The following is a 72,089-nucleotide window of genomic DNA, read 5'->3' on the forward strand; positions in this document are numbered from 1 at the left end:
AGTTTTAGAGAATTCCGACTTCAAGGAACAAGTCCCGCTGCCTCAGATATCAGTGCAACACCCGCATAAATGATGGCAGGCACACACTTTAAATTGCTATATGGAGGTGCAGGCCAGGTGGTTTTGCCGATGTGACGCCGTCTTGGCCATGCAATCAATCTGTGGCATAGATCATAATAACAAGACAGGACTCCCAAAACAGACTCATCTCCATTGCCCTGTACAACGGAGCACCTGGAATGGACACCAGACTCATGCCACTTATGTGGGAAATGGAGAGTATTGTAGGGTTATATAGCAAACAAAATATAATTATGGAGGGAAAGTATGCTCTTTTGACCAGCTCTATTGGTGTTTTATCCCTGAATTTGAAAACATAACTGGAAATATTAAAATTATACCTATCCCTAAATTTGTTAACCCTATAGTGGTCAACAGCCAACTAAATTTGGGAATGAGGCTATGAGGTTGCTCCCTAATTTTATCGTACCCATTGCAAAATTAGACCTGCGTCTACAGTGTCTCTTGCAAAGAACCCTAATTCATCTTGTATACATGCATGAGCAATTGCATGAGTTTACTAAGCAAATTAATCAAGTTTTGAAACCAGGTAGTTCCCATCAATTAGTTGGTGGAACAATTAAATACTATTAAAGATCGTCCTATTATTGCGCTTAACTTTAAGGCATTATTAATGGTACAAGTTATACTTATTGTAGTAGAGCTGGTTATATGCTGTTGCATGACATGTATGATGGGGAATTTGCAAAGGAAACAGGAAAGAAAGCATATGCTGAATTTTATAACCCTATCTACGGATCCTGACTGTCAGGCCCTCAATAAATACAGTCTCAAGATTGGGAGAAGTGTTGATTATCAAAATATTGAGTGAGGGTCAAATTAATTACATACATACAAATTAATTACATGTTGAGAAAGAATTAAAGCTAGGCTTAGAACTGTGAACCATTGGGATGAAGGGCCTGTTATTAAGTTAAGGTCTGCCATTCAGTGAACCAAATCTTTGGTAAGCTTTAAGAATGATAAGCTATGGAACCTTTGTTAAGAGTGGAAAATTTAGTTGCTTAAACTAAGGGCTGGGGGAAAGCCAACAGGTGTGGAGGACCATGTGGTTAGGACAAAGACATCTATTACTGGAGGATCTACTAATGGAGATTCTCTATGTCCTGCTAAGGAGGAGAGTGTGGAAGATAATAAAATACAGGTAGGATCTGATAAGAAACAGTCAAATGAACAAAAGTCTCATTCAATTACATCATGTAAAGGTAGGCAGCTAAAAAGTGACAAGTTTTTAAAGTGTTTATATACCAATGCTAGAAATCTAAATAATAAGATGGGTGAACTAGAGTGCCTCATATTAAATGAGGATATTGCTGTAATAGACATCACAGAAACTTGGTTGAATGAGGAGAATGAATGGGACACAGTAATACCAGGGTATAAAATATATTGGAAGGACAGAACAGGTCATGCTGGTGGGGGAGTGGCACTATATGTGAAAGGAAGCATAGAATCAAATGAAGTAAAAATCTTAAATGAACCAAACTGTACCATAGAATTGCTAAGGATAGTAATTCCATGCTCTAATAATAAGAATATAGCAGTAGGGATAAATTGCCAACCACCTGACCAGGATGATGATAGTATTGTGAAATGCTCAGGGAGATTAGAGAGGCTATTAAAATTGAAAACTCAATAATAATGGGGGATTTCAACTGTCCCCATATTGACTGGGTACGTATCACCTCAGGATAGGATGCAGAGATAAAGTTTCTTAACACCTTAAATGACGGCTTCTAGGAGCAGCTAGTCCTGGAACCATCAAGAGAAGAGGCAATTCTTGATTTAGTCCTAAGTGGAGCACAGGATCAGGTCCAAGAGGTAAATATAGCTGTACCGCTTTGTAATAGTGACCATAATATAATTAAATTTAACATCCCTGTGGCAGGGAAAATACCACAGTGGCCCAACACGATAGCATTTAATTTTAGAAAGGGGAGCTACACACAAATGAGGAGCTTAGTGAAACAGAAATTAAAAGGTAGAGCACCAAAAGTAAAATCCCTGCAAGATGCATGAAAACTTTTTAAAGACCATAATAGAGGCTCAACTTAAATGTATACCCAATATTAAAAAACATAATAAGAGCCACCAAAAAAGAGCCACCATAGCTAAACAACAAAGTAAGAGAAGCAGTGACAGATAAAAAGGTATTCTTTAAAAAGTGGAAATTAAATCCTAGTGAGGAAAATAGAAAGGAGCATAAACTCTGGCAAATGAAGTGTAAAAACATAATTAGGAAGGCAAAAAAAAAAAAAAAAAACCTGGAAGAACAGCTAGCCAAAGACTCAAAAAGTAATAGCAACATTTTTTTCAGTACATCAAAAACAGGAAGCCTGCTAAACAACCAGTGGATGATCAAGATGCTAAAGGAGCACTCAAGGACGATAAGGCCATTGCAGAGAAATTAAATGAATTCTTTGCATCAGTTTTCATAACTGAGGATGTGAGGGAGATTCCCAAACCTGAGCCATTCTTTTTAGGTGACAAATCTGAGGAACTGTCCCAGACTGAGTTGTCATTAGAGGAAGTTTTGGAATAATTTGATAAACTGGACAGTAATAAGTCACCAGGAGCAGATGGTATTCACCCAAGAGTTCTGAAGGAACTCAAATGTGAAATTGCAGGACTAGTAACTGAAGTCTGTAACCTATCATTTAAATCAGCTTCTATACCAGTGACTGGAGGATAGCTAACGTGACACCAATTTTTACAAAAGGGGTCCAGAGGTGACCCTGCAATTACAGGTCAGTAAGCCTGACTTCAGTACTGGGCAAACTGGTTAAAACTATAGTAAAGAACAAAATTGTCAGACACATAAATGAATATAATTTATTGGGGAAGAGTCAGCATGGTTTTTGTAAAGGGAAATCATTCCCCACCAATCTACTAGAATTCCTTGAGCGCGTCAACTAGCATGTGAACAAGGGGGATCCAGTATATATAGTGTATTTAGCTTTTCAGAAATCCTTTGACAAGGCTCTTAAGCAAAGAAAGCTGTCATGGGATAAGAGGGAAGGTTCTCTCATGGATCACTAACTGCTTAAAAGATAGGAAACAAAGGAATAAATGGTCAGTTTTCAGAATGGAGAGAGGTAAATAGTGGTGTCCCAAAAGGGTCGGTACTGGGACCAGTCCTATTCAACATATATTCATAAATTATCTGGAAAAGGGGATAAACAGTGAGGTGGTAAAATTTGCAGATGATACAAAACTACAAAAGGTAATTAAGTCACAGGCAGACCGTGAAGAGCTACAAATGGGTCTCTCAAAACTGGGTGACTGGGCAACAAAATGGTACATGAAATTCAATGTTGATGCATGCAAAGTAATGCACATTGGAAAACATAATCCCAATATACATATAAAATGAGGGGGTCTAAATTAGCTGTTACCACTCAAGAAAGATCTTGGAGTTGTTCTGGATAGTTCTCAGAAAACATCCACTCAATGTGTAGTGGCAGTCAAAAAAGGGAACAGATTGTTGGGAATCATTAAGAAAGGGATAGATAATAGGACAGAAAATATCATGTTGTCTTTATATGAATCCATGGTTTGCCCACATTTTGAATACTGTGTGCTGATGTGATTGCCCGATCTCAAAAATGTTATATTGGAATTGGAAAAGATTCAGAAAAGGGCAACAAAATTATAAGGATATGGAACAGCTGCTATATGAGGAGAGATTAATAAAACTGGGACTTTTTAGCTTGGAAAAAAGACAGCTAAGGAGGGGATATGATAGGGGTCTATAAAGTCATGACTGGTGTGGAGAAAGTAAATAAGGAAGTGTTATTTACTCCTTCTCATAACACAAGAACTAGGGGTCACCAAATGAAGTTAATAGGCAGCAGGTTTAAAACAAAAAAAGGAAGTATTTTTTCACACAACGCACAGTCAACCTGGGGAACTCCTTGACCGAGGATGTTGTGAAGGCTAAGACTATAACAGGATTCAAAAAAGAAGTAGATAAATTAATGGACAATAGGTCCATCAGTGGCTATTAGCCAGGATGAGCAGGGATGGTGTCTCTAGCCTCTGTTTGCCAGAAGCTGGGAATGGGTGACAAGGAATGGATCACTTGATGATTACCTATTCTGTTCATTCTCTCTGGAGCACCTGGCATTGGCCACTATCGGAGGATAGGATACTGCTAGGGTGACCAGACGTCCCAGGACAGTCCCAATTTTAAGTGATTTGTCCCGTGTCCTGACCATATATAGGTCGGGACGCCCTTTGTTCCATTATTGGGGACCGCTCACTGCACGCACCTGAGGTAACGGGCTGGCAGCGCTTCATGGGGCAGCTCCCAGAGCCCACCCATGGGCAGGAGCCTGCAGTGCGGTCCCTAGGCACAGAGGCAGAGGGGGGTCTCCACATGCTCCACGTGTCCTGCTCAATCAGAGCTGCAGGGGCGGGGCTTGCAGATGCCAGCAGCGGGCAGAGAGCCCCCCCACCCCCCGACCCGACGCTAGGAGCCAGAGGGACCTCCCGTATGCTTCCTGAGAGCCGCCCCAGGTAAGCACCGCCGGGACTCCCCACCTCACCCCTCAGCAGGTCCCTCTGGCTCTTAGGGGCAGGGCCAGGAGTAGGGAGCCCTCTGCATGCTGCTGGCGCCTACAAGCCCCACTCTGCAGCTCCGGCAGCTCCCATTGGTGCCTTTCCCAGCCAATAGGAGCCACGGAGCTCACACTTGTGGCAGGCGCAGCACGTGGAGAGTCTGGAGACCCTCCTCGCTGCTCTGACCCTAGGAATCAGAGACTACCCAGTAGGGCTGGTGAGTGTGGCCAGGGAAGGGGGCAGCGTGTGATGGAGTGAGTGTCTGGGAAGTGTATGTGGGGTGCTGGGCTGTGAGGGTATGGATGGCGCTGGGCAGTGGGGGAGGTTTGCGTGTTTTGGGGTGCTAGGCAGTGGGAGCCTGTTGGGGGGTGCTGGGCAGTGGGGGAGATCTTTGTGTGTCAGGGCACTGGGCAGTGGGGGCCTGTGTGGAGCATTGTTTAGTTGTGGTGGTGGGGCTGTGGGGAAGGGCACTGGGAGGGAGGAAGGGAGGAGAGACCTGTGCCCCTGGCCCCAGGGCTTCTGCTAGGGGCTGGAGCTGGAGCCATGAGTCCTTGAGTTCTTGCCCCGTGGCTTGTGGTGCAGGCTGCAGCAGGGGCCGTACACCCCTCTTGCAGCTTCCTAGGGCTGTGCGCCCCATCTCATGGCTCCGGTCGGGGCTGTGCACCTGTGGCTCTCTTCTCCTCCCACCCCACCCCAACCCCTGCCCAGCCCGCTCGCCCAATGTGTCCTGATATTCACTCTTGCGATCTGGTCACCCTAGATACTGCACTAGATGGACCTAAGGTCTGGCCCAGCATGGCCGTCCTTATGTTCTTATGTTAGTTCAGCATACCTCCCTGTTTATTAGAACAAATGTTCTAAACTGTCAGAATGTGTCTTAACTAACATTTTTTAAAAATTGAATAACAAGATTCTTGAGAAGAACAAAGTACCCAGACCCAAACTGTCAGGGGCAAGTACCCCAGACCACAAAATACATAAAGCTGAAAAAAAACAGGGAAAATCTGAAGAGCGGGAATGGGGTTTTGCTTAATGATAGCAGACCTGATGCATTTAAGATTCTCTTTCATCAAAGTGAATACATAAATGATGATTTTCGGCTACATCTAGCTTCCCAGTCTTTTTGTGTCACGTGAAAATTGCTAGCTGTAAATGTTCTTTAAAAGACTATTGCAGCGTGTTTTTATCCCTCTGCAACTGCTGCTTCAGCTGCTAGTACTATCAGAGAGGAGTGACCCTTAGCATGATCTGCAGATAGGCTTAATTCTTTAGTATTTTCAAGTTAATTTAATTCAACACGGAATATTTTCTGCACTGCTTCAAAAGAAAAAAGATGCTTCCTGGGGGATTACACTACTGTCAGAGATTTCTTAGTCTATTATGTGCAAGTCAACACAGTGTTCAAAACAGGGACTGTTCACACACCATTTGTGATAATAAACGTAATGAGCTGCACTGAGAAATGTCTAAAAAATCTGAATTATGATAACATAGCATTGGCAAAATAGAGCTTTGTGCTTTTTTGTGAGTAGTTTCATTAAAGAAACACTAGTTCTTTTGGTGGGCAATTAAAAATGAAAATTTTGATATGCATTTTAAACATCTGCCATGCAGGGCAATCGACGAGTAAGAGACAATCTCTGAAGCAGATATAACACGTAAAATTAGAACATATGCTTGTCCTTTATGAAAGGATAATGTTATAGAAATAGAAAGTGTTTTGTCATGTTTTCTGTCACCTGAGCAGTAAACTTTTACAGTTCTAGTGCCTAGAATTAATTAAAAAGACTTAGAAGATTAGGAAATATAATGAGAAGAATAACCGCTGGTATTCAATAAAAGTTGTTTAGTATCTGAGGTAATTCTGGAAAATGGTTGGACAAACCAAACTGTATGATAATTAACTGATTATTATATGTAATCATAAAAAAATAATGGATAAGCCTTAAAAGTTTCATAGCCAATTAGGTGATTTGGCCCACACAGCATTTACACTGCCTGAAGAGGGGGAATTTGTATAGAGAATACTCTAGTGGTTTCCTGTCAAATACAATTTTTCTAAGAGTATACTGGCAATATGTGAATAATCAACCTACAGTATGTCAATTAGACTCTGATAATCATCTAACACTTCTTATTCCTATAGTGTATTTTGCACAGACTTTTGTTCACTGAATGAAAACGACTGGTATCTCACTGTAACTGCTTACTCCTTGAAGAGTCCACATAGATTTGTGACTATAACAATAAATAACACACTTCCGTCTTGAGGTGTGGTTCCCCTTTGATCCACTGAGTTACAGAATCATGCATCTACTCAACAAGTTTCACAGAGCATCATACCGAATTTAAGGGGCACATAACAACTGAAGATATAGAAAAAATGAGGTCTGATGAAATAAGAATAGATTTGAAGCTTAATACAGAACTTGAACTGAACCTTTTTGAGGTTCAAAAACATTCAGCTATTTTTCCCTTCACTATATTTGTGGCAAGTGTTTTTCAATCTCAAATCAGTTCTATTTTAGACAAAAGGTTTGTATGAGCTCCAATATTTTCCAAGCCAGTTTGTGATCCTCTACATAGATATACTCCCTCTGATTCTGATTCTTGTTTGAGCTTTGTCACCATGCACACATAGCCTTCATCCTCATAGTCCCATTCCTGCCTGATCTAGTCTTCCTACCCATAGTCTCATCAAACTTACTAAAGCTTTGACTGCAAGAGATGCCATGTTTGTGACAGAGGACCCGAAGTATGTCAATAATTCATATTTCAAGGCAAAGCAAATTTTATAAATCCATAAAAAGAAAAGGAGTACTTGTGGCACCTTAGAGACTAACAAATTTATTTGAGCATAAGCTTTCGTGAGCTACAGCTCACTTCATCAGATGCATGCAGTGGAAAATACAGTGGGGAGATTTTATACACACAGAGAACATGAAACAATGGGTGTTACCATACACACTGTAACAACAGTGATCAGGTAAGGTGAGCTATTACCAGCAGGAGAGCTGGGGGGGGAGGACCTTTTGTAGTGATCTAGGTTGGCCATTTCCAGCAGTTGACAAGAAAGTGTGAGGAACAGCAGGGCAGGAAATAAACAAGGGGAAATAGCTTTACTTTGTGTAATGACACATCCACTCCCAGTCTTTATTCAAGCCTAAGTTAACTGTATCCAGTTTGCAAATTAATTCCAAATCGGCAGTCTCCCGTTGGAGTCTGTTTTTGAAGTTTTTTTTTGTTGAAGTATTGCCATTTTTAGGTCTGTAATCGAGTGACCAAAGAGATTGAAGTATTCTCTGACTGGTTTTTGAATGTTATAATTCTTGACGTCTGATTTGTGTCCATTTATTCTTTTACATAGAGACTGTCCAGTTTGACCAATGTACATGGAAGAGGGGCACTGCTGGCACATGATGGCATTTATCACATTGGTAAATGTGCAGGTGAATGAGTCTCTGATAGTGTGCCTGATGTGATTAGGCCCTATGATGGTGTCCCCTGAATAGATATGTGGAAACAGTTGGCAACGGACTTTGTTGCAAGGATAGGTTCCTGGGTTAGTGGTTCTGTTGTGTGGTGTGTGGTTGCTGGTGAGTATTTGCTTCAGGTTGGGGGACTGTCTGTAAGCAAGGACTGGCCTGTCTCACAAGATCTGTGAGAGTGATGGGTCGTCCTTCAGGATAGGTTGTAGGTCCTTGATGATGCGATGGAGAGGTTTTAGTTGGGGGCTGAGGGTCATGGCTAGTGGCATTCTGTTATTTTCTTTGTTGGGCTTGTCCTATAGTAGGTAACTTCTGGCTCTGTCAATCTGTTTCTTCACTCATCTTACCTGATCACTCTTGTTACAGTGTGTATGGTAACCCCCATTGTTTCATGTTCTCTGTGTATATAAAATCTCCCCACTGTATTTTCCACAGCATGCATCTGATGAAGTGAGCTGTAGCTCATGAAAGCTTATGCTCAAATAAATTTGTTAGTCTCTAAGGTGCCACAAGTACTCCTTTTCTTTTTGTGGATACAGATTAACATGGCTGCTACTCTGAAACCTGTCTTTATAAGTCCATGTTACCTGTCTGGTCACTAAGGGAGAAACTGGATATTTCCAACACAAGGATGTGAACTAAGTTCTATATCCAAGGGCCATGGACATAAAAATGAAAAGTCAATCACCTTGACTGGTGTAGATCAAAATGATATATATGCTGGGCTTGGGGACAAGAAGATTAGGGGACAACAGTCCTACTACAGGGGATAAAACTGGTATTTATTGCAGATGGTACTCCTGATAAACACTCCTTTTTGGAAGGGTTGATATAATCTCACTCTGATATGATAACAAACTCTATGTACTGGGATTTGAGTAGCATGCCAAGCATGAGGGAGAGAGATTTCTCTGGACACCAAGGAGAGGCTTTCACGCTGACCAAGGGATGGTCACAAAGGGACTTGATTTCTAGAGAGCTAAAATTGTCTTTTCTCTGTTACTACGCCAAAGGGTTACTCCACAGCTTTGCAGAACATTCAGTTGCTATATATTAGGCAAACCATTTATTTTGTTTTACTGTCATTGTCTTTCTATTTTTAATAAATCATGTTTTCAGCAATGTGCTGTTGCATTGGGTAATTTTTTGAAGAGTATTCCAAAGAAACAAGAGAGCTGTTGAAGGGTGAGGAGATCTGGCACCTAATCCCTCACTCATAATCTCATTCAGATGGGACATAGACAAAAGAGTACCGTCCCATTAAAGTGTATCACAGAGGGCTGCAGCAGGCGTTGACCAGGATGGAAACTGAAAAACCACAAGAAGTTGTGAGTTATCAGGGATGTAGGAGTCAGATCTATTAAATACAGAAAATGCCAATGGCTGTTTGGTAGTTTATCTGATCCAGAGTAGTAGTCTCAGTCCAAGTAATAACCTCCCTTCCCTCACAGCCCAATATCTGCACTATAATATCCCTAACAGAATTGGCACTCTTGATGACAATCTTAGCAGAAAGGCCAAGGACTGAATAGACATGGAAATTGAATTATCTTTTGTGACACCCTGGCACCCCAATATTCACCACTGTCATGTAATTAGGATATGTTTTGTACAAAGTATTGATCTGCTAGACTTTACAAATTCATAGATTCATAGATACTAAGGTCAGTAGGGACCATTATGATCATCTAGTCCGACCTCCTGCACAACGCAGGCCACAGAATCTCACCCACCCACTCCTGCGAAAAACCTCTCACCTATGTCTGAGCTATTGAAGTCCTCAAATCGTGGTTTAAAGACTTCAAGGAGCAGAGAATCCTCCAGCAAGTGACCCGTGCCCCATGCTACAGAGGAAGGCAAAAAACCTCCAGGGCCTCTTCCAATCTGCTTTGGAGGAAAATTCCTTCCCGACCCAAAATATGGCCATCCACTAAACCCTGAGCATATGGCCAAGATTCACCAGCAAGATACCCAGGAAAGAATTTTCTGTAGTAACTCAGATCCCACCCCGACTAACATCCCATCACAGGCCACTAGACTTATTTACCATGAATATTTAAAGATCAATTAATTACCAAAATCATGGTATCCCATCACTGGATTGTATGTGCTATCTTTGTATGTATGTATGTAAAGTTATGAAGTTTGGCTATGTATATGTTACTGAAACATATTGTAAGGTTGAAAACACCCACAAGCAGCCTTTCAGGTACAACAGTAAAATGGCCAAGCAATGTTAATGGCTTATTGAGAAAATGCACACAAGAACAAGAATTATCCCAGGAATTGTGTACCATAGAAACCTCTCAGAGATAGCACTACACAATGGGAACTGTTTGACACAGGTCACAGCAAAGAGCTTTCCAGCCAGTGGAAAGAAGATATAAAAGGGGAACAATGACATCATGAGGGGACCTCACTCTCCCTATAACAACGCACGTGGAAACACCTGAGAAAAAAGACTGAACAGGGGGAAGTGATGATCGCAGGCTAAGAGATTGCTAGCCTGCATCTGAAAACCTGAGAAAGCCAAGGCAGCTTGTGCCTTAAGAATCTGCCAGCCTCTTTATAGCTCAGGGTGAGAATTTGCTAATTCATATCTTACCTCTCTAAGTAACTGTGTTAAATTCAGTTTGCCGTTTTGTTTATTTACTAAGGTAAACTGCTTTGATCTGTTTGCTATCACTTATTATCACGTAAAAATCTACCTTTTGTAGTTAATAAACTTGTTTTTGTTAGGTCTAAACAAAATTATGGAAATTATGGTGTGGAAATTATAACTTGGGGCAGAAAGCTGTTGCATATCTCTCTCCACATTGAGGGAGGGGGAGAATTTCATGATCTTATACTGCACAGTTCCCAGTGCAGCACAAGATGGTATAATTTTGGGTTTACCCTCCAGAGGGGGTGAGTGCTTTAGGAACTGGCATGCCTTAGCTAAGCCTTCCCATGCAGAGCTGATCTCAGCATCTGCATGTGTAGCTGCAGCTGGGTGTGTCCCTACCTGTGTGACGGTGAAAGCGTGAGAGTGGGAGCGTGTCTGCAGCTTGTCACAGCATTACAGGCTGAAAAGGGAGCCCAGGCAGGTGGGTCAGGTGGGCTCAGTGGTACCCCAGTTCCACATGGTACCCCGAGAGCTGGGGCGGGAGGAACCCATCGCACCTCTCACCTACAGAATTTGTCTCCTCAAGCCAGGGTTGTGGCAGTTTGGCAAGGTAACAGTGAGGAAGATTACACTGCAAATGCCATTGCTGAACCTTTGAATAGAAGCCTTCCATCTCCAGTGCTCTCATTTCCCAAGCAAACCTTCAATGAGTAACTACAGAAATATCTGAACAATCGCCATCTTTGAAACCCTAGAAGCTTGCAGTTTCTCAGCTTCCTTATCTGGAAAAGTGGCCCTTTGAGTCTTAGTGCAGGATTGAGTGGGAGTCTGAGCTACGGAACTCTTCAAAACACCTGGTTGTAATTAATTCATCCTGAAAATAAAAAATAGAGATAAGGAGACTAATAGCAGAAGATAATCTACACTGTAAAGCAAAGAGCAACTGTAGGCCAGAGAGTCTCTGCTTGATAATAAGGAGAGACTGTTTAAAAAATTTAATGTGGAATTACTGAAGTGTAGGTTTCTTAAAACAAGGCATGTTATCTGGGCAGAAATCTGAAACATCTATATACTGTTTTTCAAATGGTGAACTCTTTCAAGTAGATTTGTGGCATGCATATCATACCCACTGCTGTCATTTTGGAGTTAATTTTGGAGTTAACAAGGTAGTTACCACAAACCTACTTGAAAGAGTTCACCACTTGAAAAACAGCATATAGATGTTTCAGATTTCTGCCCAGATAACATGCCTTGTTTTAAGAAACCTACACTTCAGTAATTTATTGCAGTGTACTTGGTGGAAAGATAATCATGTCCAATTCCAAATGTTTTGACATAGTATAGAAGTCACTGTTTTAAAGCTAACATTTATCAGCTATTACCATACAGCAGCAGAGATACTGCAGTTTTTCTTCTTGTATTTCCTAGCTATTGTGCTTGTTACTGTTCACTTATGTAGTAAGAAAGAAAATACTTCCCTCTTCTGCAGCAATTATTGCGTGAAAATCTAGGGCCCAAAGTCAGACTAGATTGTTTCAGGTTTCCTTCTAACCATAAAATCTATTAATCTCTGCATATAAGAAAGAAAATAACCCTGGGTATCTTAAATAACATTGTATAGTAACTGTTGCTAAATACTCACTTTTCATTGGTAGTCTCTGGTGTATACTGAATCTAGCAGCTGCTAAGGTAGTTTTAGCAGTACATGCTATGCCAAGGGCCTAGTAGTGCAGAGTCTGCCATCCAACCAGCTAAATATCTGAAGTTCTCTATGATGTGCTAAATTCACTGGTCCTTCTTTAGACCTGTCCAGAGAAAAGGTTTATGTTGAAGTGAAGTATTGTCTTGCTCTGTTGCTGTCCACATTTCTGTTTCAGCATTGTTAGGTTCTGCCTGGAAAGATGAGATAGGAAGATGAAAAGCAAGCAAGTACTTATAAATCACTTTTAATTGGGCTTATTCGTTGGAAACCTAGGGAGCAATGTGTGGTAATTAACATGGCTTGTAACTGCCTGATGAAAAATTAATTCTTGTTTTAGAAACAAATATTTGACAAAAAGTTTTAAAATAAGGAAGACAAGTGAGAGACCAGGAAAAAAAAATCTAACATGGATAACTTGATGAGATTAGAGTATGACAAAATCTCTCTGGAAGTGATACAAGACATATTAAAACAGGAATTTATCTTCCAAATATTCAAATATTATGCCGGTCAGAAGGAGGAACAGGCCCACAGAGACCCATTCTCATTTTTCATTATAAATCAACATCTTTCTGGCTGCTGTACAAGACAGTCTCAGGTTTAGCTGTATCATTAACATTGAAATGAGTTTTTCTGCAATCCAGCTATTAGTGAAATGGAAAGGGCGGGGGGAACCTTAATGACCTTTACATAAGTTGTTGCATTCCACCAAACTCTCCCCAACTCACTGGACTATTTAGCCCATGTAAGTATATGAAAGCTGAGCTCCCCTATCTGCAGAATAATGCGATGCTGGGAATGCATCCAAATCTATGAGTACTGTTTTATGATCAGCAAATCAAAACTAGATAAATAACAGGTCTGATGTTCAAGTAACAGAAGCACACAACTGAGGAGTTGCAGCCTGTGGTTTTAGATCTAATAAAAATAATACAAGAGCTCTCCGAACTTGTAGGTAAAAGCACCATAGTTTGTACTCTTTGTAAAAGCTGTGTCTTTTCTGTTTGCAGTTGTTTTAATAACAGACAATACAATTCAAATAGTAAGTCTTTTGTACAGTAGAGATTTCATCTATGCACATAGACAGTTTACAGAAAAATCCACAGTACATACTGGCATTGTCTGCTGTTTAAAAACAAGCATAGTGAAACTGCAATTAAATGATGTCTCATTACTTCCCAAATCTTTACAGTGTGCCAGAGTCTTTTTGCTTCAGTGGTTCAAGGGTTTCCGCACACAGAAGTCTGAAGGTTATTTGAAAAGACACAGACAGACAATTTCTCTTCTCAGGAGGAGTAGATTAGGGAAATAGTTTAGAAGGGACAAACTCTGGAAGCACCTGACTATAAACTGAGTTGGGTAACTGAAATAATATTGGAAAATTGCTTTCTGGTGCTGTTTATGTTCCCTGACTTCAAGAACATATAGTGTGGGATGATCAGTGTCAGCTAATAAACCTGACAACTCCAAGAGGGAGCCATGAAATGACAGCACAAATGTCTGGAAAGTATGTGGACCCAGAAATCCCAGAGCTTCAAACTCACAGATTTATAACCACTGTAATACAACAAGATGTTAAATGTGTAGCCATTCTTTAACAGGTCTCTAGCAGGTTTCTTGCCATGGAAAATATTTCATGAGTCAGATTCTAGGCAGTTTCCCTTTGTGATTTCTACACTTAATTGGAAAGTCCCTCCAAATATTTATAGAAATCAATGCTTGCCTGAATGCAAACACACACTTACAGTTATGTTACAACTTTTGGACCCTTTATTAGTGAACCAACTCAAATAATACCTCCTCTTCTCAGGTAGAGTAAATATTGGCCTGCAACAATAAAGTCTGAAATCTCTGCTCTCTCAAAAGCTTCCATTTAACCTTTCAGTTATTCTTGTGGCAAAAGGGTTCATTTCAAGAGTAGGGCTCAGTATGAATCAGATAGGAGAAAATACTTGTTCTCCTAAGGTGTAATTCCATTAATGTAGATCAGAAAAAAGCCCTGAGTTTCACTGAAAGCCAGAGGTCTGAAATCATCCACATAGTTATTATTACAAGTTATTGAATCTGTGATGTCTGGACTTTATAACACAAAATGAATGCAGAGAATTTCACAGTGTGAAAGGCCCAGGGCTTCCATGATCTGACATTCTGGAATAACAGTTGATTTATGTTACTGGAGAATAAGCAAAAGATGATATAAATAAAATCCTGAAGACCTTCTGTAGAGGAGGCTAATACAATAGGAAAGAAAGTTAGATGAACTAGAGTACCTGTCATTCCTTGGGCTTAAATAAACTCAAATCAATTTCTGATCTCCACCGAATTCAGTTTGGGCATTCAGAACCTGAGACAAAAAGGCACCAGTTGAAGATGATAGGACAAATAATTTGAGAGAGAATTACTCACCTCACTTTTAACATGGCTCATGCACTTAAAAAACGTCACATGAATAAGAATGGGGTTAGCAGTAGGCAGGGGTAAGGTCAGGCAAGATGATGTGCTTTTGGTGCTCCTGATGGAACACTTTTAAATTACATTTTATCTTTCAGACATGTCTTTCAACATCGCTAAATGATGGAAAACTCATGAGAACTCTGTGGAAGTGAAAAGGCAGCTGTGCCTAAAACTAAATATAAAGTGAAAGAACTGTTTTTTCCCCCAGAACTGTAAATGTCTTTTCAAGGCCAGACGATCCACTGCCCTCTAATCCCTCTTCAACTCAATTGGGCACACAGCAAGGCAGGACTAATGAAAAAATTTCATGTAATATTTGAGACTATAGACACACTGACCTCATTAGAGGGAAAATGGATTAATAAGATAAATGCATGGTGAAGAATAAGACTAAGGAAAACTGTGACAGACATAAATACAATAGACAAAATACAGTTCATCAGGCTATTAAAACTGCAGATATTCTAGAGCAGAGATTTCCAAACATGTACCAGTGGTGGTTTATGAACTTGTTGGAAGTGGTATGCCAAAACCTCTAAAAAGCCCCTTCTGTTTCAAACAAACAGTTGTTGAATGTGCTGCTGTGCACCAAAATATACCCAAGGAGCAAAATGCACTCTCCTGGATGCTTTCAGCTAAGTCTTTCCTCTGCACTCCCTGCCATACAGTGCCTACACAGACAGGAGGCAAGAGGAACATGGGGAATTCTCTACTCTCACTGCAGGGGAATTGCAGAGGGTGGTCAGGCAGCAGAGCAGCTGGCTGGCTGCAATTTTAGCCTCCTGCCTGTAAAGTCTGCCCAGCATTGCAGGCATCTGAGGGCCCTGCTTGGGAGAAGATCAGAGCTGCTGATTTGAATGAAGCCTCCTGGAGCTGAAGGTGCCTAAGGTCCCCGCTTCTAGCAAAGACTCTCCCACCTCACCAGCCCTTCCCTCTGAGCTGCCTGCCTTTTTATACACACACACACACATCAGAGATCCCCTTACACTTCAGCCAGAATCCCTGCTCTCCTACTTCACATCCTCTAGGCCTCCCAGCCAAGATCCCTTCTCTTCTAATTCACCTAGGCACCCAGATCTTTAACTGGATCTGCACACATACATTCCATGGATGTGGCCTGCACCTTGATTCAACAAAAAGAGTTTGTATATGTTCAGAAATCCTCATCCACTTTCAACCTTCTCATCTGAGTGCTTTGTCGTTTCAGCTTCTAAGTGGTTGTGTAAGTTGTTTTGTATTTTGTATATAATTATGATCTCTATTATGGATAAGTGACTAATTAATGGTAGCTTCAAAAGAAAACATTCAGAAACACAACAAAGGCCTGTTGATGAAACAAGCAGTAACAGGAATCAAGGCCTGAGTGAAAAAAACAGTTGCAAGTAATAAACAGCACAGAATCATTAGGAGATACAATCCTGTCTACATATCATCTGTATTTAATTAAGTCTGAGTGATGAAGAAAGCGAGCCAATGTCTCAATGTGTCATTGGCTATGAATTGCCATCCCATCATTCAGAGAAACCTTCCCTCTTTCACGGTCACCTCAATACAAAGCACAGCTCTTTAAAAGATAAACCTCCTGATTTTTAAAGAGAAAGCTGAGTTAATTGAAAGACAACCTAAAACAATAACATCTCTCAGTGGCAGTAATGTGAAGGCTATGGAAGCATCACACCATTTAAGCTTAAAGACTGCAGAGAAACTTCATACAACAGGTGAGATGTTCATGTTACTTGTGGCAAAAAACGTTATGTCATCAATCCTTGGACATAAAGATGTAAAACAGCTTGAAGTTGTTTCTCTTTAACAACAGTGTGTTAAGAAGAGTTTGAGACATGGCTTCTCAAGTAAAGGATTGCCATTAAAAACAAATTCAGGACAAACCTGAATTCAGAACTGAACCTTCAGCTGCAGGCTTACCAATATCTCATCTGACATAAAGCAACTATTTTCTGTGAAACAAGCACCTTCTTCTTCTTAACGCCTGGTTCCATTTTCTCTGAGAGCTGCTAAAATATTCTGCATTTTCTTGATTTAAATTTTGTAAAAGGGAAACAAAGTAAACTTTGGTTACAATAATCAGATAAGAATTAGCAGGAATTTTGAACAAAAAATATTTAAGATTAAAAGCAAGGTGGAATATGCTAATGATAGGACCTTGGTCAAGAGTCCCTTCATGTTTCTTGCTAAGTGATGTCGCAGGAAGGCCCAGCTGGCATTTGATTGTCTTGTCCAAATATTACATACAAGTGGGCATGCGCGCACACACACACACAGAGTGATGCACTGCAATTCTACTGTGGCTAATTATATGCTTATATATTTATATATATGCGTGGGTATTATATGAGGTCATAATCAGTGTAGTAAGGTGGCAGTCATGCCTCCCTCCCAGAGTCGTCACCAGGGTCACTGCCTAATATCGGGGAGGAATTAGCAAATCAGGTGCTAGTGGCCTGACATCTTGGCAGGGTGGAGCACCAGTGTATGGGCTCAGGCCCTCAGGCAGGGGCAAGGCAAACAAGCAGCCTGTCGTCTTACCATTGGCAGCTGGCAGACAACGCAGGCCTTTGGGCTTGTGGTGGGGAGGCTGCTACCCCAGGGCAGGCAGGGGGTTGGCAGCAGGGGGTAGGAGGACCCACACCCATCCTACTCCACCAGGTTCCAGCCCAGGGCCCTAACAGTGGTGAAGCGTTCCACCACTGGGTCAGTGGGGATCTGCCCAAAACACGCTGACTTGGTTTCAGGCAACAACACAACCACACTATAGTCTAGGGTCTCTGGGCCACTTCCTACCACCCCATTGTTTGGTGCCTCAGCTCAGTGGGTGTCTTCTGTCTCACTGTGGTAGATTCCCAGCAGCAATCCCAACAGCTCCTCTGTGGACTCAGTCTCCTCTGGGGTCAGGGAACTGCCTGGCTCGGCAGCAGAGTTAGAGTCCTGCAGCAAGCAAGGTACGCCTGCCTCTTTCCCTGGCTAGGCTCCAACTGAGCTGGAGGCTCCGCCTTTTGTACTTACTCTCCCACCTCTCAACTTCCACTGGAAGGGATAAGCCCTGCCTGACACCGCCCACCTGGGTACAGAGCATGGTATCTCCCCTTGGCTTGGAGGAAGGACACATCATTTCACTACATTCAGCAAATGGCATTTAGGATTCTGTGGACCATCACATGGTAAGGAACTTTGAAAAAAAGTAAACATATCCTCACCATTGATACCCCGGTTCATTCAGTGACTTACTGTATATCTTTACATCTTTTCTTTCTTATATATTCTATGCAACCTTAGATACATGTGAAGCATCTTTTAACATTTAACCTCCACCCCTTTCTTTAATTTACATCTTCTTCCAATTTCTATACATATAAGCCAGACAAGTTTAGACTCCCTTAAACTTTGGTAGAGTAGCTGCAAGTAGGTCTAATAGAGTCTGAATTTAAAGGAGTCTGAATTAGTGGAGGGGATCTAACTTAAACAACTTTATGCGTCACTTCCGAATGTTTACTGTGTTTAGTAATGGTTTTAAAAATATCACATCTTAGTTCATCCAGAATGAATGATAATTTGCAAAGGGCTATACCGAGCACAAACAAAGGACATCAAAGAAAGGCTCCTTTTTCATAATTCAGATTTTCTTTTAATGACTGTGCTCTCTAGACCAAGATTCTATCCCCATTTGGTGAGAGCTCTGTTAGTACTTGGTATATTTCATGACTATGTTGCCGGCACCCAGTGCCGAGAGGCTAAACAACAGCTGGAGTTGGTTCGCTACCCGGTGTGCTACACCCAATAATCACAACGGAGTGGAGAAGCAGAAAAGTTTATTTGCAGCTGCAAAAAGGTACAGGGAGAATAAGATCTCAAATCCTGCACACAGAGCAGGAAGTTACACAGGCTTTTATACATCCTTTTCCCCAGCATACTTATCCAATATCAAGCTGCCCTAAGTATCCATATAGCCAGCCAATCCAGTTCCCAGCTAGTGCCCTTGTGCTCTGTATCATTTCTTAAACCATACATAAAGCTGCTTTATTCAGCATTGTTCTTCCATATCTGCCCTGTTTGGCCTTGCTTAGTTTCAGGCAGTCTGACACTGCAACATATTGTTGCAGATCCTCAGCATAACTGCTGTGAGTGCCTCCAGGCAGGGGGCCAAGGACACTTGGGCCTAGTACACAGAGCTGCTGCGAGTGCCTCCAGGCGGGAGGGGTGGCCAAGGACACTTGGGCCTAGTGCGAGGGGGCTTCATCGACACTCATGGTCTTCCATCCCCTCGAGTTACCTAGTGGCCATGCCCCAGTGTCCCCAACAACTATTACGATGCTTTATAACCATGTGTGCCGTTACAGAAGATAATAAATTGCATAATGAAAAATAAGGAAAACAAAGTTAAACAACTGCTAAGAACACAAAAATCAACCAATATGGATGGCACCAAATCACTTGTGGGACTGGGATCAAAAATCAAAATAGAAAGTGCAACTATAATGTTTTTATGCTTTAAATGGTAGATTGCTAATTATAAGGGAAAGAATGTGTAAAGCTCAAGGGAACAGGCATTTCCTAGAATATACTGTATCATGAAATGCTTATCAGGACAATCTACTGGTGTACTAGGAATGTGGAGGTAACAATCTATAACTCATATGAGGCCATAAGCACTGTAAAGGGCTGGAGATTCATGAAAGAGAAGTGAAAAGAAGCATAAGCAAAGCATAAGATCATGATAAAATAGACTGCATATTACTTAAGGGACTTGGGATTTGGCACCAACACAACATGATATTTTTTGTCTCTCCATCTTGCTTTTACTTTGTCTCTCTTTCAGACTGTAGTTACTTCCGCTTTTAATATGTAAAGTTGGAGGATAAATAGAGAAATGCATATTTACCTGGGGGGGTAGAAGAATACTCTGTTCAAAAATACACACGTTTCTTTGTTTAGTGCTGGAGCACACATGAATCAAACTTTTAAATAACTCTAGATGCACATTGCAGGAGAGTGGAGATCTGTTGGAGAAGAAGGCAAGCCCCTGATCCTTAGGGTCAATGAGTGAGTTCTTGAGTGTTTGCTTGTTTGTTTTTACTTGGTGATTTTTTTTCTGGTGGTTCAGTTTGCAGAGGCTGGTAGGAAAGCAGAGCCTTTAATCACAGTAGAGCCCAGATTAGGGGGTGGGGCTTCAGGCAATCTATAAAGGCAGCCAAATGGTCAGCCAGCAACACAGGAGCCAACAAATAGAGCTGAAAACAGGGGAGTTTGAGTGGGATTTTGTAAGGGGAGTTTGGGGAGGGAATGTGTCGTGTTCTGTTTTTGTTTTGTGAGTGCGGGTTGACAGGAGATTAGGTGGGAAGGCTATGACATGCAGGGCTGGATTACCCAATAGGCAGACTAAGCACGTGCTTAGGGCACCAGCAAAGCAGGGGGCACCAAAAAAAAATGAGATTTTTTTTTAAAAAAATGATATTTGATATTTCAAAAAAAGCATCAAAGTAGTCATCATGGGAAAAATCAGAACTTTGTTAGACTTCCTTACACTCCACTACACAGTCTTTCCCTGTTTTTCTGTTCTCTTTTTATTATTTATCCCCACCTAAACTAGGGGAGCGTCCCGCTAACATAGATCAAAATAATGCAAGGAAATCAGATCCTGTCATGTATTGCAATAAATTTATATTTTATTTCTGATATATTCTTCTGAGTTATACGTACTTGATTCATTTTTTTCTTTCTTATATATATATATATATATACATAAAAATTGTGCATATTGTGTAATTTCTTGGGGTTTTTTAGTTCAGATAACTGAGATAGGGGCAGGATGAAATGTAACCAACTGAGTGGAGCACAGACACGTAAACTGGTGGAAGAAAAGAAACAAAAAACTAGTGAAATTTTCCAAAATCTTCCAAAGCTGACATAATTTTTCAAAGCGAATCCATCAGAAGCAACATCATTTCTCAGTAGCACAGACATCGTTCCAAAACCTGTAGGGGTTTCAGAGACTGACCCTTCTTCTATTGGTGAAACAAACACCGTTCCAGAACATGTGGACGTGTAAGAGACTGTAACTGATCATCCTACTCCTGGTGGTAAAACAGACATTATTCTAGAAGGTGTGGATGTGTCAGAGACTGAACCTGCTCCTGCTGTAAATAATAGGAGAAAAGATCCTGGTATGTCGGTTGATTTCAGTACGATGATGTAGCTTACTGGATAGATCGTGGACCAAATTACTATCAACACCTCACTGGCCCACTTGAGAAATCACGTCAGACTTTTACCAATGGCAAACAAACAAGATATTGTCCACAAAAAATATTTTTCGGCATGAAAGCGAATGGTGAGAAATACACTTGAGAATGGCTACTGTATTCACCATCAACAGAGTCTGTGTACTGTTTTGTTTGCAAACTTTTTTGCATGTAAACCTTCAACATCCTGGTTTGACTGCCGGAATATTGTTTTAATTGAACAACATGAAAATAGCACTACTTACAGAGATTCAATGTTGACATATTTAAATCGAAGTCAGGACTTTGGATTGACACCAAAATTGGAAGAACAAATTAAAGGGGAGCGTGAATACTGGCAACATGTCTTGCAGCGTGTTGTAGCTGTTATTCAAACATTAGCTGAACATGGTCTGACACATTTGGATCATTGCAGAATGGAAATTTCTTGGGATTGTTGGAGCTTGTGGCTCAGTTTGACCCATTTCTCAGGCCATATCTCAAAATATGGGAATGCTGGCAAAGGTAACCCATCATACTTATCCAAGAAAATATGTGATGAACTCATTGGTCTAATTCATTCAGCTATTGTGGATGAAATAAGTACTGCTGGGTACTTCAGTTTATCTGTCAACTCTACACCTGATCTTTCACATATTGATCAAATGAGTATTGTACTAAGATATGTGTCTCCCACAGATGGAAAACCAGTTGAATGATTTATAACATTCCTCAATTTGAAAGGCCACACTGGTGAAGAAATGGCAAATCAAGTACTGCATTATCTGTGCCAAGTTTGCAAAATAGATTTCTCAAAGTGCAGAGGTCAATCTTACGACAACGCAGCCAACATGTCAGGGCGTTATCAAGGACCGTGCTGAAGAAGCTTTTAGAACAGAACAAATATGCCATATTCATACCAGCTGCTGCACACTCTCTCAGTCTTGCTGGCCGCGGTGCTGTTGATTGTTGTTCGGTGGCAGTAAGTTTTTTCTCAACAGTCCAGTTACTTTGTACATTTTTCTCTGTCACAACACACCGATGGGCCGTTCTTAAAACATATTTGGGCAATGATCGTGTGTTGAAATCTCTTTCTAATACTCACTGGGAGGCATATGCACTGGCAACAAGTGCAATTCTGGAGTCCTATTCAAAGATTGTGGATGCATTAGAAAGTATAGCTGAAGACCAATCACAAAAGGGAGAAATTATACGAGAGGCAGAAAACATTGCAAACAAGATGCAAGAACTAGAGTTTGTATTCATGTTGACCATGTGGAATGAAATTTTACAACACTTTTACCACACAAGTCAAGCTCTCCAAGAAAAAGAATTGGATTTGAAATCATGTGCAGACCTCTGTCAATCATTAGCAGACCACTTACACACTTTGAGGAATGATTTCGAAAGATTTGAAGGCATATCAAAAGATATGTTGCCTGATACTAACTACAAAGAAGGCCAGTCCCGCAAGTGAATCAGGAAAAAACAAGCAAATGATAGTGCAACAGAAACAGCATTAAATCCTAGAGACAAATTTTGCATATCTACTTACTACTCTAGAATTGATACACTTGAAGCTCATCTGAAGAGGAGAGGTGAAGTGTACAAAGAAGTATCAAGTAGATATTCTTTTCTAAATGATATGGACTTATCTGATTAACAATATTCACAAGGTTCCCAAAAGCTAGTTGACTCATAAACTGTTGACTTGAACATGAATCTCTGTGGAGAAGTACAGCAGTTCCACTGTTATATGCGCGCAAAGTTTAATGAAACAGGAAAAATGAAATTCAGTCACATTGATCTTCATGACACAATATTGAAAGACAGAATACAATGTGTATTTCCAAATGTAGAGATCGCACTATGTATTTTTCTGACATGGATGATTACTAACCACTTCGCAGAATGCTCTTTTTTTCAGCTGAAAAGAATAAAAAACCCTCAGAGAACAACAATGTGTCAGGACAGACTTGATTCACTTTCCCTATTGTGTATGGAAGCGGATATGCTTCGTCGAGTCAGCTTCGATGAACTTATCCAGAATTTTGCAATCAGAAAATCTAGAAAGAAGCTATTTTAATTTCAGCATACATGTAAGTTTTCTGTCATTTCGAAAAATAAAATTTTATTTTATGGTATTGTATTGTTTTTATTTTTAATTACATATGCGGGTGTGTCAGGGTTCCTTCCCCATTCTGAACTCTAGGGTACAGATGTGGGGATCTGCATGAAAGACCCCCTAAGCTTATTTTTACCAGTTTATGTTAAAACTTCCCCAAGGCACAAAGCTTTTGCCCTTGGATTAGGTACACTGCCACCACCAAGTGATTTAACGAACAATCAGGGAAAGGACCACTTGGAGTTCCTATTTCCCCCAAATATCCCCCCAAGCCCTTACACCCCCTTTCCTGGGGAGGCTTGACGATAAACAAGATGAGCACAGACCAGCCTTGGATTTTTAAGACCCAAAAAAACCAATCAGATTCTTAAAATCAGAACTTTATTAGGAGAACAAAAAAAGATAAGAGAACAACTCTGTAAGATCAGAATGGAAGATAATCTTACAGGCAGTCAGATTCAAAACATAGAGAATCCCTCTAGGCAAAACCTTAAGTTAAAAAATACACAAAAACAGGAATACACGTTTCCTCCAGCACAGCGAATTTCACAAGCCAAAACAAAGAAAACCTAGCACATTTTCTAGCTAGAATACATACTAACTTTACAGGAGTTGGAGGGCTTGTATCCTTGATCTGTTCGTGGCAAAGGTATCACACAGACAGAAAAAAGCCTCCCCCCACTCCATATTTGCAAGAAAGTATCTTGTCCCCTCATTGGTCATTTTGGGTCGGGGCCAGCCATGTTACCTGAACTTCTTAACCTTTTATAGGTAAAAAGACCTTGTTTCTGGCCAGGAGGGATTTTATAGCACTGTATACAGAAAGGTGGTTACCCTTCCCTTTATATTTATGACAGGGGGCACCATAATCCTTTCAGTGCTTAGGGCCTCTAAAGGTCTTAATCTGGCCCTGATGACACTTACAGAGGCAGCAGTGGTAGTGACCCAAAGAATGGAAGGGAAAATGAAGATGACTGGATATGGAAGTTGCAGGATGTGCATTATTACCTGAAAGGTGCTTCATTTGTATGAAGGGCCATCTGATAAATGTGTTGGAAAAGAAGATTCCAGGTTTGGAGATGGAGGGAGAAAAACACCTAAATGAAAACATTGCCTCCATTTTTAAAAAGGGTAATGGAGAACTTGGTGTAGTTGCAGGGTGACTAATAGGAACAAGGATATGGAAGTAGGAATTTCCACATCTGAGGTGAGATGTCAAATTGAAACAGGTTAATGGGACCAAATCGGGGACCTGGATAATTTCTATCCAAGAATATTAAAGGAATTGGCACATGAAATTGCAAGCTCAATAGAAAGGATTTTTAATGAATCCATAAACTTGGGAATGATACCCTATGACTGGAGAATTGCTGATACAGTATCTATTTTTAAGAGAAAGTAGATAAGGACATAAAGGTAAATGGTAATTGGAATAAAATACAACATGGTTTTGCAAAAGGTAAATCATGCCAGAGCAACCTGGTCTCTTTCTTTAAGAAGTTAACTGAATTTCTAGACAAAGGAAATACAGTAGATCTAATCAACTTGGATTTCAGTAAGGCGTTTGATAATGGGAAATTATTAGTTAAATTGGAGAAGATAGGCAGTCATATGAGAATTGAAAGGTGGGTAAGGAACTGGGTGAGTAAAGAGGAGACTATAGCTGGTCATACTGAAAAGTGATCTGTCAGGCTGGAGGGAGGTCACTAGTGGAGTTCCTCAGGGATTAGTCTTGAGACCAGTCTTATTTAAATTTGCATTAATGACTTTGGCTCAAAAAGTGGAAGTGTACTAATAAAATTTGTGGATGACACAAAGTTGGAAGCTATTACTAATAAGGAGGAGGACCGAAATATCTTAAAAGAAGATTTGAATGACCTTGAAAACTGGAGTAATAGAAATGGAATTAAATTTAATAGTGCAAAATACAAGATCATGCACTTTGGAACTAAGAAGAATTTTTGCTATAAATTGGGGACATATCAGTTGGAAGTGACAGAGAAGGAGAAAAACCTGAGTGTATTGACCAATTCTAGGATGACTATGTGATACTGCTGTGAAAAGGTTAATTAAATCCTAGGATGCATCAGGCAAGGTATTTGCAGTAGAGATATAGAAGTGTTATTACTGTGATACAAGACACTGGTGAGGCCTCACCTGGAATACTGTGAACAGTTCTGCGTTCCCATGTTAAAGAAAGATTAATTCAAACTGGAACAGATGCATGAATTCACACTGGAACAGATGCAGAGAAGGGCCTCAAGGATGGCCAAATGAATGGAGAACCTACCTTACAAGAGACTAAAGGAGCTTGGTTTGGTTAGCCTACCCAAATGAAGGCTGAGGGGAGATATGATTGCTCTCTGTAAATATATCAGAGGGATGAACACCAGAGAGGGAGAGGATTTATTTAAAATAAGAGCCAATGTTGGCACAAGAACAAATGGGTATAAACTGGCCATCAACAAGTTTAGGCTTGAAATTAGATGAAGGTTTCTAATAATCAGAGGAGTGAAGTTCTGGAAGTCTCCCAAGAAGAGCAGTGGGGGCAAAAAAAACCATAACTGGTTTCAAGGCTGAGCTTGATAAGTTTGTGGAAAGGATGGCATAACGAGATTGCCTGCAACTGCTAATAGCAAATACCTCCCACAGCTAAAGATGGGACACTAGATGGGGAGGGCTCTGAGGCCATGTCTACACTATGAAAGTACTCCAATTTTACAGAAGTTGATTTTTGGGAACAGATTGTATAAAGTCAAGTGCATGCATCCACACTAAGCACATTAATTCGACTGTGTGCGTCCACAGTACCGTGGCAAGCATCGACATTCTGAGCGGTGCACTGTGGGTAGCTATCCCACAGTTCCCACAGTCCCTGCTGCCCACTGGAATTCAGGGCTGAGCTCCCAATGCCTGATGGGACCAAAAATTTGTTGTGGGTGGCTATGGGTAAATGTCATCAGTCAACCCTCGCTCCCTCCGTGAAAGCAACAGCAGACAATCATTTTGCGCCCTTTTCCCTGGATTGCCCGAGCAGATGCCATAGCACAGCAAGCATGGAGCCCATTCAGCTCACCGCAGCAGTTATGACCATTGTAAACACCTCGCGCATTATCGTGCAGTTTATGCAGAACCAGCACCTGAAAAACCAGGAAAGGAGGCGATGGAAGTGCGGTGATAGGGACATGAACACAGATTTCTCTAAAACCGCGGTCCCCAGCAATTTAGAGATCATGGTGTTACTGGGGCAGGCTCATGCTGTGGAACATCAATTCTGGGCACAGGAAACAAGCACAGAGTGGTGGGACCGCATAGTTTTGCAGGTTTGGGATGATTCCCAGTGGCACCGAAACTTTTGCATACGTAAGGGCACTTTCATGGAACTTTGTGACTTGCTTTCCCCTGCCCTGAAGTGCAAGAATACCAAGAATACTAAGATGAGAGCAGCCTCACAGGTCACAAACGAGTGGCAATAGACCTGTGGAAGCTTGCAATGCCAGACAGCTACCGGTCAGTCGATAATCAATTTGGAGTGGGCAAATCTACTCTGGGCGTTGCTGTGATTCAAGTAGCCAATGCAATCATTAAGCTGCTGCTATCAAGGGTAGTGACTCTGGGAAATATGCAGGTCATACTAGATGGCTTTGCTGCAATGGGATTCCCTAACTGTGGTGGGGCGATAGAACGCATATCCCTTTCTTGGGACCAGACCACCAGGGCAGCCAGTACATAAACCGCAAGGGGTACTTTTCAATGGTGCTGCAAGCACTGGTGGATCACAAGGGACATTTCACCAACATCAACGTGGGATGGCCGGAAAAGGTTCATGACGCTTGCGTCTTCAGGAACTCTGGTGTGTTTAAACGGCTGCTGGAAGGGATTTACTTCCCAGACCAGACAATACCTGTTGGGGATGTTGAAATGCCTATAGTTATCCTTGGGGACCCAGCCTACCCCTTAATGCCCTGGCTCATGAAGCCATACACAGGCACCCTGGACAGTAGTAAGGAGCTGTTCAACTATAGGCTGAGCAAGTGCAGAATGGTGGTAGAATGTGCATTTGGACTTTTAAAGGATCGCTGACACAATTTACTGACTCGCTCAGACCTCAGTGAAACCAATATTCCCATTGTTATTGCTGCTTGCTGTGTGCTCCACAATTTTTGTGAGAGTAAGGGTGCGACGTTTATGGCAGGGTGGGAGGTTGATTCAAATCTCCTGGCCGCTGAATACGCGCAGCCAGACACCAGGGTGGTTAGAAGAGTACAGCAGGAAGCGCTGAGCATCAGAGAAGCTTTGAAAACCAGTTTCATGACTGGCCAGGGTACTGTGTGACACTTCTGTTTGTTTCTACTTGATGAAAACCCGCCCTCTTAGTTGCCACTAAATTCCCTGTAAGCCACCCGCCCTCCCCCCTTCGATCACAGCTTGCTTGCAAAGGAAATAAAGTCACTATCGTTTAAAAAACATGTATTCTTTATTAATTGATTATAAAAATAGGGAGATAACTCACAAGGTAGCCGGTGTGGGAGGAGGGTAGGACGGAAGGAAAAGGCCACTTTAAAACTTCTTTAATGACAGCCTTCTGTTGCTTGAGCTGTCCACTGGGGTGGAGTGGTTGGGTGCCCGGAGCCTCCTCCCACCCCCCGCTCCGCGTTCTTGGGTGTCTGGGTGAGGAGGCTATGGAACTTGGGGAGGAGGGAGGGCGGTTAAACAGGGGCTGCAGCAGCAGTCTGTGATCCTGCTGCCATTCATGAACCTCCACCAGATGCCGGAGCATGTCCGTTTGATCCCGCAGTAGCACCAGCATTGCTTCATGCCTCCTCTGATCTTCCTGCCGCCACCTCTCTTCACATTCATCGGCCACTTTCCTGTACTCTGCTATTGTGTCCCTCCACACATTCTGCTGAGCTCTGTCAGTGCCAGACGACTGCATGAACTCAGTGAACATTTCATCACGCGTGTGTTTTTTTCGCCACCTTATCTGAGATAGCCTTTGGGACCAAGGAGGGAGGCTTGAAACATTTGCAGCTGCTGGAGGAAAAAAAGGGAATGAAGTATTTTAAAAGATACATTTTACAGAACAATGGCTATACTCTTTCAGGGTGAACAACACTATTCACATTACGTAGCACATGTGATTTTGGTACAAGGTCGCATTTTGCATCTTATATTGAGTGCCTGCGACTTTGGTGTTAGAGATCACACACGCAGTGCCGGGCAACAGAATTCAGCTTGCAGGCGGCCACGGTAAGCCATAGTCTTTCGGCTTCTGCAACCTTCATAACAGCAGCACCCTCCTTTCCCATACCAAGCAAAGCACGTTGAGTTGGCCATTTAGTGCTGCAGTTTTCCTGTTAACGTGCAGCAGCAGAAACCAAACTAACCCCCCCCGCCCCCCCGCATCCAATTCTCTGGGATGATTGCTTTACCCCTCCACCCACTGTGTGGCTGGTATCAGGAAGATCCCTGCTAGCCAAATGTGAACAGCTCAGTGCCAATGCCTCCCCCCCCACTGTGTGGCTAACTGCAGGGAGGATTTCTTTTCAGCCACAGGCAAACAGCCCAGTAGGAACGGCCACCTCTGAATGTCCCCTTAATTAAATTCCCCTATTTCAACTAGGTTACCGTGAATTATATCACTCTCCTGAGGATAACACAGAGAGATAAAGAACGGATGTTGCTTGAATGCCGGCAAACACCGGGACCATACGCTGCCAGGCTTTGTCATGCAATGATACCAGATTACTTGCTACTAGCATGGCGTGGTAAAGTGTCCTACCATGGAGGATGGAATAAGACTGCTCTCCCCAGAAACCTTCTGCAAAGGCTTTCGGAGTACCTCCAGGAGAGCTTCAAGGAGATGTCCCTGGAGGATTTCCGCTCCATCCCCAGACACGTTAACAGACTTTTCCTGTAGCTGTACTGGTCACGAATGCATCCCAAGTCCTCAGGGCTGCTTAATCATTAAAAAATGTTTGCTTTTATAACATGTATTATATTTAAAAAGGTACACTCACCAGAGGGCCCTTCTTGGGCTTCGTTGGGTTGAGCGGGTGTTTCAGTCAGGGTGATAAGAAGATCCTGGCTGTCAGGGAGAACGGTGTGCTGTGTGCTCTCCTCAAGCTTGTCCTCCTCCTCCTCATCTTCCCCATCCACAAAATCCTCAGGCATGGAGGAGAGTGCCCCATCCTCGGAGTCCACGGACGGGGTGGGGTAGTGGTGGCGGCCCCCCCTAGAATTGCACGTAGCTCAGCGTAGAAGCAGCACGTGTGGCACTCTGTCCCAGAGCGTCCGTTTGATTCCTTGGTTTTCTGGTACGCTTCTCTGAGCTCCTTAAGTTTCACGCGGCACTGCGTTGCGTCCCTGCTGTCGCCTCTGTCCCTCATGGCCTCGGAGATTTTTTGAAATGTTTTGGCATTTTGTCTTTTGGAACGGAGTTTTGATAGCACGGATTCCTCTCCCCATACAGCGATCAGATCCAGTACCTCCTGTTCGGTCCATGCTGGAGCTCTTTTTCGATTCTGGGATTGCATGGTCACCTGTGCTGATGAGCTCGCCTGGCCAAACAGGAAATGAGATTCAAAAGTTGCCAGGGCTTTTCCTGTACACTTGGACAGTGCATCTGAGTTCAGAGTGCTGTCCAGAGCGGTCACAATGTTGCACTGTGGGATAGTTCCCGGAGGCCAATATCTTCGAATTGCATCCACACTAACCACACTAACTAATTTGAAATGGCGATGTCGATTTCAGCGCTAATCCCCTCATTGGGGCGGAGTACAGAAAACGGTTTTAAGAGCCCTTTATGTCGAAAAAAATGGCTTCGTTGTTTGGATGGGTGCAAGGTTTATTCGATTTATCGCTGCTAAATCGACATAAACTCGTAGCGTAGACCAGACCTGAGTTAATACAGTAAATTTTTTTCCAGGTGTCTGGCTGGAGGATCTTGCTGACAAACTCGGGGTCTAACTGATTGCAAAATTGTAACTTGAAGTCTTTAAATCATGACTTGAGGACTTCAGTAACTCAGCCAGAGGTTATGGGCCCTCACAAATATTAGAAATAATCTCGAACATTAGATTAAGCATTCTTCATTGCTCAGTGAATTCATTTCTTGAAATTCTCCTCAACATCCTTGTCATACCCCATCCTGGCTCAGTGCCCAAAGGGTTGACAAAGAAACTGCGTGCTCAGCCAGAGCTGACTGGCAACTCCACAGCAGCTGGGAGGATAAAAGGGCTGCAAGGAAGGAGGCAGTGTGGCTGCCAGAGAGACTGATGCCATAAGGGAGGACAGAGCCAGGCCAGTGTAGCCTTCATTCCCCAGTGCAAGGGGATACAAAAAGTTAAAGACCCATTATTACAATATTTTTATATATAAAAGCTAATGGATCATATTTTCAAGGCATTCACTACAAGCTACTAACCAGAATAAAACTGTGCTTTTCCCACTCAATGCTGCTGCATTGCTCCAATATCAAGGGAAGCCCTTTGTGATTTTCCAGAGGAAGAACCCACCATGGTAGTATTGTATTTCCAAGGGAGGGCATCAAGTTCAATTTGGGGTGGGGGGAACAGGCAACTCTGCTTACACTCTGTCTGGAGCATGGTTGTCAAACCATTTCTAGGCAGCATTCCTTACTTACTCTTGTGGGGAACTCTAAGGAAAGTGCTGTGAGATGTTGCTAGTTCTTATCACATCTTTATTATCAACTGTTGAGGGTGGGACCATCTCAATATCCATTAGACATGGTTGGAGAACCATTTCAGCAATAGTTCCAGCTACTTCTATCACTGAGTACCCATGACTGGGGAAAAAAATCACTATTTCCCTCCTGAGGTTCTTCAACTCTAGTGCCTGAAGGCTCATATTTGACATTGATGATATGCAAAGAATATAATTTGGTAGGATGAAGCTGCAACTTTTGAAAGGTTAATTTACAAACTATAAAATGAATTACCCCATTAAAAGGTAGTTTGGGGAAATTTTATGGATTATATTAAAAGTGATGCAGATGTTGACTTTAACATGCACCACAGTGCTAAGGAAGTGCATCTTAAATGTATCTTTAATGAAACATCCTGCTGAACAACCTTCCAGTAGATTTTTGGACCCATCCTATCTAATTAAATAGTGCATTACGTCTTGGGTATACATGCTTCAAAAACACCTGCATAAAGGATGACAATATTATATACTATAGGGTATTTTAGAATAATTTATGTAGATCGCTGTTAAATTTCTATAAAACCCTGTTGGTTTCATACTTTTTGATAAAAGATGTCTATGACTGTTCTCTGAAAAGACATTGAACTCAGACTCAGATTTATGGTATGCTATTTTACTGACATTTTAGTGTTTGCTTTAATTATCTTAATGTAATATCTGTTCTGATAAATGTGTTACTGAATCTAATGTGGTAGTTAAAATCTGCATCTCTGCATTTACTTGTATTGATATATATGTCTTGTTAGTAATTGATTCTGCTCGTGTATTATATGTGTATTTGTTAGGTCCATCAAAAATTAATATAAATATTTATTTTAAATCCCTTTAGCTCCCTTTTACTGTGAATATATGGTTGGGAGACAGTGAAGTTGCATCATTAACCTATGTGACTTACCATCATCCTTAGTTGCGTATCCCAACTCTGTACCCCAACTTGCTCACTAGCTGTAATTTAAACCATTTAAGTAGTGAGGATGAATTTAAGACTCTATTGCTAAAATTAAATGTACCATCTATCATACAAGAGAAGAGCTTCAGGGATTCAGACAGCCAAAATCCATAATAGGTCTTGAAGGTTTATTGTGTGGGCTTTTTTATCCTTAATTGATATTATTTTAAAATTTTTCAAGTATTTTTCCTCTAGTTGTATATTATTTGATAACAGGAACATAAATAATCATCCAGGCACAGTGGAATACCTGTCAAGAAACAGATAATAAAAAGAAGGCCTTAGCAACATGTTCCCTATGAAAGACTAACACTGTATCTTTCTACCTGGCAATATTTTGAGTAACATATAGAGTCAAAATGCTTGTATTCTAGAAGAAGTAGGAACTGTATCTGCATGACACTTGGAGGTACTAATTCTCAAACATGAACATAGAGCGCCTTCTGAGAACAACAGGGCTCTCATACCACCCAGCCTCCTATCAAGTTGCAGTGGAGGAGGTTTAGGTTGGATATTAGGAAAAATTTCTTCACTAGGAGGGTGGTGAAACACTGGAATGCGTTACCTAGGGAGGTGGTAGAATCTCCTTCCTTAGAAATTTTTAAGGTCAGGCTTGACAAAGCCCTGGCTGGGATGATTTAATTGGGGATTGGTCCTGCTTTGAGCAGGGGGTTGGACTAGATGACCTCCTGAGGTCCCTTCCAACCCTGATATTCTATGATTCTATGATTCTATGATCTCTTCACATGAGGCCCATGAAGGACAGGACCTCACATGGAGCTGTAGGAGTTTGTACTGTGCCACTGCTCCTTCGAGAAATGTCTGATACATTCCAGGCTTAAAACGCAGATGGGCTACGCTTACAGTGCATACTCGCTGGTTGACTGTCTACTTTCTCACTCATGCATACCATACCCGTGTCTAGTATCTACATATCCTGTGTTAGACACAGGTATGCGCTGTGTAAACATGTATGGCTGTGTTCACACTGCCTCTTTTTGTTATGTGATGTTCGCACTGTCACTCTAGGAGCGGTATCCCAGGGTTGAGTGCATTACAGGTAACACTCTAGGAACTGCCTAGCTGTGTGTTTTTGTACTATCTGCTGCCTTCACACATTTGCCACTGCCTGTTCCCACTCACCTCTCCCTCTTTCCAGCATGATGGAACCAGAGTCACACAAATCAAAGTCATTTGCTCTAAACTGTGAGGCCCTATCCCGAACCTGAAAAAACATTTCCATTCATCATACTTAAGACAGATGGCCCATGAACAAATCAAGGAAACAATGAAATTTATTAAAAGTGGTATATGGAACATAAAAGTGAAACTTTTTAAAAAGGAAATACAAATGAAAACATGAGTCTGGCTTTGAGCAACGTGCAAACACTACTGTCTCTGAACCAGTCTAGTTGCCTTTCCTCTCCTCTTTTCCTTACAAGGGGGAAATGGGTCTGGAAAAATGTCGGGGGTGACACCTGAGGATGTCTCCTGCAGAGGGTTTGGGGACCCGACATGCTGGGCTTCAGGGACTGCCTTGGGATCATCGTTCCCCTGCTGCACACACAGGGAGATTCCCCTGAGAAAGCTGCTAGGTGCTGGTTTCTCTCGTCTTCTTAGCTGAAAGATAAAGGTAGAGTCTTATTCTGTCCCTTAATATTCCCAGAGAAATGCCTTTGTTCTCAAAGTTAGGAAGGCCTCCTGGGGATTCAGTCTACTATGTCTCTCAGGGGTGAAGGAGCCATGTTAATTCTCTGACTCTCAAATTCATGCTCAGGACAACCCCAGCTAGTTTGCTTAGTAACTTTGTTTACAGCTGATATGTAAACTGACATAAAACCCACATTCTTTTGTCTAGCACAGACGTGTTTATCACCTTTACCTAGGCTAAAATGTCTTCTTAAATATGTTCTAGTAATATTATACAGAGGGAATTCATAACTTCACATAAGGTTAACACATGCATTTTACAGTGATATTAATAGCCAGTGTTGTTATTAATTTTCAAATGATACCTTACAAGGCATATTTTGTACAAACATCAATGCAGTTGTGTGTGGGGTGTGAATCCAGGAGTGCTTGGGGTCAGACCCTCTCCCACAGCAGATTCAATTAATAAAAGCATTCATTTGTACAAAGTTCAACAGTTTATTGAGACAATGCTTACCAGAAAAGAAATTTGGTTAGTTTTCATAGCTTACATGAGATATAAGTTCACATTGCACCCCTGGTCAAGGTACAAATAATACTGCTTCTCACTGAGTTAAAAATGCCCTGAACCATGCATTGTAACTGACAATCATTGCAGGATCCTATCTATTGTACTCTGCATTTTCTCCATATCTTAAGGGGAGATATAGCAGAACTTAAGACTGAGAAATGACTCAACTTTATTTAGCCAAATACAATCTTGCAGTCACCAGGGAAATCATGGTGTTGGTCAAGGACAGCATCACAATGGATGAGGGAAAGCATGGAGAAAGAGATGCAGACACAGTTCATGGATGCAATCCTAAACCAGAATGCCCTCCTGCAAAACATGTTCCTGCTATGCCAGCAGGCCCTACAGTCCCATAATGTCCTTCAGCCTCTGGACAATGCTGGCTACTGGGACCAGCAGCAACTGCTAATTGCCTCATCCCTGCAGTAGTGCTCCCAACAGCTTCCAATTGTCTCTCAGAATCAACTGTCGGGTACAAGAACACTTGCAGCTGGGAATCCAGCTCTTTTGAGCCCTGCAATCCCCCTGAAAATTTTGAGTGGAGGCACTTGACTTCAGTTCCCTCACGGACAAGAAGAGCCAGAGGCAAGGCATATACTTGCTTTTAAATTTATTAGCCAAGATGGGCAGAGATGGTGTCCCTAGCCTCTGTTTGCCAGAAGCTGGGAATGGGTGATAGGGGATGGATCACTTGTTGTTTACCTATTCTGTTGATTCCCACTGAAGCACCTGGTATTAGTCACTGTCAGAAGACAGAAAACTGGGTTAGATGGACCTTCGATCTGACCCAGTATGGCTGTTCTTATGTTTTTATGTTACCTCCCCCTCTCACAAAATGTTGCATTTAAAATGTTCTTACTGTTGCACTTTGAGTTTTGTTTGCACTGTCACAGTAATTAAACGTTTGTGCACAGTTGGTTTCTTAAGGAGATTGGTAGTTAAATGTGTTTCCAGATACAAAGACATTATTTTTGCACTGGTTTCATTAAAACTTTATTATTGGTTTTTTATTGTTCTTTTATGATAAAACCATTTTACAATACATTCATGATGAGTCATCATTGCATTTAAAGTAGAAAATTCTTTAAAATAAAGCTGAAATAATTCATAAGGTTTTGCAAAAGCACAGAGGGAACATTAAATTTCCATTACCCACACACAATACCCCAGTAATCTCTATGTCTGCATTCCTCACCCCAGCCTTCCTTGGGCTAATGTGTTCAGGTCTGTGACTCAAAATATGAACAGTAGACATCCCTGACAGCAATCCCACATGTCTTTGTGTTCTCTGTGGGACACCTTGCTAGCTGTTCGAATCTCCAAGCAAGACTCTGAACCCATCATTAAGGCTTTCCCTTACAGCTCTCATAAATATTGCACAAAACACAACATGAATTCATAGAGGTTGGAATATTTTTTTCTGTTGCTTCCACCCTATTCCATAGGCAGCACCATCTCCCTTTCAAACAGCCAAAGCACACTCAACTACCTTTCTGCAACTATTCACATTGCCAATATTAAAATATGCCTTCCTTCTGTCCAAGTGGCCTGTGTATGGCTTCACTAGCCAGAGCATCGGGGTTAAGCAAGGTCTTCCAAAATAACCAGACCAGCCTCCACACCATTAATGTTCACAGTGCTCCTGGGGGCAATTAGTGGTCTCTCCATTAATATTAACAGAACTTAGTTCTGAAAGATGCTAGTGTTGTGGACCTCCCAGACCACTCTTCATTTATGTCCGTAAACCTGACACAGTGGTCCAATAGTCTTTGAGAACTGTGGAGAAACGCCCATATCTGTTTATAAATCCCGGCCCTGGTGCGGGTGGGGCAAATGATTGGCATATGGTTCCATCAAGTGGCCCAATAGAGTTTTGGAATCACATGCATGCAAAGTCATCAAAAATTGGAGCATCACCCAGCTTCGTGGCTCAGTTAGAGAGCACCTTATTAATGGCATAGCAGACCTACATGAGAATGGCCCCAACAGTTGATCTCCCACACCAAATTGGTTGGCTACAGACTAGTAACATTCTGAATGGCCATTTTCCAAAGCAATAGCAACCCCTTTCTCCACAGGTACACGGCACTGAATGTCAGTATGTTGTCACTGGAGTCAGTACTGCATGATTTCCCTTTACAAAAACCATGCTGACTCTTTCCCAACAAATTATGTGTGTGACAATTTTATTCTTTACTATAGTTTCAACCAGTTTTCCCAGTACTGAAGTCAGGCTTATTGGCTTGTAATTACTGGGAATCACCTTTAGAGCCCTTTTTAAAAATTAGCGTCACGTTAGCTATCCTCCAGTCATTTGGTACAGAAGCTGATTTAAATAATAGGTTACAGACTACAGTTACTAGTCCTGCAATTTCACATTTGAGTTCCTTTAGAACTCTTGGGTGAATACCATCTGGTCCTGGTGACTTATTACAGTTTAGTTTATCAATTTGTTCCAAAACCTCCTCTAATAGTACCTCAATCTTGGACAGTTCCTCAGATTTGTCACTTAAAAAGAATAGCTCAGGCTTGGGAATCTTTCTCACATCTTCAGCCGTGAAGACTGATGCAAAGAATGCATTTCGTTTTTCCAAGATGGCCTTATCATCCTTGAGTCCTTCTTTAGCATCTTGATCATCCAGGGGCCCCATTGGTTTTTTAGCAGGCTTCCTGCTTCTGATGTACTTAAAACAAATTTGCTATTACTTTTTGAGTCTTTGGCTAGCTGTTCTTCAAATTTTTTTGACCTTTCTAATTATATTTTTTAACTTCATTTGCCATCTTTGTTTCCTGGGTGCAAAAACAGCACTGAACTCTGTAAGTTATTGAGGAGCTGGTGCTCTTCCAACAGCTCAGTGCCCTCCTGTTCTTCCTCATCCTGCTGCCACCACTGCAAAGTATCCTCATGCTGCTGGAGGAGTTGGTATGCTGCTATAGAATATTCTCCTGCTTCTACATCACCTATTTGGTGATGTGATGGGCAAATTCCAATGCAGAATTTGTTTGGCTCTGTGTGCTATAATATAGTTCAAACAGGCTGTGGGTATTCACACTTGTCATCACAGTGGTGTGGAACATTGTTGGGTCCATACTGGCCAACAGCAATTTGAAAGTGGTGTGAGCCAGACCAGGAAGGAAATATGAGGCAGAGACAACAGAAACATGGGATTTTTTTAAAAAAATTGAACCTGCCTGGCTTCACACATTTCACAGTCAAAACAATCCCAGGATGCATGCTGCTCAGCAGCAACTCAAAGGACCAGGAGATACCCGCAGAGAACATTACATCCTAAGTTCACAGAAAACTGCCACAGAGTGTTCACATGATGTGAATTGAAAACAGAACAGAGATTCCATAATATTGGTGAGACTCATGTACTGCTAGTTACCTGACGTGCATCAAAAAGCTTTGGATTAACACCCCCCCCACCCCCCCAGTGTAGACACACACGTAGTCTGACAAGGACTTGGAGGTCAAAATACCAAGACATCTATCTAACTAATTCACTGAAAGTTCCCATGCTAATGCTCTTCCGAATACCATGGAGAAATCAATCTGCTGAATAATTTGGTGATGTATTTTGATTTAGTGGGGAGTAGGAAGTTGCATTTTGCCACTCTTTTATAACAGTGAAAATTGTTCGACTCCTAGTCCCAGAGACTATAATCAAATAGCAGGAAGAGAACAGAAAGCAGACACAGATCTCCCACAACCATACTCCATCATTGGTCACTCAACAAAGATTTGCAAGGATATCCTCTACCTACTTCAGATCATGGCCCCTTTTCCCATAGTATATGAGCACCTCAGTATTTCATGTATTTATCCTCACAATACCCATGTGACGTAGGAGAATGCTATTAACCCTGTTTTATGGGGGAGGAATTGTGGCACAGAGAAACTAAGGCTCAGATCCTCAAAGGTATTTAGGTATGTAACTCCCATTAAAATCAGTGGGAGTTAGGTTCAACTCCTTCGTTCAAGGGAATCTAAGTACCTAAGCGACTTTCCCAAGGTCACCTAGGAAGCCCATGGAGCAGGAAATTGAACCTACTTCTCCAAATGTAGCGCCCTAGCCATCAAAGAACCTTTTCTCTCCTTTCTTCAGCTGATTAAAACATAATGCTCCCAGACTGCTGCACTGGGCATCACAACATGGGGAATAGATGGCCAGCCCTCTGTGGAGAAAGAGGTGGTTAGGGACTATTTAGAAAAGCTGGATGTGCACAAGTCCTTGGGGACGTTCGAGTTGCATCCGAGAGTGCTAAAGGAATTGGCGGCTGTGATTGCAGAGCCATTGGCCATTATCTTTAAAAACTCGTGGCAAACGGGGGAAGTCCCGGATGACTGGAAAAAGGCTAATGTAGTGCTAATCTTTAAAAAAGGGAAGAAGGAGGATCCTGGGAACTACAGGCCAGTCAGCCTCACCTCAGTCCCCGGAAAAATCATGGAGCAGGTCCTCAAAGAATCAATCCTGAAGCACTTACATGAGAGGAAAGTGATCAGGAACAGTCAGCATGGATTCACCAAGGGAAGGTCATGCCTGACTAATCTAATCACCTTCTATGATGAGATTACTGGTTCTGTGGATGAAGGGAAAGCAGTGGTTGTTTCTTGACTTCAGCAAAGCTTTTGACACAGTCTCCCACAGTATTCTAGTCAGCAAGTTAAAGAAGTATGGGCTGGATGAATGCACTATAAGGTGGGTAGAAAGTTGGCTAGATTGTCGGGCTCAACGGGTAGTGATTAATGGCTCCATGTCTAGTTGGCAGCCGGTGTCAAGTGGAGTGCCCCAGGGGTCAGTTCTGGGGCCGGTTTTGTTCAATATCTTCATAAATGATCTGGAGGATGGTGTGGATTGCACTCTCAGCAAATTTGCGGATGATACTAAACTGGGAGGAGTGGTAGATACGCTGGAGGGCAGCGATAGGATACAGAGGGACCTAGACAAATTGGAGGATTGGGCCAAAAGAAATCTGATGAGGTTCAATAAGGATAAGTGCAGGGTCCTGCACTTAGGACGGAAGAACCCAATGCACAGCTACAGACTAGGGACCGAATGGCTAGGCAGCAGTTCTGCGGAAAAGGACCTAGGGGTGACAGTGGACAAGAAGCTGGATATGAGTCAGCAGTGTGCCCTTGTTGCCAAGAAGGCCAATGGCATTTTGGGATGTATAAGTAGGGGCATAGCGAGCAGATTGAGGGACGTGATCGTCCCCCTCTATTCGACATTGGTGAGGCCTCATCTGGAGTACTGTGTCCAGTTTTGGGCCCCACACTACAAGAAGGATGTAGATAAATTGGAAAGAGTCCAGCGAAGGGCAACAAAAATGATTAGGGGTCTGGAACACATGACTTATGAGGAGAGGCTGAGGGAACTGGGATTGTTTAGCCTGCAGAAGAGAAGAATGAGGGGGGATTTGATAGCTGCTTTCAACTACCTGAGAGGTGGTTCCAGAGAGGATGGTTCTAGACCATTCTCAGTGGTAGAAGAGCACAGGACAAGGAGTAATGGTCTCAAGTTGCAGTGGGGGAGGTTTAGGTTGGATATTAGGAAAAACTTTTTCACTAAGAGGGTGGTGAAACACTGGAATGCGTTACCTAGGGAGGTGGTAGAATCTCCTTCCTTAGAAATTTTTAAGGTCAGGCTTGACAAAGCCCTGGCTGGGATGATTTAATTGGGGATTGGTCCTGCTTTGAGCAGGGGGTTGGACTAGATGACCTCCTGAGGTCCCTTCCAACCCTGATATTCTATGATTCTATGATAATGAGCTAGATTCTCTGCTGTGCCTCATTTGAGCCACCTTGGGCCACCCTGGAGTCTCGGCTGCTTTAGAGGTCAAAATAAAGTCAAGCCATGTAACTCAATTTAAACACAAATTTGGTGGATCCCGCACCATCTTACTTTTAGTTCATAATGTCTTCCTGTAGAACAATGGAAATGTAAATTCTCAAATTTGTAATCACAGAAAATTTGCGCTGGTTAAAATAAAAAGGAATTCCTCTTCTGATTTTTTTCTAGGACTTTGTCACACGTTATTAAGATTGGTTTGACATAGTTAAGCCACATTTTCAAAGTCAATTGAAGTCAGTGGCAACAGTGGGTGATTAGCACCTGTGAATATCAGGGGCTTGGGTTAAGAACCATGTGTCTCAGTATCATGAATACTATCCACAATGCATTGCATGTGTTAAAAAAGCTGATGACTATGTGTTGCTATAAGAATGTCTCAAAGAACTAACAGTTTAATCATAGTACAAAAAAGTTCTTTTTGTATCTAATTACTGACAAAGAAATACAGTTCGGCAACAAATGTCTACATCAATGCTTGTGTTATACATAAAATCCTTTGTGCTGTCTAATCATCTAGACCAGTGGTTTTTAAACTTTTTTTCTGGTGACCCAGTTGAAGAAAATTGTTGATGCCCATGACCCAATAGAGCTGGGAATGAGGGGTTTGAGGTGTGGGAGGGGCTCAGGGATGGGGCAGAAGGTTGAGGTGTGGGGGTGAGGACTGCGAGGTGGGGCCAGGAATGAGGCGTTCAGGGTTGGTGTATGGGGTTGGGGTGTGATAGGGGGTCAGGGCTCTGGGGTGGGGTGCAGGCTCTGGGGTGGGGCCAGGGATGAGAGGTTTGGGGTGCAAGAAGGGGCTTCGGGTTTGGGGGGAGGCTTAGGCCTGGGGCAGGAGATTGGGGCATGGGCTTACCTTGCACGGCTCCTGGTCAGTGGCGCAGTGGGGGTACTAAGGCAGGCTTCCTGCCTGTCCTGGCCCTGCGGACCGTGCTGCACCATGGAAGTGGCCAGCAGCAGGTCTGGCTCCTAGGTGGATGCGCGCAAGCAGCTCCGTGCGGCTCTCACCCACAAGCAACACCCCCTCCAGCTCCCATTGGCTGGGAACCAGCCAAAAGGAGTGCAGAGCCAGTGTTCGGGGAAGGGGCAGCGCACAGAACCAAATGGCTCCCCTGCCTAGGAGCCAGACCTGCTGCTGGCTGTTTCTGGGGTACAGCACAGTGTCGGAACAGGTAGGAACTAGCCTGCTTTAGCTGGACAGCACTGCCAACGGGACTTTTAACAGTACTGGGTCGCGACCCACAGTTTGAAAACCACTGATCTAGACTCTTCCTCTGGAGATTTTTAAGGCCTTTCAAGAATATTTCTGTTTGATGCTAGTCAAATATATTTTTGGATATAGAATGCTAAAAACAAAAAAGGCATTAATGTATTAGAGGTGACTGACATTTTGTTGAAAGGTCATTGAATTTAATTTATGTAGGTCTATTTCCTTGTGTTATCCAAACAAACATTTTCTCTAGGGCCTGAACCAATTCCAGGGCCAGAGTGAATGAATGCCTGAGCACCACTTTATTCTCTGAAAACCTCATCCTACTTTTTTAAATCTTCATCTTTGTTGATGATTTCAGTCTTCCTGCAGCTGGTGGGCAGGACACATAAAGCTTCCTTTGAGAGCACCATCCACATTCTGCCATGAATCTGCCAGATAACATTACTGATCCCATTTATGGAACATCAAGCATTTCATCTCCCTGGCCATGAAAGGGAGTGAAAAGCCCAGTTATCATTCCTCATCACAGTCACAACACTCCAATATAGTGCACTGTCACTAGAGCAGTCCCTTTAATATCCAAGAAAAGCTCAATTAAAGAGAGACTTGCACAGTGAAGGAAACTTGTAAAAATTGCTTAGTCATATAAAATATCTAGTTTGTCCCCAGCACCACCTTTTATTCCAATTTCTGTTGCTAGAGATGCTTCTGCTTTTCAGAGCTTTCTTTCTTTTACAACCTACTGGATCTTCTCATTTCATTTGATCATACAATTAAGACACAATCATACGTTTGTAATGCAACGTGAGAGTTTTCTGCAGTGGGAGTGATTGTGTAGTAGGAATAGCACTTAACTTAATCCATTTCCTGAGAGCAGCAGGTGAAGGCATCCCCAAGAATACTAGAGCACTATATAAATTCAGCATCTTGCCTATAACCAGGATTCAAGATAAAGGTAGAATCCATTTAATTGCTTCTTAGCAAGAATAAAGAGAAAACAAATTTTATTCCCACTTGCATCCTGAGGGGAGGTGAAGGTGAAAAATAATCATGGATTTCATATAAAGAATAGAAACTTCTTTGAACCCAAGTACATGGGACAGAATTATTCTGGTGGCTCATAGGAAGGAACAATAGTAGGACTTCTACAGTTTGATACTTCAAGTAAAGGAATGGCACCCACATACCTGAAGGGAGCTCAGTGTTTTCTAACAGAACAGATGCTTTGGAAAGAAGAGGGAAGACTATCTCACTTGGAAATAAATAGTAAAAACTCCAAACCACAATGTCAACTATTCTGTTCTAGTCAGGTTCCTGTAACTAAAGCCATGATTATCTAAGGGAGGTCTCTGGAAGTCACAGATTCTGTGATTTCCATCATCTCCATGACATTTTCTGCACCGGGGTGGAGCTGTCAGCAGGCAGCCCCAAAGCTCTCAGCTGCTGCTGGTGGCGGGCTCCCAGCAGTTCCTAGCCACTGGGCGGCAGGGGGACCCTGGAACTCCCAGTCCCCATAGGCAGTCTAATCAGTCCCCGGAGCTCCCAGCCGCTGAGGATGGCAGGAGGTCCCTGCAGCTCCCACTTGCCGCAGACAGTGGGTCTCCTTGCAGCTGCCAGCCATGGTGAGGGGACTCCACAGTGGCTCAGCCACCATGGGCAGCAAGGGGACCCCAGAGTCCCCAGCCGCTGTGGGTGCTAGACCCTCCTTCCTCCCCATTTTGTCAGGGATATTTTTAGTAAAAATCAGGGACAGGTCACAGGCAATAAACAAAAATTCACAGAAGCCTGTGACCTGTTTGTGATTTTTACTAAAAATATCTCTGACACAATCTGAGCCTTACACATCCATGGCCCAAAATACCTTTCAGCAATGCATAACAGAGGACGTGACTAACAACTGCCACGAGAAGTTCCTTCTCTATTCCTCTCCCTGTGGGAATTTATAAACAGTGTTTTTGTGTTTTTATGGTGCATCTGCTATCTGCTTTTATTAGTGAAATTTTGAAGTTCTTGCAATGTTCTGTAGGGAGTCAGTGTAGTGAGTGAGGACAGGCAGGATGTGTGAGATGTGTTTTTTCTTTAAAAAAAAAAAAGTCAGTCTGAGGCAGACACCTGGCATGGAAAATTTCAGCTCAAATGGTTAAAGTTTGATAAAGTTATAAGGACAATAAAACAGGGTCTCTTAATGAGGAGTGTCAGTCAACCTTAATAATAACTGATGCGCCCAGCCTCGCCTATAAATCACCTGTGCTACAATATTGAGTTCAGACGAGCATTGCACCATTACAGGAGTTTCCTCCTTCTTAATCCCTGCTTTGAGTATGTGGTTAATTTACTCTAAGGGGCAGTGATTGCCATATAAGAGATCCAAGATGTGTACAACGATTCTCAAATATAGGCAAGATTTGATTATTGGGAGGCGGAATATACCAGTTAGTAGGAATTTACCTTAAGGGGGAACCATTTTATTGGAAGCAATAGAGAAATTTGTTGCTGGAGACAAGGGATTTTATAATGTAGCACCTTCCTCTATAAATAGTAGTTCAAGTAAAGGGAAAGATTATCTGGTATCATCCTTCTCAGATTAATTTCTATAAGTAACTATTGGCCTGGACATTGCATTTGAGCAGATCATTGTCAGCATTTGAGCTCTCTTAGCTAGTTTTTAAATTGGACCCATAGGTCACATGGCATGTTTTCTGTCCCTGATTCTTCTGACTGAAGGCAAATCACTCTGTGAATGTAGTTTCCATTGTAAGGCCCTGATTCTGCAAAGATGTCATGCAAGTGCTTAACTTTAAACACTTTCTACAAATATTCTTCTGTATCATCTTAATGTTTCTGAAGCATTCCTGCCAGGAAATGTCTTCCCCAGCACATTTGTGGAAAGCACACATGAAAAGATGTTTGGGGGGCTGGGGTGGCCATAGGAAGGAGGAACACCATTGAAGCAAGTTGTTTTAAAAATGTCAATGAATATTACGCAACAATTTTCTGTTTTATTTTCCAAGCTTTACATAGCAGGTGCTCAGCACAACTCAGGATTTGTTCCATTATTGTGAAGTATTATTATTTGAGTTGCCTTTAATGGTTAACACTCTTGTGTTCATTTTAGTCCCATCAGTTACTGGCATTGTTGGTCATTTCATTATGGGTTACATTTGTTTAAACAATCAGCCTAAACTCAGAACCATAGCTCCGATTAGTATTTCCTACAAAGTGTTTTTATTGCAGCTACGGTAAGTGAGTTATAGTTTCATTACACAACTGCCAGAGTCTCTGGTCTATTTTTTAAAAAAAAGCAATAAGAACCATAACACATTCAGTAGCATTAGTAACCAGATGCTTTGAGTGGGATGTTAGAAATTTTCACATTATGATAACTTCACTGCAGGATCAACTAGGAAGAGAGCATAGGCCTGGGATGAGACAAAATGTGTCAAATAACTTTGATAATTGGCTAAAATGACAAGAAAAATTAGGCAAAACATAAGACAATATCTTAAATCAGTTTTATAGGTAAAATATGCTTTAAATTGTTCCCTAATTTGCCATTCTCTTTTTAAAGAAGACTTTTATAGCTATCTAACTAGATCCCAGCTAGGAAATAAACTCAGTGTTCATTATACAAGTCCTCAGATAGGAAATAAAGTCTGTATTTATTGTACGAATTAGACAAATAATGGTCTTCAACATTACAACATATAGTTGCTCATGTCAACAGAAAATACAAAATATTTCTTTATTTTATGTGTATATGTATATGATCTCCTTGGTGGATTATTATTCCAAAGTCTTACAGAAGAAGTGTATTTTGAAGAAATTTTAATGAAGAGAATGTGGTCATTTACAGTGGTAGGGTACTGCAGACATTTTAAGCATAGGGTTAAGATGTGGAATTATGAGTTGAAGACTGATATAACATGGCTGTTCAGAAGAAGCATTGGCAGTTGTAGAGGATATTAAATACCAAATGATTAACAAAGTATATTTAGTGAAATAAAACTATGGCACAAGTACATTTCCATTTCATACTGTACTTTATAATTTGAAAACAAACAGGGATTCAAATTATTCATATTTCCACATTGTATTGTTCAGAGGTTTGTTCCTAATAAATATAAGCTACATTGGTACCATTTATGTTGGCAATTCAACAGTCCAATACAGACAAAACTGCATTTTTTTCTTAGTGAGCTTGAAGGATAAATCAGGATTTTATTAATTACAGAAGCAAGTTACTATTTACCATTCTCCTTCTATTGTTTCAGAGCAGCAGCAGAAAATAATTACCATTTTAAAAGAAAAAAAAAGATTGATATGAGCTGGGTGAAACCTCCTTATGGGTTGAGTTAAAACCTTGTTCAAACTGATGTAGAATCACAGAATCATAGAATTTAAGGTCAGAAGGGACCATTATGATCGTCTAGTCTGATCTTCTTCACAACGCAGGCCAGAGAATCTCACCCACCCAGTCCTGTAACAAACCCCTAACCTATGTCTGAGCTACTGAAGTCCTCAAATCGTGGTTTAAAGACTTCAAGGAGCAGAGAATCCTCCAGCAAGTGACCTGTGTCCCATGCTGCAGAGGAAGGCGAAAAACCCCCAGGGCCTCTGTCAATCTGCCCTGGAGGAAAATTCCTTCCCGACCCCAAATATGGCGATCAGCTAAACCCTGAGCATGTGAGCAAGACTCACCAGCCAGACACCCAGTAAAGAATTCTCTGTAGTAACTCAGATCCCACCCCATCTAACATCCCATTACAGACCATTGGGCATATTTACCGCTAATAGTCAAAGATCAAATAATTGCCAAAATTAGGCTATCCCATCATATCATCACCTCCATAAACTTATCAAGCTTAGTCCTGAAGCCAGATATGTCTTTTGTCCTCATTGCTCTCCTTGGAAGGCTGTTCCAGAACTTCACTCCTCTGATGGTTAGAAACCTTTGTCTAATTTCAAATCTAAACTTCCTGATGGCCAGTTTATATCCATTTGTTCTTGTGTCCACATTGGTACTGATCTTAAATAATTCCTCTCCCTCCCTGGTGTTTATCCCTCTGATATATTTAAAGAGAGCAATCATATCTCCCCTCAGCCTTCTTTTGGTTAGGCTAAACAAGCCAAGCTCTTTGAGTCTCCTTTCATAAGACAGGTTTTCCATTCCTCGGATCATCCTAGTAGCCGTTCTCTGTACCTCTTCCAGTTTGAATTAATCCTTCTTAAACATGGGAGACCGGAGCTGCACACAGTATTCCAGATGAGGTCTCACCAGTGCCTTGTTAACAGTACTAATATCTCCTTATCTCTACTGGAAGTATCTCACCTGATGCATCCCAAGACCACATTCGCTTTTTTCATGGCCATATCATATTGGCGGCTCATAGTCATCCTGTGATCAACCAATTCTCCGAGGTCCTTCTCCTCCTCAGTTAATTCCAAGTAATGCGTCCCCAGTCTATAACAGAATTCGTTACTAATCCCTAAATGCATGACCTTGCACTTTTTGCTATTAAATTTCATCCTATTACTATTACTCCAGTTTACAAGGTCATCCAGATCTTCCTGTATGATATCCCGGTCCTTCTCTGTATTGGCAATACCTCCCAGCTTTGTGTCATCCACAAACTTTATTAGCACATTCCCACTTTTTGTGCTGAGGTCAGTAATAAAAAGATTAAATAAGATTGGTCCCAAAACTGATCCCTGATGAACTCCACTAGTAACCTCCCTCCAGCCTGACAGTTCACCTTTCAATATGACCTGTTGCAGTCGCCCCTTTAACCAGTTCCTTATCCACCTTTCGATTTTCATATTGTTCTCCATCTTTTCCAAGTTAGCTAATAATTCCCCATGTGGAACCATATTAAATGCCTTACTGAAATCAAGGTAAATTAGATCCAGTATGTTTCCTTTGTCTAAAAAATCTGTTACCTTCTCAAAGAAGGAGATCAGGTTGATTTGGCACGATCTACCTTTTGTAAAACTATGTTGTAATTTGGCTCAATTACCATTGACCTCAATGTCCTTAACTACTTTCTCCTTCAAAATTTATTTCCAATACCTTGCATACTACAGATGTCAAACTAACAGTCCTGTAGTTACCCAGATCACTTTTTTTCCTTTCTTAAAAATAGGAACTATGTTAGTAATTCTCCAGTCATATGGTACAACCCCTGAGTTTACAGATTAATAAAAAATTCTTGCTAATGGGCTTGCAATTTCATGTGCCAGTTCCTTCAATATTCTTGGATGAAGATTATCTGGGCCCCCCAATTTAGTCCCATTAAGTTGTTTGAGTTTGGCTTCTACCTCAGATGTGGTAATATCTATCTCCATATCCTCATTCCCAATTGCCATCCTGCCATTATCCCTAAGCTCCTCATTAGCCTCATTAAAGACTGAGTCAAAGTATTTGTTTAGATATTGGGCCATGCCTAGATTATCCTTAACCTCCACTCCATCCTCAGTGTTTAGCGGTCCCACTTCTTCTTTCTTTGTTTTCTTTTTATTTATATGGCTATAGAACCTTTTACTATTGGTTTTAATTCCCTTTGCAAGGTCCAACTCTGCATGGCTTTTGGCCTTTCTCACTTTATCCCCACATGTTCTGACCTCAAAAAGGCAGCTTTCCTTGCTGATCCCCAGCATCTTCCACTCCTTGTAGGCTTTCTGCTTTTTCTTAATCACCTCTCTGAGATGCTTGCTCATCCAGCTTGGTCTACAATTCCTGCCTATGAATTTTTCCCCCTTTCTTGGGGTGCAGGCTTCTGATAGTTTCTGCAACTTTGACTTGAAGTAATTCCAGGCCTCCTCTGCCTTTAGATCCACAAGTTCTTCAGTCCAATTCACTTCCCTAACTAATTTCCTTAATTTTTTTAAAGTTAGCCCTTTTGAAATCAAAAACCCTAGTCACAGATCTATTTTTGTTTATCCCTCCATTTAGTTTGAACTAAATTAGCTCATGATTGCTCCAACAAAGGTTGTCCCCTACAACCATCTCTTCTATGAGGTCCTCACTACTCACCAAAACCAAATCTAAAATGGCATTCCCTCTTGTCGGTTCAGCAACTACTTGGTGACGGAATCCATCAGCTGTCGCATCCAGAAAAATCTGAGCCCTATTATTATTACTAGCACTTGTCCTCCTTTCTATATCTGGGAAGTTAAAGTCTCCCATCATCACACAATCCCCATTAGTATTTACTTCATTAAAACATTAAAGAGGTCTCTATCCATATCCAAATCGTATCCCAGTGGTCTATAGCACACCCCAAGCACTATCCCAGGGTATGCTATTTAGTAGCTTTCTTCCCCAATGTGATTTTTTCCCAGACAGACTCTGTCTTATCCATTCCATCACTTCTTATTTCTTTATAGTCTACCTCATCCTTGATATACAATGCTACTCCACCACCTTTGCCTTTATTTCTGTCTTTCCTAAAGAGCACATACCCCTCAATACCTGTAGTCCAGTCACGACTACTATTCCACCATGTTTCTGTTATCCCTATAATATCTGGTTTCACTTCCTGCACTAGTAGCTCTAGTTTCTCCATGTTGTTACCTAGGCTCCTCGCATTAGTGTACAAACATCTTAATGTTTGCTGTTTTGCTTTGCTCACATTCTTTACCCCATTAGGCATGGACATTCTAGCGTCAGTATTACCTATTAGACTGGTATGTACACTACCCTTCCTCCTTATGTCCATTCTCCTACCCATGGCTGTATCCTTTCTTACTTCATTTTCTTCCCTCTCAATGTTAAAATCCGGCATGGAGATTACCTGGACATCTCCCAACCATCTACCCCGAATTCCTAAGTTAAAGCTCTCTTAATCAGTTGTGCCAGTCTCCATCCTAGAAGTCTATTTCCCTCCCTACTCAGGTGAATTCCATCCTGAGAGAACAGTCCTCTGTCCATGAATGTCTCCCAGTGGCCATACATCCCAAAGCCCTCCTTACAGCACCACTGCCTGAGCCATCTGTTGATCATCATAATCTTGTTACACCTTTGTTGCCCTTCTCTAGGAACAGGCAGAATCCCACTGAAGATCACCTGAGCCTCGATTTCCTTAAGCGTCTTCCCCAGCCTGCCATAGTCTCCCTTGATATGTTCCAACGAGAATCTAGCTTTATCATTTGTTCCCACATGAAGGACAATCAGTGGATTCTTTCCCCTGTTAGGATCCTCTTCAGCCCCAGGTCCACATCCCATATCTTAGCACCCGGCAGGCAGCACACCATTCTGTTCTCTGGATAGGCTCTGGTTACAGGCCTATCTATTCTTCTCAGTAAGGAGTCCCCAGTCATGTAGACCTGCCTTTTCCTGGTGATGGTGCGATTCTCCAGTCTATCCACTGTTTACTCTGGCTGCAAGTCATCTCGATTCATATTCTCCCTTGCAATCCTCTGCAACCCATCCCTTATCCTCCTGGGGCTCATATTTGGTGTTGTTATCTCCATTGACTCGTCCCCTCTTCCTATAGGACTAGCTGCTCTTCTCTTCTTCCTTGCCCTCTCACCTTCAGTGACCGCCTGCTGTGCCCCTTCTTCATTTTCCAACTCTGCAAACCTGTTCCTGAGCTGTTTCTCCTTCACTAGCCCATCTTTTCCTCTGCCTGGTTCTCTTAGTCACATGCTGCCACTGTCCACTTTCCTCACCCAGCAGTCTGCCCTAGGAGTTCTTTGGTCCTGCTTCCGTCTGCAAGTCTGAGCTTTTCCCTTCAGCCTCTTCATGTCTTTGCTCCATGGTCTACTCGAATCCCCTTATAAAATCAACCAGAGTTTCCACCTGCATCTCCAGTCCTCAGATCTTTTCTTTCATCAGCTCTATCAGGAGGCACTTCATGCAGACGAAACTATTTTCAGGTACCCCCTCCAGGATCACGTACATGCCGCAGCTTCCATATCCAGTCATCTTCATTGTGTCTTCCACGACTTGGGTCACTACCACTGCTGCCTCTGTATCTGTCATAGCCTTCTCACCTAAGTCCTGTTAGTCCAGGAAACAAAAACCAAACCAAAACACCACCACCTACAGCAAAGCAAACCCCCAACGAGCACCAAAACACTGCCAGAACACCACACACCTGTCTGTTCCTCTGCCTGCCTCTCTTAGTCTTCCCCGCAAACTCCCCTTGCAAACTCCCACTCAAACTCCCCTGTTGACAGCTCTGTTTGCTGGCTCCTGTGACGCTGCAGCTGTCTGTGCCACTACCTGTATGAATGAGTCCATTTTAAGACTGCTATAAGAGACAGTTAAGGGGCCACACCTAAAATAAGGTCTATAGAATCAGCCCAGAAACTAGCACCATGTAACAGGATGGTTCAACTGTGTATTGTGACTGTGTGTGTATGTGTGTGAGAGACCACACTGAGAACAGACAACAAGAGAAGAAGAAGGAGAAGCAAGTAAGCCAAGCAGGAATGTTTAAGTACAATGAGACCCTGGAAAAAATCTAGAGAGGGCTTTTAGGTCTATTGGCTAAAGAGGCTTGTGGGCTATAAGCTAAGAAACTGTTCCTATTATTCTTGGTTCCTCAGTCCCAAGACTGAGAAATTAAAGCAGGCCACATTTTAAAACTTTCTCCATCATAGTCCTCTAGTGCATGCCTAGTTCATAGCTGCTCCTTTAAAGGAGTGTCCTCCTGAATATAGATATATCAGTTCCTCCCTGTTGCATATGTCTATTTCAGCCATCCTGCTACACTGGGAGTGGATATTGGATGCTGGGAGCATACAGCTGATATTAGAAGGTATAGATAAATTCCAATCTAGTGAACTGATACCTGGATCCCTAGTCTTTCAGGGCTTGATCCTGCAAGGGACTGAGCACTCTTGCCCTGATCCCACAAAACACTTAGGGCTAGCTTCACAAAATGACCCAGGCACCTACCTGTCATGTTAGGCACCTAAATCACAGAATCAGGCCTCAGTGGACTTTACAACGCCCACACTCAGCTGCCCCCTGAAACCTGTAAATGCCTAAACTTGCTCAGTACCTAAATTTTGCAGTAAAAGTTCCTTAAACACCTATGTTTCTGGCTCTGAAAATGTGCACTGCAGTCCTACACAAGACATGCAAACTCTCTTGTGGGGCCCAATCAGGTAAGTGTTCTCAGAGCTCGCCTTTGAGATCTGGCTCCTATAGATGATTTTACTCACAATGGCTGGAGGGCAGGGGAATGGAGGCGCTCAACCTCCCTCATAATTGTTAGCACTATGAGTAGGATACTCTGTTAGCATGTGGGGAATCTCCCCCTGGTTCAAGTCTCCCCTTCATCTGACTCACAATTGCAGGCAGTGACTATAGAGGCTGAATCCAGGCAGTAAGTATTTCTGACTGGAATAAGCATTCCAATTGCTCTAAGTATTTATAGTGAAAACAAAGAGGGAGAAACAGGAAACTTGATTTGCAAGCTCAAATTTCTGGTCTACAAGATCTAGTAACCATAGATGTCATATCTGTATGAGCTGGGGCCATATCTCAGAAGCGCTTGACTGCCTGTATTGATCATTGCTTTAACGTTGTAAAGTTCTCCTTTATTAAAGCTCCCTAAAAGATCAGGAGCCCTCTCAGCTTCTGTAAGAACAAAGCACTTTTAAATCACTGTCAACACACAAAAATCTCCTATTTCTCTCTCCTTTTCTGTAGTCATCATTAAAGGTGAAAGGAAACCTCTCTTTTGCCTGCCTGACAGTGTGTTACAATGTATTCTACAGTATATTAGCCTTCAAGAAAACTTGAATAAAAAGAAAATCCATTAATTTTAAGGTACATTTTGTGGAAAGGCAGGTAAATGAAAAGCCCTTTCAAATACTGTCAAGACTAAACATGGTTTTGAACTAGAATTAGAAACGTAGGTGTTTCTTAACAATGAATATCAGGAAATTCTTGATTTCAACAGCAGGGCTGTTGGTCTTTGGGTTTCAAGAACAGGAGGCTCTCCAGATATGTCTTGCTTGATCTCCAGAGAGATGCTGAAAAGGGAACAGAAGCATACTGGAAAGTTTTACTACGTTCTCTGAATTTACCCTTTTGATAGCTTTGGACCACAGAGCAAGCCAGTGCATGACTAAATCATTTAGGTATACATCTGTGAACTAATGGTAATCTCTATGTGGTGAGCATAGGTCTACTACCCCCTTTAAGGGACAGCCAGGAGCTTAAAGGATGCGAGCAATCAAAGAAAATCCTGCCCTGCTCTGGGGCTGGGCTATATAAACAGGAAAAGGAAATAGAGTGGGAAGGAGGGAGGGGAAGGGGTTGAGTTGGATTGGAATTTGTACTGGCTGCTATGGTTTACAGGCCCCAGGACACTAGCCTGTCCTGGGTCCTACAGACTGTGTTTTTAACTATGGCTTGGTCTACACTACAGAGTGAGGTTGACGAAGGCAGGTTACATAGAGCTAATTATGTAAGTGTCTACACTACAATGTTCCTCCCTCTGCTTTAATTTGCCTGCAATGCTGACCTAATAAATCCACCTCTGTGAGAGGTATAGCTCTTAGGTCGACATAGATAGGGCAATGCAATGTCGACAATGCATTACTTATGTCAACTTTAGTGGCCTCCAGAAGGTATCCCACAATGCCCCACTGTGACATTCTATACCTTGGGGGAGTATGCTGTAACCCCCATATTCCTCATTTTCATATAATCGTGGTCTTATATATAAAGCATGACTTTTAAGGTATCAGGGGAAAGGTTATGATCTGCTGAAAGTCATTTCTCTATCCATATATGTATATCATTAGTGCATATGAAGTTATGAGACTTGTATAGTATGGTTGTCACTAAAACATGCTGTAAGTTGGGGAAATCAGCCAGACATTAGATTCCCAGAGGCAACGGCAAAGAAAGTAACCAACACCCGGCAGGGTGTGAAACAGCCGATCAACAGCCATTGTCCAGCAAGGGAGCTACAACGCAATGACTCACCTGCATGAGGCCCCACCAGGGGAATTGCTCAACCTTGCTGGGAGAGATTCAGGAATGCCACACAGACACACCTGGATTTGTGTTCTACAAGCACATGGACTGAGAGTATAAAACAGACAGAGTGGACACATACTGGGCCCTTCTCCTGCCCCCACCTATGCTGCAAGCAACCAAGACACTGAGAAGAAGACAAGACTCCAATAGAGGAGATTAGCCCAGGTTTAAAGAACAAACCTGTATACTAAGGACTGCAATATCCAGTGGGGTGAGAAAAACTGTTTAATCTAGTTGCTGCCCAGTCCAGTTGCTGCCCAGTACAGGGTTGAGAGTTTAGACTGCGTGCTTATATTTTATTTTATTTTCGTAACCTCTGACTTGTTATGCTTTGACGTATAATCACTTAAAATCTATCTTTACAGTTAATAAATGTGTTTGTTTATTCTACCTGAGGCAATGCATTTGGTTTGCAGGGTGTCAGAGGCTCCCCTTGGGATAACAAGCCTGGTACATATCAATGTCTTTGTTAAATTGATGAACTCATATAAGCTTGCAGCATCCAGTGGGCATAACTGGACACTGCAAGATGGAGGTTCCTAGGGTTGTGTCTGGGACTGGAGATATTGGCTAGTGTCATTCACTTACAAGTAGCTGGGAGCAGCTTACATTCCAGAGGCTGTGCGTGAACAGCCCTAGAAGGGGGTTCTCACAGCAAAGCAGGGTAAGGCTGGCTCCCAGAGCCAAGGACTGGAGTGGCCTATCAGATCACTGGTCTAGACAACACCAGAGGAATGTCACACCCCACCATGACCACTCTGTTTACTATTTTGAACTTCGCCACCTGACGGGCAGGTACAGAGGTTCACACCTTTCCCCTTTTAAAGCCCCAGGAATTTTTGAAATTGCCTTTCCTGTTTGCTCAGCCTGGACAGCTAAATAGCAACTGCCCAGCTGACCATACTGGCTCCACGCAGCAAACATGTTCCTTCCAGGAGTACATGGGAGGTGCTGGATCTCCTGGATCTGTGAGGAGAGGAGGCTGTTCAGGCACAGCTCCAATCCAGCCCTAGGAACTTTGACATCTATGGCCACGCTCAGGACATGGTGGAGAAGGACTATGGCAGGGACACACAGCAGTGCCAAGTAAAAATCAAGGAGGTAATGAAATAACCAACAGAGGTACAGTGGCTATCTGCTTCTCATTCCCCTGTAGAGCTGGGCAGAGGGAGTCCCACAGAATAGTTTGTTTATGTGCACCAGGATGCCCTTCGGAGAGATATCTAGGAAATTTTCCTGCAGGTAGTATGCAATCCTCTGTAGAAGGTTTCTTGGCTACCTTGTTTCTTCCACTTCAGTAGGACATTTGTCCATGCCATTCAGCAATTACTTCAGCAGGCACCATTGCAGCCCATAGGCTAGCAGCATGCGGACCCGCTCCGCAGCCGGACCTGTGTAGGAGCTGTTCCTTTCAGCCTTGGTTACTCTCAGGAATGAGATATCGGCTACAATCAGTACCACCTGTGGAAAACAGTTCCTCTATTCAGTTCAACTGCCTTATCCACTTGTACTGATGCCCAAGTGCTCTCCCCCTCCCATTATTATCCCATCTTCTCCCCTCCGGGCCCAAACTCACCATGGCTGTGGCTGCCACTTGGCCTATGAACCCCAAGGGGAAGTGAGAATGTTGTGCTTGTAACTTTTGTGGTTCAAAGGGAGCGAACGCACTGACAATAGTACATCTGTCCATTATTGCTTTAGCAGCTTCAAATATGGCCTCTCCATCCACACAGGTGGACGGGCTCAGCCAGACAAGGAAGAAAAAGAAGAGGACAATGGAAGATGTGTTTCAGGATGTCCTGCAAGCCTCTGGTGCTTCAGATTGCAAGCAAAAGTCTTGGAGGTTGACAATCAATGACAAAATGCAGAAGGATAGCAAGGAGAGGAGGAACGGGCAGCAGGAGATGATAACACTGCTCAGGGAGCAAAGAGACATGCTGCAGTCTCTGATTGAACTTCAGGCTAAACAGATCTGTGCTCGCCTCCCCCTGCAATCCATACACAACTGCATTCTGGGCCCTACCTCCACTCCTTCCACCCCCCAACATTCGATGTATGTTCAAGGGCTGCAGCAATACCCAAGGCACTCCACTCCTCAGAAGATTACACACAGTGAGAGCTGCACAAACATACACCATCAAGGCTCTCACAGCTGGGTGTGCTTGTGAATTCCCTATTTCTTCCCCTTTAAAGATACTTTCCCCTGTACCTATGAAGCTTTAAATAGGTATGTGTGCAGGGTGGTGAATAAAAGACTACTTATGGAAACTTAATTCATCTTTATTGGTCTCCAACACATCGGTGGCTGCTGCAATAGGTGCATTTGCATGTTTATGTTAGCACACACACAGCACTCATTACAAGGTTCATAGCACTATGTAAAAAAAAATGCCAGGCACAGCACAGCACACCACAGCAACACACATTGTTGTGGCTCATTAGTAAAATACACCTTCAAAGCCTGCCTGAGCCAAATAGTCCCCCACTGAGCTCTTCTTATTGCCCTGATGTCTGGTTGCTGAAAATCAGCTGACAGCTGATGCACTTCCAGGCTCCACTCCTGTGGAAACTTCTGCCCCTTTGCATAACATATGTTATGAAGTGCACAGCAGGTAATTATGAACATGGGGTTGTCTTCACTGAAGTCTAATCTCCTGAGTAGACAGTGCCAGCAGCCCTTCAAACTTCCTAATAGTCATATATATATTCATATAGTCATATATGAATATATATATTCATATAGTCATATATTATATTCAATAGTCATTCTGCACCTCCTGGGTCTATTGTAAGTAGTCTGTCCTGCTGCCAAGGTGAATGGGAGAAAGGAATAGGCTGGGACTCCCAGGATCACTATTAGCATTTCCATGTCCCCAGTGGTAATCCTCTGGTCCAGAAAGAAAGTTCCTACTTGCAGTTTTCTGTACAGGCATGTGTTCCTAAAGATGTGTGTGTCATGCATCTTCCCTGACCATTCCACACTGATGTTGGTGAAATGTCCCTGATGATCTACTGGTGCTTGTAATATAATAGACAAGTAACTCTTTCTGTTGATGTTCTCTGTGGCAAGGTGGTCTGTTGCAAAAATAGGATATGCGTGCCACCTATCACCCCACCACAGTTATGGAACCCCACTGCTGCAAAACCATCCAGTATTTCCCACACATTTCCCAAAGTCGCAGTCCTTTGTAACAAGACGCCATTAACCAATGGCCCTGCACACTTGCACCACAGCAACACCCAAAGTGAATTTCCCAATTCCAAATTGATTCACGACTGATCAGTAACAATCTGGCATGGCCAGCTTCCACCCTGCAATCACCATTCATTTCTCAACTGTTAGTGCAGCTCTCATTTTGGTGTAACTGCACCGGAGGTCTGGGGCGAGCTCCGCACAGTTCCAGGAACATGGCCCTGTGCATCTGAAAGCTCTCCAGCCACTGCTCATCATCCCATACCTGCATAATAATGTGATTTTGCCAGTCAATTCTTGTTTCTCAGGCCCAGAACCAGCAGTTCACTGTGTGCAACTGCTCTGTGAATGCCAACAGCAATCTTGAATTGTTTTTTCCCATGGTGCACTGCAAGGCAGCCACGAAGGCATCATCACCAGACTCACAGCTCAGGGAATATTGCAGGATCAGATGTATTGTGTTTGTAATGCTTAGCACAATACTGAAGAGCAGTGGAGGATCCAGGTTTCTCACAGACATGGCGGGCACACAGGGTAGCTGGGCTTTTGAAAAATTACGCGAAACATAATAGGATACCCATGGAATGATGGGATGGAGAAAACTGCATCATAGGATGCTGAATCCATGTTTCCAGTCACCCCTGCCTGACTCATTTTCCCCCATGAGCCATTGCAAACCCTTCCCACAACACCCAGTGCTTAATGGTGGCAAGCTGCACAGTGGGATAGCTACCCACAGTGCACTGCTCTCTGTGTTGATGCAAGCGGTGCTAGTATGGACATGGTTCACCAACACAAGGGGTGTAGTGTGGACATGCAACAGCAATTTAACTAATGCAGTGGCTATATGTCTACATAGCTTAGGTCGTCTTAATTTTGTAGTGTAGACAAGGCCTATGTTTGGTTGCTCTAACTCAAGATTCTGAGTGAGATAAGGGCCTTATAATCTTGGTTAAGCTGCTCCTTCCCTGACCTGATATGTAGGGGAAAGGGAGAAAGCCTGCCTGCCTCATATAACAATAAGAGAACCAGAAATTCTGCTGGCTGAGATTGGTTTGGCGGTCTTCGTAAAGGGGACATGAGTTTTTTGTTTAGGGCCTCCTCTTCTTTGACTCTATACACCCTTTTATATACATGTCTTGGCTTAGTAAATATTTCAGCACTGCTATTTAAGGAGTGATCATGTACACAATAATGCACTGTATATGTATGCAGTAAATCAGTTCTCAGCAGGCACAGCTGTTTAAATGATCTTTAATGCAAGACTGAAGGGTCTTATCAACATTACACTTTATTGGAAAATTTCAACTCTTTCACTATCACTAGTGCAGCAGTAGTGAACAGTGGGAGTTTTTCCATAAATAGTCTGGTGTGGATGCCGCCACCACATACTGACATGGAAATGTACAGAGTATATAGCTTGCATGCACTATGTATAAGGCTACGTTTTACTCATTGATATTTTTAGTAAAAGTCATGGACAGGTCACGGGTAGTAAACAAAAATTCATGGCCCATGACCTGTCCATGACGTGTACTATATACCCCTAACTAAAACTTGGGCCAGGGCACCACAGGTGCTGGCGGGGGACGGAGGGAGGCAGGGGCGGGCGCTGCACGGGCGGGCGGCAGCACATGGCCTGGTGGTGAGGGGCAGTTGGTGGAGCTGGCAGGCTCTCTACCCGGTTCTTCACGGCTCGCCAGAAGCAGCCAGCATGTCCCTGCAGCTCCTATGGCAGGGGAGAAGGCCATGGGTCTCCGAGTGCTGCTTCCACCCCGAGTGCTGGCTCCACAGTTCCCATTGGCCAGGAACCGAAGCCAATGGGAGCTGCGGGGGCGGTGACTGAAGGCAGGGTCAGCATGCAGAGCCACCTGGCCCCTCCCTGTAGGAGCTGCTGGGACATGCCAGCCACTTCTGGGGCACTCCCCCTAGGTAAGCGCGACTTCCATGACCTCCATGACAGACACGCAACCTTAATTATGCACACTGATTTTTTAATCTACACGTTTATAAATAAATTCGATCCTTACCAATTATGTGTTGCTCACTGGTTTGAATCTAATATAGTTTATAAACTCCATTTTTAATGTAGTGCACACAGTACTTACTCTGAATGCCATGTCATATACTATGTCCTCACGTGCTATTTTAAATAACTGTTTCCTTGCAGGATTGTTGGCCTCACAGTGTGTTTCATACTCTTTTGTGGCACTGCAAGATTTAAGCCTTCTATCATTGCAGTGCAATGATGAGGGGCAAAAGCTATTTTAAGGCACTGGTTTGCATTGGGAGCTATGTGAAAAGGCCATACCCACCAAGGGAGAAAAAGGCTTGCTCTGGGAAGTTGTAGACAGATCTTTACAAATGGGTTAAAGTGCTTGCTTAGAGGACCCAGTTTGCCTACATGAAGAAAGCAGCTGCAGAAGTGAGGGGAGAAGGATGAATCTTCTAACTTTTGCCCCGTTTCCTGGACTGGTCCTAGCACAAAAAGCAGAAACTGTTGGGACCGCTGCGGGTGGAATGGCTTTCTTTTTGTTGCCGTTGTACAAATCCCCAGAGACTTAAGAGTCACCCTTGAATCTTTAAGACTAGGTAGCCTCTCAGCGGTGGGGAAAGTGCAGACTTCCTGAGCAGATACTTGAGTCTGGCTTTCCTGTCCTTCTTTAATTAGAGTTTGAACCCCCTACAATTGTGGCATTTGTCACTCACGTGGACCTCCCCCAGTCACTTAAAGCAGCTAGGCGTTGGGTCACTCACTAGCATAGACTTGTTTCAGAGTAACAGCCGTGTTAGTCTGTATTCACAAAAAGAAAAGGAGGACTTGTGGCACCTTAGAGACTAACCAATTTATTTGAGCATAAGCTTTCGTGAGCTACAGCTCACTTCATCCACGGTATGCATCCGATGAAGTGAGCTGTAGCTCACGAAAGCTCATGCTCAAATAAATTGGTTAGTCTCTAAGGTGCCACAAGTACTCCTTTTCTTTTAGCATAGACTTGTTACACGAATGACACGATTTGAGGTGAGGAGAATGAGACATGAATCTGGTACCGGTACCAAAAGGGAACTGGTGACTCCACGCTAATATATACTAATCTAAACTTGCTCATATATCTGTACAAAAATTCAAACCTCTACTAAAACTAACAATATACAGTAAAGAGGGTCAGACTTGCAAATGCAAGGATAGCAGCTTCAGCAGCCATCAGCAGCAATAGGAAGGAACTGAGGGAGGTCAGCAGCAGCTTCATACTTTATACCTGTGTGCAGTGGCATGAGGTAGCAGAAGGTGCTCGTGTCTCCTCGAGAGGTACTGCTGAGGGGAAAATCTCCAATAACTGTGCAAGAGGTACACACACACCTACAGTGGAATGGACATGTGCAATCACTTGAAGAATTGTAAGTGCCACAACATAAAATTAAACATAATATTAAAATACGCTCAAAACTTTGGAAAATGGATAGCTTTTTATGGGACCTTTTTAAAATGGCTAATTTCTTTACTAGGTGGCAGAAGGGGAATTTCAAAAGTCAGAGGGCAACAGATGCAAAAATATGAGCAGCACCTGTTTGTCTTTTCCCCTCTGTAATCTCTTCTAAATCTGAACTCCCGCTTACTTCTCCCAATGCAAGTTGGTAAGGCTGTACATTGTCTATCAGAATCTCTGTGGGATACAGTACATGGAGCATAATCCACATAGGATTTTAACAAACTACAATTTAAAAGCTTACATTTGATTTATGTGCCATCTGACAGGCACAGCAGAGAGTGAAGCAGCAGGTAGAGAGAATCCCCTCTGCCCATTTCGTGTAATAACTATGCTGCTGCATTTTGCAGTATCATAACCAGTAAGAGCCTTGCTGCACACTGTAATACACTGATGATCTTTAAAATCTATTATCTCCTTCCATTAACTGTCCTGAGGCAGAATAGTTCCTTTTCAAAAAAAGTTGTTTTCACTCCCAAGTTTCTAGTTAAATCCTTGTTTCACACATTTTAAATGTTATCCTATCACTTCCACCCACTAATTATGCTATCTAGTTATATTTTCTATAAAATATACCCTAAATAAGCCTGAGTGCCCCATCCCCACTATATATTATGTAGTAAATAATACTCTTAGATTTGACATGGTCACTACAATGAGTTGCCTCCTTGCATGTTTAAATGTGGATTCAACTGTCATTGCCCTAGCTTTGAGTGATTAGTGCTTTAAAATACTGTGACCTGCTTAGAGAGAGACTGCATAAAAGTCGACAGGTTATGCAGCATCAGCTTTCATCAAACACAAATTAATCTGTGTCACAGGTTTTACGGATGATGCATTGGTGGATGTGTCACAGATCCAAAGGAGGGATGAGGAATGAGGAAGAGGAGCAAAGTACCACCTTATATAACTCAGAAAATATTTTAATTATACAATCATTCAAGTTCATATGCAAGATGCAGCCCTACTGATGTACCACTCTGTCCCATGAGTTAATGAATGCTAACTGTACTCCACCTAGCAGCAGAATTTCTTTGTACAGTTACAGACTGTGTAATCTTGTTCTATGCAGAAAAATCTTTATGCCATTCTTAGGCGATCCTGCAAACACCGATTCAAGAAGGGATTCATGCACATGCTTAATTTTAAACAAATACTTGACCATCCCTATTCAGCCACAGGCTTACACGTGTGTTTAAGTCTCATTGAGTTAAATAGTTGCTGGTTATGATACTGCAGAAGCATTTGGGGCCCGATTTAATTCTCAGTTACACAGATGTCAGTGGGGTTGTGCCAAGGTAACGGAGCAGAATTTGGCTACACACGTGGATGGGGGTGCATTGGGAAAGTAACCATGAATAGCATCAGGCTTTTTACACATGGAGCCCACTAAGGGCTTGTCTACACTGGCATTTTACAGTGCTGCAACCGTCTTGCTCAGGGGTGTAAAAAACCACCCGCCTTAGCGCTGCAAGTTTCAGCACTGTAATGTGCCAGTATAGACAGTGCACCAGTGGTCGCTCTGCTCCTTGGGGAGGTGGTTTTTTTAGAATGCTGGGAGAGCTCTCTCCCAGTGCTTTGCCACAACTACGCAAGCCATGTTAAAGTTTGTGTAAAGCTCCTGAAAAAGGAGTCTGACCAGGATGCTGTAGCTTCCCTTTGCAGCCACTTTCATGTGCAAAGTGATATGGAGTCATGGAGATCAGAAAAGGAAGAAGTGTGAAAAATCAGAAACAGAAGACAGGAAAATGATAACAGAAGAGAGAGAGAAAGGGGAGTGAGAAGAGGAATAGGCCTGTGCTTGTCATCTTCTTTCAAAAAAGAGAGACTGAGTTCAGATGAAAATACAAAGTAGACAAGAAGGAGACACCTAATTACGGTACAAGGAGAAATAGAGAGAAATATAGTAGAAAAAATAGGAATCTTAATTTTGATGCATGACAAAATAATTTTTGCTGACTTATACTGAATGAATGTGTTCGGGACCTGAGCCTGCAAATACTTGCTGTTGAACATATTGATTACCCATGTGAGTAGTCACATCTGAGTCAATGGAATTATTCATAGTAGTATGCACTACGCTCAGCAGTGAGTATTTGCAAGATTTGATTCTAAAATTTCCATTAAAATCTCACCTCGTAGTCCTGGCCTGCAGCCTCAATTTCAAAATGTCATGATGAGGCAAATCTTAATTGCTTTGTTCAGCATCTATATACCACAGTAATAAATGATCTAGAAACACCTTGGAAAGCAAATTTGACAACCCTGTATTACATTGGTTTAGACACAACAAATCCTGCACCTTGGCAGGGGGTTAGACTAGATGATAATTCAATCCCTTCTGACCCTATCATTGTCAAGTATGGTGAGTTATAAAGAAGGTAGGCCATTCCCCCTCTCAGACTGTATAATGGCAGTAATCTTTTAGCGAATGCACTGTTCTATCTATAGCATTTTTAAGGCACCCACCACCATGGCATCTAAATTCTGAGGAATGTACAATATAGATCATAGAAATGTTGAACTGGAAGGGACCTCAAGAGGTCATCTATTCCAGCCCCCTGTACTGAGGAAGGACTAAGCATTATCTAGACCATCCATGAGAGGAGTTTATCTAACCTGTTCTTTTAAAATTCCAATAATGGAGATTCCACAACCTCCTTAGGTAATTTATTACAGTTCTTTACTACCCTGACAGTTAGAAAGTTTTTCCTAATGTCCAACCCTAAATCTCCTTTGCAGCAATTCAAGCCCATTACTCCTTGTGCTAGCCTCAATGGATACACAGAACAATTTATCACGCTTCTCTTTGTAACAGCCTTTTACATACTAGAAGATTATTATCATGTCACCCCTTAGTCTTCTCTTTTCCAGACTAAACAAACTAATTTTTTCAATCTTTCCTCAGAGGTCAGGTTTTGCAGACCTTTAATCATTTTTGTTGCTCTTCTCTGGATTTTTCCCAATTTGTCCATATCTTTCCTGAAGTGTGATGCCCAGAACTAGACACAGTACTGCAACTGATGCCTAATCAGCGTGGAGTAGAGAAGAAGAATTACTTCTCACGTCTTGCTTGCAACACTTCTGCTAATACATCCCATAATGATGTTTGGTTTGTTTTTTTTTTTGCAACAGTATTACACTCTTGAATCATATTTAGCTTGTGATCCACTATAACCCCCAGATCCTTTTCTGCAGTACTCCTTCCTAGGCACTCATTTCCCATTTTGTATTTGTACGATTGTTCTTAGTTTTAGTATTCCTTCCCAGGTTTAGTATTTTTCATTTGTCCTTATTGAATTTCATCCCATTTATTTCAGACCATTTCTCCAGTTTGTCAAGATAATTTTGAATTCTAATCCTGCCCTCCAAAGCATTTGCAATCCCTCCCAGCTTGGTGTCATCTGCAAACTTTATAAGTGCAATCTAAATGCCATTATCCAAATCACTTATGAAGATATCAGATAGAACCAGACCCAGGACAGATCTCTGCAGGTCCCTACTAGGTATGTCCTTCCAGCTTGACTATGAACAATTGATAACAAGTCTCTGAGAATGGTTTTCCAGCCAGTTGTAAACCCAATTTCTAATAGCTCCATCTATGCTGAATTTCCCATGAGAAAGTCATGTGAGACAGTATCAAAAGCTTTACTAAAGTTGAGATATATCTACTGCTTCCCCCATCCACAACACTTGTTACCCCAGCAAAGAAGGATATTAGGTGTTTTGACATGATTTATTCTTGACAAATTCATGTTGACTGTTACTTATCACCTTATTATCTGCTAGGTGCTTTTATATATTTGATTATTCTCTCCAGTATCTTTCCTGGTATTGAAGTTAAGTTGACTGGTCTATAATTCCTGGGTTGTCCTTATTGCCCTTTTTATAGATGGGGACTATATTTACCCTTTTCCAGTCCTCTGGGATCTCTCCCATCCCCCACAATTTCTCAAGATAATTGCTGATGACTCAGAGCTCTTCTCAGCCAGTTCCTTAAGTATTCTAGGATATATTTCATCAGGCCCTGCTGACCTGAAGGCATCTCATTTGTCCAAGTAATTCTTAATTTGTTCTTTCCATATTTTAGTCTGAGATCCTATCCCATTTACACTGATGTTCGCTATGTTAATCGTTCAATCACTGTTATCCTTTTTGGTGAAAACTGAAATGAAAACTGCATTTAACACTTTGGTCACGGCTGAGTTGTTATTTATTGGCTTTCCTGCCTCATTGAGTAATGGGCCTGCTCTGTCCTGGGTCTTCCTCTTACTTCTAATGTATTTCTTAAAGGTTTTCTTGTTGCCCTTTATGTCTCTATATTGTTTAATCTTGTTTTGTGCCTTTGCCATCTAGTTTAGTCTGTACATGCTTGTGTTGTTTTTTATATTCATCCTTCATAATTTGGCCTAGTTTCCTTTTTTGCATTACTCTTTTTTGAGTTTTGGGTTATTGAAGATCTCCTGGGTAAGTCAGCATGGTTTCTTACCATACTTCCTATCTTTCCTGTGCATTAGGATATTTTGCTCTGTGCCCTTAATAACATTTCTTGAAAAAACAACTCTCCTTATCTGTTTTTTCCCCTTAGACTTGCTTCCTGCAGATCTTACCTGCCAATTCTCTATTTGCTAGAGTCTGCCTTCTTGAAGTCCATTGTCTTTATTTTGCTGTTTTCCTGCCTACCTTTCCTTAAATTCATGAACTGTGTCCTTTCAAGATTACTTTTACCCAAGCTGCCTTCCACCTTCAAATTCTCAACCAGTTCCTCCCTATTTGTCAGAATCAAATCTAGAGCAATACTTAGATGCTTTCTACACCTTATGCAATAAAAAGTTGGCTCTGATGCCTTCCAGGAACTTGTTAGATAATCTGTCCCCTGCTGTATTATTTTCCCAACAGATGTCTAGGTAGTTAAAGTTCCCCCATCACCATTAAATCCTGTATTTTTTATGATTTTGTTGTTTAAAAAAAAGCCTTATCCACCTCTTCTTCCCAGTTAAGTGGTCTATTATAGATCCCTACCATAACAACAGCCTTGTTTTTCACCCCTTTTATCCTTAAATAGAGACTTTCCCTGTTGAAAATGGGAACTAGGTTTAACTTTGATATAAATATTATGTTAGTTTGTACTTCTAGTTCTTCACATTTGTGTCCTTTATAGAAAAGCAGAGGATTTCCACGAGAGCTGATCAGAAATTTTCCAATCAAAAGCTTTTATTGTTGGAAAATGCTGATTTGTCAATGCCAAAACTGTTCAAGAAAGGATCAGTTTTGAGAAATCTCTCACTTTGGACATTTTTGGGAAAAAAAAACGAAACTCTGAAAGCATCCCATTTTGACTGGGTCAATGGACTGGGTCTCAGGAGATGCAGGCGTAATTAATGGCTCAACCACAGGCTTCTTATATGATCTTGGACAAACTACTTAATCTATCTGTGTCACATTTCTCCAGCTGTAAAATGGGAATAATAATACTGCCCTGCCTCATACGAGTGTTGACAGGAGTAATACATAAACACCTAAAAAGTGCTCCAATATCACTTCATCCCCATGATAAGTATCTATAGAGATAGAAAACATTTCTAACGCTGCCAGAATTTCATCATCCAAGCTGCAAAGATGATTTAGGTCTTTTAAAAACTCACGCTCATAGTGTGTAATCTTTTGCCTTGACTTCAAGATTTTCTTTGGAAAAGCAATAAGCAAGATGCCTTGTCTCTTTTTTTGATTTGTGTTTAATGACATCACAGCTACACCTTTTTCTTCCGGGAAATGGTGAGCAAGACCATCTCTTTTAAAACCATCTTATTATATACACACAAAGCATGAAAAAATACCTCCTCCCACCCCACTCTCCTGCTGGTAATAGCTTATCTGAAGTGATCACTCTCCTTACAATGTGTATGATAATCAAGTTGGGCCATTTCCAGCACAAATCCAGGTTTTCTCACCCCCCCACACACACACATGGCCCAACTTGATTATCATACACATTGTAAGGAGAGTGATCACTTTACATAAGCTATTACCAGCAGGACAGTGGGGTGGGAGGAGGTATTTTTTCATGCTTTGTGTGTATATAATAAGATCTTCTTCACTTTCCACAGTATGCATCCGATGAAGTGAGCTGTAGCTCACGAAAGCTTATCCTCAAATAAATTGGTTAGTCTCTAAGGTGCCACAAGTACTCCTTTTCTTTTTGCGAATACAGACTAACACGGCTGTTACTCTGAAACCTGTCTTTTAAAACCCTGAGCTTTCAGCTTCAGGCTTTCAAAGAAGTGCTGATAATTGTGTTGATACATTGTAAACTGTACAGACTTATTTAAATGAGTTGTGTTTTGGCAAGCTGAGAAAATGATTTTCAGTCACAAACAACCCGTTAGTGAACTATGGAAGACAAATACAGTAAATTGCCTTGTACATTTCAGCAGTTTCCTCTGCCTGTGGTAATGACAGGTGAACAACAGGAAACCCAGAAAGCAGAAGCATCAGATTTTATGAATAGACTAAAAGGGATTTTCACTAGATAATGCTATTTAAACAATTAAATTAACTGGGATAATGTCATGTTAATAATATAAATTTGTGCTTGGTCAATATACGCACTGTTTAAATAAACAGATTTACTGTCGTGACAAAAATGACAATTTTTCTGAAACAGTTCTACTATTAATTATGTGAGTCCAGCAAAAAGTCTTGAGCCCTGCAACTTAACGTTACATAGCCTGAGACATGATACAATAACTTTGTGTCATGGGAAAACTTATTGCTGGGTCATGTATCACAAATCTCGCAATTAGTACCAAAAAGTGCAATTTTGCTTATGTTACACTGGCTTGTGTGAGCGTCAGCTGGTCTCAGGTTCAATACAGGATATTGTATATCATTGTACTGGTGTATTGAAAAAAGTACAGACAAGGCAACAGAAATGATTAGCGGTATGGAACAGCTTCCATATGAGGAGAGATTAAAAAGACCGGAACTGCTCTGCTTACAACAGAGACGACTAAGGGGGATATGATAGAGGTCTATAAAATCAGGAATGGTGTGGAGCTTTTCTGAAAGCAACATCAAACTAGAGCTAGTTGAGGAATTTTTCAACAAAACATTTTTCTCTCAAAAAATGTTGAATAATCAAAATTGAAACTTTTCATGGGAAAAAGGTCAGTTTCAATGAATTTCCTCTTTTGAAAACAGTTACGACATTTTCAAAATGAGAAATTTCTGTTTTTTTTATTTGAAAGACACTGTTCTGAAATGTAACTTATAGTTTAAAATATCTTTTAAAAAATAAAAGATCAAAATTGAAATGAAATATTTCAGTTTACCAGAAAGGACACTTCTTTTTCAAATTTTTGGCTCATCAACATTTTTGGGATTTTGACTCCATCCCAGTTCTTTTTGAAATCTCAAATTTTCCCAGTATATGAAAACCATTTCCACTCAGTTCTAATCATGACTCACTGAACTTTACAAATGATTGCTGGAGTCCTTGTCAGAATATTCTCTGCAAGCTAAAATTACTTGCTGGAGAAATATGAATGAGACTTCTCATTTTACTGTGTCAGCTTGCCTCCCTTGTGCCTGTTTCCTGTCATGAACTACACAGATAACACTTCTCTTTCTCAATGTCAAATGTACAACAATATAAGGCATCTATAGAAAAGTGGCCATCTCTTGTGTTGATTATGAGATCAGCAAGCAGGTCACAATTGGATTTTCTTAACCAATTTCTATACCTTGGTAGCCAGTATCTGGAGACCTAAATGTGAAAAGTTGATAGTATTATCGTTTAGATAGAAGTAGAATCAAAGAAAGATGAAAAATTTCCTTGAATAACTATTGTCCATATTAATGAAACAAAAGCAGAAAATAAATAAATCATTAAATCTCCTGAAGAAATTTGTTGGCCTTTTCATGTATTGCAGTTGTACCTATCATTCTCAATTATTTAAACTGAAGTTCTGACTACACAAGAAATGCAGGGATTTGGCTATTTGTTTGTTGGACACTTTTCCTCTTAAAAAGAGAAAAAGCTATAGTCATAGCTATTTTATTAATAAATCAAATTAAAACTAAACAGTACTGTTTTCTATCAAAAACTGATTACCATCATTCATAAATCATAATCTGTCTTAAGAATGTCATACAAAACATGGATAATTTTCAATAACTTTAGTTTTACTAAGTCTTAATCCTGGTTAGTAACAAATGACTGGTTACAGAGTAACAGCCGTGTTAGTCTGTATTCGCAAAAAGAAAAGGAGTACTTGTGGCACCTTAGAGACTAACCAATTTATTTGAGCATGAGCTTTCGTGAGCTACAGCTCACTTCATCGGATGCATACCGTGGAAACTGCAGCAGACATTATATACACACAGATCATGAAACAATACCTCCTCCCACCCCACTGTCCTGCTGGTAATAGCTTATCTAAAGTGATCATCAAGTTGGGCCATTTCCAGCACAAATCCAGGTTTTCTCATCCTCCACCCCCCCACACACAAACTCACTCTCCTGCTGGTAATAGCTCATCCAAAGTGACAACTCTCCTTACAATGTGCATGATAATCAAGGTGGGCCATGTCCAGCACAAATCCAGGCTCTCTCACCCCTCCCCTCCCCCCCTTTTTTTTCCTGGGGACGGACACACACACACAAACTCACTCTCCTGCTGGCAATAGCTCATCCAAACTGACCACTCTCCAAGTTTATTAGGCCCTGTGACGGTGTCCCCTGAATAGATATGTGGGCACAGTTGGCAACCTGAAGCAAATACTCACCAAGAACCACATACCACACAACAGAACCACTAACCCAGGAACTTATCCTTGCAACAAAGCCCGTTGCCAACTGTGCCCACATATCTATTCAGGGGACACCATCACAGGGCCTAATAACATCAGCCACACTATCAGAGGCTCGTTCACCTGCACATCCACCATTGTGATATATGCCATCATGTGCCAGCAATGCCCCTCTGCCATTTACATTGGTCAAACTGGACAGTCTCTACGTAAAAGAATAAATGGACACAAATCAGATGTCAAGAATTATAACATTTATAAACCAGTCGGAGAACACTTCAATCTCTCTGGTCACGCAATCACAGACATGAAGGTCGCTATCTTAAAACAAAAAAACTTCAAATCCAGACTCCAGCGAGAAACTGCTGAATTGGAATTCATTTGCAAATTGGATACTATTAATTTAGGCTTAAATAGAGACTGGGAGTGGCTAAGTCATTATGCAAGGTAGCCTATTTCCCCTTGTTTTTTCCTACCCCCCCCTCCCCCGACGTTCTGGTTAAACTTGGATTTAAACTTGGAGAGTGGTCAGTTTGGATGAGCTATTGCCAGCAGGAGAGTGAGTTTGTGTGTGTGTGTCCGTCCCCGGGAAAAAAAAGGGGGGGGAGGGGTGAGAAAGCCTGGATTTGTGCTGGACATGGCCCACCTTGATTACCATGGACATTGTAAGGAGAGTGGTCACTTTGGATGATCTATTACCAGCAGGAGAGTGAGTTTGTGTGTGTATGGGGGTGGGGGGGTGAGAAAACCTGGATTTGTGCTGGAAATGGCCCACCTTGATTATCATGCACATTGTAGGGAGAGTGGTCACTTTGGATGAGCTATTACCAGCAGGATAGTGAGTTTGTGTGTGTGGTTTTTGGAGGGGGGTGAGGGGGTGAGAGAACCTGGATTTGTGCAGGAAATGGCCCACCTTGATTATCATGCACATTGTGAAGACAGTTGTCACTTTGGATGGGCTATTACCAGCAGGAGAGTGAGTTTGTGTGTGGGGGGGTGGAGGGTGAGAAAACCTGGATTTGTGCTGGAAATGGCCCAACTTAATGATCACTTTAGATAAGCTATTACCAGCAGGACAGTGGGGTGGGAGGAGGTATTGTTTCATGATCTCTGTGTGTATATAATGTCTGCTGCAGTTTCCACGGTATGCATCCGATGAAGTGAGCTGTAGCTCACGAAAGCTCATGCTCAAATAAATTGGTTAGTCTCGAAGGTGCCACAAGTACTCCTTTTCTTTTTGCAAATGACTGGTTAGTAACTGACTATTCTTCAGTTTTCAGACATAACAAAGTAGAACATGACATGCACATCAACTGAACTGTTAAAGCTTGCTTTCTATTCATAAGTACTTTGTCCTGGCAGCAGTGTATATTTATAATGTTTCCTTTAACTTATCCTCTCATTCCTCTTTTTGTAAATGAAACATTGGCATACAATACAACTGGAATTCCAGGAGTCTGTTTGGATTGAACCGGTGAATTATGCACATGCAAAGCCCTGCAATATGAAATTCTAGAGTTGGAAGAAGTCTAAACATAACCAGGTAAAGTACTATTTTTCAGACTGTACTTTTAGGAATGAAAGGATCTAAGCCATGACAAAGCTAGCATTTTCCATTAAGTTACTTTTACAAAGGAAACTGGGTTGGTATCTAGATATTTTTATTTATCTCACCACTGTTGTGATTGAGCACCTGACAAAAATACAAAAGTAAACCACAGACAAGAGAGTAAGGCCTCTAACTTCTTTCCTTTCTCTTTTTGGGAATGTCCTCATTTTCCTAATGTTCACGTATTTTTGTTAAATGTACAAGCCTTGAGGAAATTTGTCTATTGAATTATGTAGTAAGAATTAACTACTCTATCCAGTTTTATTCCATTAATATTAGTGATGGCTCTGAACCAAAATCCCAGAGTAAAACACCATTGCCCTGACAATTAATAGAGTTCTGGGACTTAACAGGTCAGGCCCCTATCTCCAGAGGGGACCAAACCAAGATCCTGCATTTGAACACTTCCAAATTTTGGATACATTTGGATCCAGACCTGAGTTTTGCAGCTCCAGTGCACCTCCAATGCAAAATTTGATTGTTTTGAAATGTCTTAATTATGTTTTGGTTAACAATTGAAAGGACACACATAGGATTAGAATATGGCTCAAAACTAAAACCTTTTGACAGTGAATGCCATATATTTTCAGCCCTTTCATACTAATACTAACGTCACAATGAAAAATCCTGACTGTGAACAACGAAAAGGGGCATGGATGACCAATATGCACAATGCATGTCCATTTCGACAAACCAAATGCTCCTCTGCTGCAGATGTACTTTAATTAGCCTAAGTGATAAAGTGCTTGAAAGTTAATTTGGGAGAGGGAATCTTGTAATTGCAAAAAGTCATACTGTCCAGAGGTGCCCTGTCAGGTAAAGAACTCACTTTCAGAATTTACTCAAAGGCACTGCTTTTCCGGCACAGTGAACTCTTGATTTGTCACAAATATGGCACCTTATGTATTAAAAAAGTATGCCGGTGAGTCTCTTCACACAGCAAGCTGCATCTCACAGCCCACAGAGGTGTCACATTTTGTTCAGACCTAACTACCATGCCCTCATGGTTGATTATGTGTGGACAAGTACACAAGAGGGTACAGGTAATACAATTAATTTTTAAACTGAGAGAAGACCACAGAACACTGAATGATGGTTTCACAATATATCTTCCTGCTTTAGAATACCTTATGCATTAAAAGTGCACTTCTAGAACCCTCGCAAACATGAGTAGTTCTGGTATCTTGTAACTAGTCTTGATTTTCTAGCACAGTACCCTGACTAAAATGTACAAAGAATGCTACATTAATTAACTAATTTATGCAAATGCGCCCATCTTTGTATTATTATTGACCCTGTTATTACAGTAGCATGCATTGTACAAACATACGGTCCAACCAAGAATGGGCCCCTCGTTGTATTAGACGCTGTACAAACATACAGCAGTAGACAGTCCTTACCGTGGAGAGTTTACAATCTAAATGCTTGTTGTCCTCCTTATATTACCCCTACTTGTCTTTTTTGTCCACCTCCTTGTCTTCTTAGATTATGATCTCTTCCACTGTATCTGTCTTTTTTACATGTATGTATACTGCCTGGCACAGTCTGAGCTGTCCCCTCATTGGGGCCTGTCAGAAATATAAAGGGAAGGGTAAACCCCTTTAAAATCCCTCCTGGCCAGAGGAAAAATCCTCTCACCTGTAAAGGGTTAAGAAGCTAAAGTTAACCTCGCTGGCACATGACCAATGAGGAGACAAGATACTTTCAAAAGCTGGGAGGAGGGAGAGAAACAAAGGGTCTGTGTCTGTCTGTATGCTGTTTTTGCCAAGGATAGAA

Source organism: Caretta caretta, chromosome 1 (assembly GCF_965140235.1).
Source record: "Caretta caretta isolate rCarCar2 chromosome 1, rCarCar1.hap1, whole genome shotgun sequence".
Classification (NCBI taxonomy): Eukaryota; Metazoa; Chordata; order Testudines; family Cheloniidae; genus Caretta; species Caretta caretta.